General features: G+C 41.1%; 1 protein-coding gene across 5 annotated transcripts; it reads left to right on the top strand.

The window, feature by feature from the left end:
- Positions 1-35,627: 35,627 nt before the first annotated feature.
- LOC122560512 (uncharacterized) lies at positions 35,628-69,968 on the top strand. Of its 5 annotated transcripts, XR_015760600.1 has the most exons (4): positions 35,634-35,710; positions 36,110-36,985; positions 63,259-63,584; positions 66,994-69,968. XR_015760600.1 is itself a non-coding variant. In XM_087997987.1 (3 exons), exons 1-3 carry the CDS (start codon positions 61,755-61,757, stop codon positions 67,277-67,279), a joined length of 693 nt encoding a protein of 230 aa, XP_087854113.1. In that variant the 5' UTR covers positions 57,927-61,754; the 3' UTR covers positions 67,280-69,968. The 5 variants fall into 5 exon arrangements, 1 of the variants encoding a protein (XP_087854113.1); XR_015760598.1 differs by lacking the exon at positions 36,110-36,985 and having other exon boundaries at positions 35,628-35,710; XR_015760599.1 differs by lacking the exon at positions 36,110-36,985 and having other exon boundaries at positions 35,628-35,710; positions 63,259-64,217.
- Positions 69,969-70,196: the final 228 nt, after the last annotated feature.

Here is a 70,196-nt window from a genome sequence, read left to right as displayed (position 1 = left end):
TCTTTTTCTCTCTCTTTTTCTCTTTTTTCTCTCTCTTTTTCTCTCTTTTTCTCTTTTTCTCTCTCTTTTTCTCTTTTCTCTCTCTTTTTCTCTCTCTCTTTTTCTCTTTTTCTCTCTCTTTCGATTATTCTCACTTTTTCTCTCTCTTTTTCTCTCTTTTTCTCTCTATTTCTCTCTCTTCTCCCTCTCTTTTTCTCTGTCTTTTTCACTGTCTTTTTTATCTTTTTCTCTCTTTCTGTCACTTTTTCTCTTTCTCTCTTTTTCTCTCACTTTTTCTCTCTTTTTCTGTCTCTTTTCTCACTTTTTCTCTTTTTCTCCCTCTTTTTTCTACTCTCTCTTTTTCTCTCTTTTTCTCTCTATTTTTATCCTGTTCTCTCTCTTTTTCTATTTTTCTCTTTCTCTCATTTTCTCACTCTTTTTCTCTCTTTTACTCTCTCTTCTCCCTCTCTTTATCTCTGTCTTTTTGCTCTCTTTTTATCTTTCTCTCTCTCTCTCTTTCTCTTTTTATCTTTCTCTCTTTTTCTGTCTCTAATTCTCTCTTTTTCTCTTTCCATTTCTCTCTATTTTTCTCTCTCTTTTTCTCCCTCTTGTTCTCTTTCTCTCTCTCTTTCTCTCTTTTTCTCTCTTCTTTTCTCTCACATTTATCTCTTTTGCTCTCACTTTTTCTCTCTATTTTTCTCTCTTTTTCTCTCTCTTTTTCTATTTTTTCTTTCTCTCTTTTTCTCTGTTTTTCTCCCTCTTTTTCACTCTCTTTTTCTCTATCTTTTTCATTCTCTTTTTCTCTCTCTTTTTCTCTCTTTCTCTCTCTCTCTTTTTCTCCTTTTCTTTCTCTTTTCTCTCTTTTTCTCTCTTTGTCTCTCTATTTTTCTCGCTCATTTTCTCTCTTTATTCACTCCTTTTTCTCTCCCGTTTTTCTCTCCCTTTATCTTTTTTCTCTATCTTTTCTCTCTCTTTTTCTCTCTTTTTCACTCTCTTTTTCTCTCTCTTTCGATTATTCTCACTTTCTCTCTCTCTTTTTCTATCTCTTTTTCTCTCTTCTTCTCTCTCTTTCTCTCTCTTCTCCCTCTCTTTTTCTCTGTCTTTTTCGCTGTCTTTTTTATCTTTTTTCTCTCTTTCTGTCACTTTTTCTCTTTCTCTCTTTTTCTCTCACATTTTCTCTCTTTTTCTGTCTCTTTTCTCACTTTCTCTCTTTTTCTCCCTCTTTTTTCTACTCTCTTTTTCTCTCTCTTTTTCTCTTTTCTCTCTCTTTTTCTCCCTCTTTTTCTCATTTTCGCTCTATTTTGTATTTTGCTTTCTCTTTTTCTCTCTCTTTTTCTCTATTTTTCTCTCTCTTTTTCTCTTTTTTCTCTCTCTTTTGTCTTTTTCTCTTTCTCTCTCTCTCGTTCTCTCTTTTTTCTCACCTTTTTCTCTCTCTTCTTCTCCCTCTTATCCCCTCTCTTTTTTCTCTTTTTCTCTGTCTTTTTTGCTGTCTTTTTTATCTTTTTCTCTCTTTCTGTCACTTTTTCTCTTTCTCTCTTTTTCTCTCACTTTTTCTCTCTTTTTCTGTCTCTTTTTTCACTTTTTCTCTTTTTCTCCCTCTTTTTTCTACTCTCTCTTTTTCTCTCTTTTTCTCTCTCTTTCTATCATTCTCACTTTTTCTCTCTCTTTTTCTCTCTCTTTTTCTCTCTTTTTCTCTCTCTTTTTCCTCTCTTTTTCTCTCACTTTTTATTTTGTTCTCTCTCTTTTAAACATTTACTCTCCTTTTTTCTCATTTCCTGTCTCTTTTCTCTCTTTTTCTCTCTCTTTCTATCATTCTCACTTTTTCTCTCTCTTTTTCTCTCTTTTTCTCTCTCTTTTTCCTCTCTTTTTCTCTCACTTTTTATTTTGTTCTCTCTCTTTTAAATATTTACTCTCCTTTTTTCTCATTTCCTGTCTCTTTTCTGTCTTTTTCTCTCTCCTTGTCTCCCATTTCCTCTCTCTTTTTCTCATTTTCTCTCTTTTTTCTTATACTCACTTTTTCTCTCTCTTTTTCTCTCTTTTTTCTCTTTTTCTCTCTCTTTTTCTCTTTTCTCTCTCTTTTTCTCTCTCTCTTTTTCTCTTTTTCTCTCTCTTTCGATTATTCTCACTTTTTCTCTCTCTTTTTCTCTCTTTTTCTCTCTCTTTCTCTCTCTTCTCCCTCTCTTTTTCTCTGTCTTTTTCACTGTCTTTTTTATCTTTTTCTCTCTTTCTGTCACTTTTTCTCTTTCTCTCTTTTTCTCTCACTTTTTCTCTCTTTTTCTGTCTCTTTTCTCACTTTTTCTCTTTTTCTCCCTCTTTTTTCTACTCTCTCTTTTTCTCTCTTTTTCTCTCTATTTTTATCCTGTTCTCTCTCTTTTTCTATTTTTCTCTTTCTCTCATTTTCTCACTCTTTTTCTCTCTTTTACTCTCTCTTCTCCCTCTCTTTATCTCTGTCTTTTTGCTCTCTTTTTATCTTTCTCTCTCTCTCTTTCTCTTTTTATCTTTCTCTCTTTTTCTCTCTCTAATTCTCTCTTTTTCTCTTTCCATTTCTCTCTATTTTTCTCTCTCTTTTTCTCCCTCTTGTTCTCTTTCTCTCTCTCTTTCTCTCTCTCTTTTTCTCTCTTCTTTTCTCTCACATTTATCTCTTTTGCTCTCACTTTTTCTCTCTATTTTTCTCTCTTTTTCTCTCTCTTTTTCTATTTTTTCTTTCTCTCTTTTTCTCTGTTTTTCTCCCTCTTTTTCACTCTCTTTTTCTCTATCTTTTTCATTCTCTTTTTCTCTCTCTTTTTCTCTCTTTCTCTCTCTCTCTTTTTCTCCTTTTCTTTCTCTTTTCTCTCTTTTTCTCTCTTTGTCTCTCTATTTTTCTCGCTCATTTTCTCTCTTTATTCACTCCTTTTTCTCTCCCGTTTTTCTCTCCCTTTATCTTTTTTCTCTATCTTTTCTCTCTCTTTTTCTCTCTTTTTCTCTCTCTTTTTCTCTTTTCTCTCTCTTTTTCTCTCTCTCTTTTTCTCTTTTTCTCTCTCTTTCGATTATTCTCACTTTTTCTCTCTCTTTTTCTCTCTTTTTCTCTCTATTTCTCTCTCTTCTCCCTCTCTTTTTCTCTGTCTTTTTCACTGTCTTTTTTATCTTTTTCTCTCTTTCTGTCACTTTTTCTCTTTCTCTCTTTTTCTCTCACTTTTTCTCTCTTTTTCTGTCTCTTTTCTCACTTTTTCTCTTTTTCTCCCTCTTTTTTCTACTCTCTCTTTTTCTCTCTTTTTCTCTCTATTTTTATCCTGTTCTCTCTCTTTTTCTATTTTTCTCTTTCTCTCATTTTCTCACTCTTTTTCTCTCTTTTACTCTCTCTTCTCCCTCTCTTTATCTCTGTCTTTTTGCTCTCTTTTTATCTTTCTCTCTCTCTCTCTTTCTCTTTTTATCTTTCTCTCTTTTTCTGTCTCTAATTCTCTCTTTTTCTCTTTCCATTTCTCTCTATTTTTCTCTCTCTTTTTCTCCCTCTTGTTCTCTTTCTCTCTCTCTTTCTCTCTTTTTCTCTCTTCTTTTCTCTCACATTTATCTCTTTTGCTCTCACTTTTTCTCTCTATTTTTCTCTCTTTTTCTCTCTCTTTTTCTATTTTTTCTTTCTCTCTTTTTCTCTGTTTTTCTCCCTCTTTTTCACTCTCTTTTTCTCTATCTTTTTCATTCTCTTTTTCTCTCTCTTTTTCTCTCTTTCTCTCTCTCTCTTTTTCTCCTTTTCTTTCTCTTTTCTCTCTTTTTCTCTCTTTGTCTCTCTATTTTTCTCGCTCATTTTCTCTCTTTATTCACTCCTTTTTCTCTCCCGTTTTTCTCTCCCTTTATCTTTTTTCTCTATCTTTTCTCTCTCTTTTTCTCTCTTTTTCACTCTCTTTTTCTCTCTCTTTCGATTATTCTCACTTTCTCTCTCTCTTTTTCTATCTCTTTTTCTCTCTTCTTCTCTCTCTTTCTCTCTCTTCTCCCTCTCTTTTTCTCTGTCTTTTTCGCTGTCTTTTTTATCTTTTTTCTCTCTTTCTGTCACTTTTTCTCTTTCTCTCTTTTTCTCTCACATTTTCTCTCTTTTTCTGTCTCTTTTCTCACTTTCTCTCTTTTTCTCCCTCTTTTTTCTACTCTCTTTTTCTCTCTCTTTTTCTCTTTTCTCTCTCTTTTTCTCCCTCTTTTTCTCATTTTCGCTCTATTTTGTATTTTGCTTTCTCTTTTTCTCTCTCTTTTTCTCTATTTTTCTCTCTCTTTTTCTCTTTTTTCTCTCTCTTTTGTCTTTTTCTCTTTCTCTCTCTCTCGTTCTCTCTTTTTTCTCACCTTTTTCTCTCTCTTCTTCTCCCTCTTATCCCCTCTCTTTTTTCTCTTTTTCTCTGTCTTTTTTGCTGTCTTTTTTATCTTTTTCTCTCTTTCTGTCACTTTTTCTCTTTCTCTCTTTTTCTCTCACTTTTTCTCTCTTTTTCTGTCTCTTTTTTCACTTTTTCTCTTTTTCTCCCTCTTTTTTCTACTCTCTCTTTTTCTCTCTTTTTCTCTCTCTTTCTATCATTCTCACTTTTTCTCTCTCTTTTTCTCTCTCTTTTTCTCTCTTTTTCTCTCTCTTTTTCCTCTCTTTTTCTCTCACTTTTTATTTTGTTCTCTCTCTTTTAAACATTTACTCTCCTTTTTTCTCATTTCCTGTCTCTTTTCTCTCTTTTTCTCTCTCTTTCTATCATTCTCACTTTTTCTCTCTCTTTTTCTCTCTTTTTCTCTCTCTTTTTCCTCTCTTTTTCTCTCACTTTTTATTTTGTTCTCTCTCTTTTAAATATTTACTCTCCTTTTTTCTCATTTCCTGTCTCTTTTCTGTCTTTTTCTCTCTCCTTGTCTCCCATTTCCTCTCTCTTTTTCTCATTTTCTCTCTTTTTTCTTATACTCACTTTTTCTCTCTCTTTTTCTCTCTTTTTTCTCTTTTTCTCTCTCTTTTTCTCTCTCTCTTTTTCTCTTTTTCTCTCTCTTTCGATTATTCTCACTTTTTCTCTCTCTTTTTCTCTCTTTTTCTCTCTCTTTCTCTCTCTTCTCCCTCTCTTTTTCTCTGTCTTTTTCACTGTCTTTTTTATCTTTTTCTCTCTTTCTGTCACTTTTTCTCTTTCTCTCTTTTTCTCTCACTTTTTCTCTCTTTTTCTGTCTCTTTTCTCACTTTTTCTCTTTTTCTCCCTCTTTTTTCTACTCTCTCTTTTTCTCTCTTTTTCTCTCTATTTTTATCCTGTTCTCTCTCTTTTTCTATTTTTCTCTTTCTCTCATTTTCTCACTCTTTTTCTCTCTTTTACTCTCTCTTCTCCCTCTCTTTATCTCTGTCTTTTTGCTCTCTTTTTATCTTTCTCTCTCTCTCTTTCTCTTTTTATCTTTCTCTCTTTTTCTCTCTCTAATTCTCTCTTTTTCTCTTTCCATTTCTCTCTATTTTTCTCTCTCTTTTTCTCCCTCTTGTTCTCTTTCTCTCTCTCTTTCTCTCTCTCTTTTTCTCTCTTCTTTTCTCTCACATTTATCTCTTTTGCTCTCACTTTTTCTCTCTATTTTTCTCTCTTTTTCTCTCTCTTTTTCTATTTTTTCTTTCTCTCTTTTTCTCTGTTTTTCTCCCTCTTTTTCACTCTCTTTTTCTCTATCTTTTTCATTCTCTTTTTCTCTCTCTTTTTCTCTCTTTCTCTCTCTCTCTTTTTCTCCTTTTCTTTCTCTTTTCTCTCTTTTTCTCTCTTTGTCTCTCTATTTTTCTCGCTCATTTTCTCTCTTTATTCACTCCTTTTTCTCTCCCGTTTTTCTCTCCCTTTATCTTTTTTCTCTATCTTTTCTCTCTCTTTTTCTCTCTTTTTCACTCTCTTTTTCTCTCTCTTTCGATTATTCTCACTTTCTCTCTCTCTTTTTCTATCTCTTTTTCTCTCTTCTTCTCTCTCTTTCTCTCTCTTCTCCCTCTCTTTTTCTCTGTCTTTTTCGCTGTCTTTTTTATCTTTTTCTCTCTTTCTGTCACTTTTTCTCTTTCTCTCTTTTTCTCTCACATTTTCTCTCTTTTTCTGTCTCTTTTCTCACTTTCTCTCTTTTTCTCCCTCTTTTTTCTACTCTCTTTTTCTCTCTCTTTTTCTCTTTTCTCTCTCTTTTTCTCCCTCTTTTTCTCATTTTCGCTCTATTTTGTATTTTGCTTTCTCTTTTTCTCTCTCTTTTTCTCTATTTTTCTCTCTCTTTTTCTCTTTTTTCTCTCTCTTTTGTCTTTTTCTCTTTCTCTCTCTCTCGTTCTCTCTTTTTTCTCACCTTTTTCTCTCTCTTCTTCTCCCTCTTATCCCCTCTCTTTTTTCTCTTTTTCTCTGTCTTTTTTGCTGTCTTTTTTATCTTTTTCTCTCTTTCTGTCACTTTTTCTCTTTCTCTCTTTTTCTCTCACTTTTTCTCTCTTTTTCTGTCTCTTTTTTCACTTTTTCTCTTTTTCTCCCTCTTTTTTCTACTCTCTCTTTTTCTCTCTTTTTCTCTCTCTTTCTATCATTCTCACTTTTTCTCTCTCTTTTTCTCTCTCTTTTTCTCTCTCTTTTTCTCTCTTTTTCTCTCTCTTTTTCCTCTCTTTTTCTCTCACTTTTTATTTTGTTCTCTCTCTTTTAAACATTTACTCTCCTTTTTTTCTCATTTCCTGTCTCTTTTCTCTCTTTTTCTCTCTCTTTCTATCATTCTCACTTTTTCTCTCTCTTTTTCTCTCTTTTTCTCTCTCTTTTTCCTCTCTTTTTCTCTCACTTTTTATTTTGTTCTCTCTCTTTTAAATATTTACTCTCCTTTTTTCTCATTTCCTGTCTCTTTTCTGTCTTTTTCTCTCTCCTTTTCTCCCATTTCCTCTCTCTTTTTCTCATTTTCTCTCTTTTTTCTTTTACTCACTTTTTCTCTCTCTTTTTCTCTCTTTTTTCTCGTTTTCTCTCTCTTTTTCTCTTTTCTCTCTCTTTTTCTCTTTTCTCTCTCTTTTTCTCTCTCTCTTTTTCTCTTTTTCTCTCTCTTTCGATTATTCTCACTTTTTCTCTCTCTTTTTCTCTCTTTTTCTCTCTCTTTCTCTCTCTTCTCCCTCTCTTTTTCTCTGTCTTTTTCACTGTCTTTTTTATCTTTTTCTCTCTTTCTGTCACTTTTTCTCTTTCTCTCTTTTTCTCTCACTTTTTCTCTCTTTTTCTGTCTCTTTTCTCACTTTTTCTCTTTTTCTCCCTCTTTTTTCTACTCTCTCTTTTTCTCTCTTTTTCTCTCTCTTTTTCTCTTTTTTCTCTCTCTTTTTCTCTCTTTTTCTCTTTTTCTCTCTCTTTTTCTCTTTTCTCTCTCTTTTTCTCTCTCTCTTTTTCTCTTTTTCTCTCTCTTTCGATTATTCTCACTTTTTCTCTCTCTTTTTCTCTCTTTTTCTCTCTATTTCTCTCTCTTCTCCCTCTCTTTTTCTCTGTCTTTTTCACTGTCTTTTTTATCTTTTTCTCTCTTTCTGTCACTTTTTCTCTTTCTCTCTTTTTCTCTCACTTTTTCTCTCTTTTTCTGTCTCTTTTCTCACTTTTTCTCTTTTTCTCCCTCTTTTTTCTACTCTCTCTTTTTCTCTCTTTTTCTCTCTATTTTTATCCTGTTCTCTCTCTTTTTCTATTTTTCTCTTTCTCTCATTTTCTCACTCTTTTTCTCTCTTTTACTCTCTCTTCTCCCTCTCTTTATCTCTGTCTTTTTGCTCTCTTTTTATCTTTCTCTCTCTCTCTCTTTCTCTTTTTATCTTTCTCTCTTTTTCTGTCTCTAATTCTCTCTTTTTCTCTTTCCATTTCTCTCTATTTTTCTCTCTCTTTTTCTCCCTCTTGTTCTCTTTCTCTCTCTCTTTCTCTCTTTTTCTCTCTTCTTTTCTCTCACATTTATCTCTTTTGCTCTCACTTTTTCTCTCTATTTTTCTCTCTTTTTCTCTCTCTTTTTCTATTTTTTCTTTCTCTCTTTTTCTCTGTTTTTCTCCCTCTTTTTCACTCTCTTTTTCTCTATCTTTTTCATTCTCTTTTTCTCTCTCTTTTTCTCTCTTTCTCTCTCTCTCTTTTTCTCCTTTTCTTTCTCTTTTCTCTCTTTTTCTCTCTTTGTCTCTCTATTTTTCTCGCTCATTTTCTCTCTTTATTCACTCCTTTTTCTCTCCCGTTTTTCTCTCCCTTTATCTTTTTTCTCTATCTTTTCTCTCTCTTTTTCTCTCTTTTTCACTCTCTTTTTCTCTCTCTTTCGATTATTCTCACTTTCTCTCTCTCTTTTTCTATCTCTTTTTCTCTCTTCTTCTCTCTCTTTCTCTCTCTTCTCCCTCTCTTTTTCTCTGTCTTTTTCGCTGTCTTTTTTATCTTTTTTCTCTCTTTCTGTCACTTTTTCTCTTTCTCTCTTTTTCTCTCACATTTTCTCTCTTTTTCTGTCTCTTTTCTCACTTTCTCTCTTTTTCTCCCTCTTTTTTCTACTCTCTTTTTCTCTCTCTTTTTCTCTTTTCTCTCTCTTTTTCTCCCTCTTTTTCTCATTTTCGCTCTATTTTGTATTTTGCTTTCTCTTTTTCTCTCTCTTTTTCTCTATTTTTCTCTCTCTTTTTCTCTTTTTTCTCTCTCTTTTGTCTTTTTCTCTTTCTCTCTCTCTCGTTCTCTCTTTTTTCTCACCTTTTTCTCTCTCTTCTTCTCCCTCTTATCCCCTCTCTTTTTTCTCTTTTTCTCTGTCTTTTTTGCTGTCTTTTTTATCTTTTTCTCTCTTTCTGTCACTTTTTCTCTTTCTCTCTTTTTCTCTCACTTTTTCTCTCTTTTTCTGTCTCTTTTTTCACTTTTTCTCTTTTTCTCCCTCTTTTTTCTACTCTCTCTTTTTCTCTCTTTTTCTCTCTCTTTCTATCATTCTCACTTTTTCTCTCTCTTTTTCTCTCTCTTTTTCTCTCTTCTTCTCTCTCTTTCTCTCTCTTCTCCCTCTCTTTTTCTCTGTCTTTTTCGCTGTCTTTTTTATCTTTTTTCTCTCTTTCTGTCACTTTTTCTCTTTCTCTCTTTTTCTCTCACATTTTCTCTCTTTTTCTGTCTCTTTTCTCACTTTCTCTCTTTTTCTCCCTCTTTTTTCTACTCTCTTTTTCTCTCTCTTTTTCTCTTTTCTCTCTCTTTTTCTCCCTCTTTTTCTCATTTTCGCTCTATTTTGTATTTTGCTTTCTCTTTTTCTCTCTCTTTTTCTCTATTTTTCTCTCTCTTTTTCTCTTTTTTCTCTCTCTTTTGTCTTTTTCTCTTTCTCTCTCTCTCGTTCTCTCTTTTTTTCTCACCTTTTTCTCTCTCTTCTTCTCCCTCTTATCCCCTCTCTTTTTTCTCTTTTTCTCTGTCTTTTTTGCTGTCTTTTTTATCTTTTTCTCTCTATCTGTCACTTTTTCTCTTTCTCTCTTTTTCTCTCACTTTTTCTCTCTTTTTCTGTCTCTTTTTTCACTTTTTCTCTTTTTCTCCCTCTTTTTTCTACTCTCTTTTTCTCTCTTTTTCTCTCTCTTTCTATCATTCTCACTTTTTCTCTCTCTTTTTCTCTCTCTTTTTCTCTCTCTTTTTCTCTCTTTTTCTCTCTCTTTTTCCTCTCTTTTTCTCTCACTTTTTATTTTGTTATCTCTCTTTTAAACATTTACTCTCCTTTTTTTCCTCATTTCCTGTCTCTTTTCTCTCTTTTTCTCTCTCTTTCTATCATTCTCACTTTTTCTCTCTCTTTTTCTCTCTTTTTCTCTCTCTTTTTCCTCTCTTTTTCTCTCACTTTTTATTTTGTTCTCTCTCTTTTAAATATTTACTCTCCTTTTTCTCATTTCCTGTCTCTTTTCTGTCTTTTTCTCTCTCCTTTTCTCTCATTTCCTCTCTCTTTTTCTCATTTTCTCTCTTTTTTCTTTTACTCACTTTTTCTCTCTCTTTTTCTCTCTTTTTTCTCTTTTTCTCTCTCTTTTTCTCTTTTCTCTCTCTTTTTCTCTTTTCTCTCTCTTTTTCTCTCTCTCTTTTTCTCTTTTTCTCTCTCTTTCGATTATTCTCACTTTTTCTCTCTCTTTTTTCTCTCTCTTTTTTCTCTCTCTTTTTCTCTCTTTTTCTCTCTCTTTTTCTCTCTTTTTCACTCTCTTTTTCTCTCTCTTTCGATTATTCTCACTTTCTCTCTCTCTTTTTCTATCTCTTTTTCTCTCTTCTTCTCTCTCTTTCTCTCTCTTCTCCCTCTCTTTTTCTCTGTCTTTTTCGCTGTCTTTTTTATCTTTTTCTCTCTTTCTGTCACTTTTTCTCTTTCTCTCTTTTTCTCTCACATTTTCTCTCTTTTTCTGTCTCTTTTCTCACTTTCTCTCTTTTTCTCCCTCTTTTTTCTACTCTCTTTTTCTCTCTCTTTTTCTCTTTTCTCTCTCTTTTTCTCCCTCTTTTTCTCATTTTCGCTCTATTTTGTATTTTGCTTTCTCTTTTTCTCTCTCTTTTTCTCTATTTTTCTCTCTCTTTTTCTCTTTTTTCTCTCTCTTTTGTCTTTTTCTCTTTCTCTCTCTCTCGTTCTCTCTTTTTTCTCACCTTTTTCTCTCTCTTCTTCTCCCTCTTATCCCCTCTCTTTTTTCTCTTTTTCTCTGTCTTTTTTGCTGTCTTTTTTATCTTTTTCTCTCTTTCTGTCACTTTTTCTCTTTCTCTCTTTTTCTCTCACTTTTTCTCTCTTTTTCTGTCTCTTTTTTCACTTTTTCTCTTTTTCTCCCTCTTTTTTCTACTCTCTCTTTTTCTCTCTTTTTCTCTCTCTTTCTATCATTCTCACTTTTTCTCTCTCTTTTTCTCTCTCTTTTTCTCTCTCTTTTTCTCTCTTTTTCTCTCTCTTTTTCCTCTCTTTTTCTCTCACTTTTTATTTTGTTCTCTCTCTTTTAAACATTTACTCTCCTTTTTTTCTCATTTCCTGTCTCTTTTCTCTCTTTTTCTCTCTCTTTCTATCATTCTCACTTTTTCTCTCTCTTTTTCTCTCTTTTTCTCTCTCTTTTTCCTCTCTTTTTCTCTCACTTTTTATTTTGTTCTCTCTCTTTTAAATATTTACTCTCCTTTTTTCTCATTTCCTGTCTCTTTTCTGTCTTTTTCTCTCTCCTTTTCTCCCATTTCCTCTCTCTTTTTCTCATTTTCTCTCTTTTTTCTTTTACTCACTTTTTCTCTCTCTTTTTCTCTCTTTTTTCTCTTTTTCTCTCTTTTTCTCTTTTCTCTCTCTTTTTTCTCTCTCTTTTTCTCTCTTTTTCTCTCTCTTTTTCTCTTTTCTCTCTCTTTTTCTCTCTCTCTTTTTCTCTTTTTCTCTCTCTTTCGATTATTCTCACTTTTTCTCTCTCTTTTTCTCTCTTTTTCTCTCTCTTTCTCTCTCTTCTCCCTCTCTTTTTCTCTGTCTTTTTCACTGTCTTTTTTATCTTTTTCTCTCTTTCTGTCACTTTTTCTCTTTCTCTCTTTTTCTCTCACTTTTTCTCTCTTTTTCTGTCTCTTTTCTCACTTTTTCTCTCAGTTTTTCATTCTCATTTGCTCTCTCTCTTTTCTCTCTATTTTTTCTCTCTTTTTATTTCTTTTTTTCTCTTTTTCTTTCTCTTTTTCTCTCTCTTTTTCACTTTTTCACTCTTATTCTCTCTTTTACTCTCTCTTTTTCTCTTTTTTCTCTCTCTTTTTCTCTCTCTTTTTCTCACTCCTTTTCTCACTCTTTATGTCTCTCTTTTTCTCTCTCTTTTTCTCTTTCTCTGTCTCTTTCTCTCTCTCTTTATCTCTCTTCTTTTCTCTCACTTTTTATCTCTTTTGCTCTCACTTTTTCTCTCTATTTTTCTCTCTTTTTCTCTTTTCTCTCTCTTTTCAGTCTCTTTCTTTCTCTCTTTTTCTCTGTTTTCTCCGTCTTTTTCACTCACTTTTTCTCTATCTTTTTCATTCTCTTTTTCTCTCTCTTTTTCTCTCTCTTTTCTCTCTTTTTCTCTCTCTTTTCCCTCTCTTTTTCTCTCTTTTTATCTTGTTCTCTCTCTTTTTCTCGTTTTCTCTTTCTCTCTTCTTCTCACTCTTTTCTCTCTTTTTCTCTCACTTTTTCTCTCTTTTTCTCGATCTTTTCCCTCCCTTTTTCTCTCTCTTTTTATCTTGTTCTCTCTCTTTTTCTCATTTTCTCTTTCTCTCTTCTTCTCACTCTTTTCTCTCTTTTTCTCTCTCTTTTTCTCTCTCTTTTCCCTCTCTTTTTCTCTGTCTTTTTCACTCTCTTTTTCTCTTTCTCTCTCTCTCTTTCTCTTTTTATCTTTCTCTCTTTTTCTCTCTCTAATTCTCTCTTTTTCTATCTCTTTTTCTCTTTTTTCTCTCTCTTTTTCTCTCTCTTTTTATCCTGTTCTCTCTCTTTTCTCTTTTTCTCATTCTCTCCTTTTCTCACTCTTTTTCTCTCTTTTTCTCTCTCTTTTTCTCTCTCTTCTCCCTCTCTTTTCCTTTCTCTTTTTATCTCTCTCTCTCTCTTTCTCTTTTTATCTTTCTCTCTTTTTCTCTCTCTAATTCTCTCTTTTTCTCTCTTTTTCTCTTTTTTCTCTCTCTTTTTCTCTTTTTCTCTGTCTTTTTCTCTCTCCATTTCCCTCTATTTTTATCTCTCTTTTTCTCCCTCTTTTTCTCTGTTCTTCTCTCTTGTTCTCTCTTTTCTCTCCCTTTTCTGTCCCTTTTCTCTCTCATTTTCTCACTTTTTCTCTCAGTTTTTCATTCTCATTTGCTCTCTCTCTTTTTCTCTCTATTTTTTCTCTCTTTTTCTTTCATTTTTTCTCTCTTTTTCTTTCTCTTTTTCTCTCTCTTTTTCACTTTTTCACTCTCTTATTCTCTCTTTTACTCTCTCTTTTTCTCTTTTTTCTCTCTCTTTTTCTCTCTCTTTTTCTCACTCCTTTTCTCACTCTTTTTGTCTCTCTTTTTCTCTCTCTTTTTCTCTTTCTCTGTCTCTTTCTCTCTCTCTTTATCTCTCTTCTTTTCTCTCACTTTTTATCTCTTTTGCTCTCACTTTTTCTCTCTATTTTTCTCTCTTTTTCTCTTTTCTCTCTCTTTTCTGTCTCTTTCTTTCTCTCTTTTTCTCTGTTTTCTCCCTCTTTTTCACTCTCTTTTTCTCTATCTTTTTCATTCTCTTTTTCTCTCTCTCTTTTTCTCTCCATTTCCCTCTCTTTTTCTCTCTCTTTTTATCTTGTTCTCTCTCTTTTTCTCTTTTTCTCTTTCTCTCTTCTTCTCACTCTTTTCTCTCTTTTTCTCTCTCTTTTTCTCTCTCTTCTCCCTCTCTTTTTCTCACTCTTTTTCACTCTCTTTTTTTCCTTCTCTCTCTCTTTCTCTTTTTATCTTTCTCTCTTTTTTTCTCTCTAATTCTCTCTTTTTCTATCTCTTTTTCTCTTTTTCTCTCTCTTTTTCTCTTTTTTTCTCTCTTTTTCTCTCTTTTTCTCTCTCTTTACCCTCTCTTTTTCTCTCTCTTTTTATCCTGTTCTCTCTCTTTTTCTCATTTTCTCATTCTCTCCTTTTCTCACTCTTTTTCTCTCTTTTTCTCTCTCTTCTCCCTCTCTTTTTCTCTCGCTTTCTCTCTCTCTTTTTATCTTTCTCTCTCTTTCTCTTTTTATCTTTCTCTCTTTTTCTCTCTCTAATTCTCTGTTTTTCTCTCTTTTTCTCTTTTTTCTCACTCTTTTTCTCTTTATCTCTGTCTTTTTCTCTCTCCATTTCTCTCTATTTTTATCTCTCTTTTTCTCCCTATTTTTCTCTTTCTCTCTCTCTTTCTCTCTCTATTTTTCTCTGTTCTTCTCTCTTGTTTGCTCTTTTCTCTCCCTTTTTCTGTCCCTTTTCTCTCTCATTTTCTCACTTTTTCTCTCAGTTTTTCATTCTCATATGCTCTCTCTCTCTTCTCTCTATTTTTTCTCTTTTTCTTTCTTTTTTCTCTCTCTTTTTCTTTCTCTTTTTCGCTCTCTTTTTCACTCTCTTATTCTCTCTTTTACTATCTTTTTCTCTCTTTTGATCTCTCTTTTTCTCTCTCTTTTTCTCACTCCTTTTCTCACTCTTTTTGTCTCTCTTTTTCTATCTTTTTCTTTTTCTCTGTCTCTTTCTCTCTCTCTTTATCTCTCTTCTTTTCTCTCACTTTTTATCTCTTTTGCTCTCACTTTTTCTCTCTATTTTTCTCTCTTTTTCTCTTTTTCTCTCTTTTCTGTCTCTTTCTTTCTCTCTTTTTCTCTGTTTTCTCCCTCTTTTTCACTCTCTTTTTCTCTATCTTTTTCATTCTCTTTTTCTCTCTCTTGTTCTCTCTGTTTTTCTCTTTCTCTCTCTTTTTCTCTCTTTCTGTCTCTCTTTTTTCTTTCTTTTTTCTCTTTTTCTCTCTATTTTTCTCTCTCTTTTTCTCTTTTTTCTCCCTTTTTTCTCTCCTTTTTTTCTCTCTTTTCTCTACCTTTATCTCTTTTTCTCTATCTTTTTCTCTCTTTTCTGCTCTCATTTTCTCTCTCTTTTTCTGGTTTTCTCTCTCTTTTTCTCTCTCTTTTTGTCTCTTTTTCTCTCTTTTTCTCTGTTTTCTCTCTCTTTTTCACTCTCTTTTTCTCTCTCTTTTTCTATCTATTTTTCTCTTTTTCTCTCTCTTTTTCTTATATTTTCCTCTCCTTTTTCTCTCTCATTTTCTCTCTCTTTTTCTCTCCCTTTCTCTCTCTCTTTTCTCTCTCGTTTTCCCTCTTTTTCTCTCTCTTTTTCACTCTCATTTTCTCTCCCTCTTCTTCTCTCTCTTTTTCTCTCTTTTTTCTCTCTTTTTCTCTTAATCTGTCTCTTTTTCTCTCTTTTTCTATCTATTTTTCTCTCTCTTTTTCACTTTTTCACTGTCTTTTTCTCTCTTTTGATCTCTCTTTTTCTCTCTCTTCTCTCTCTTTTCTCTGTCCTTTTCTCTCTCCTTTTCTCATTATTTTTCTCTCTCTTTTTCTCTCTCTCTCTTTCTCTTTCTCTCTCTCTTTTTCTCTCTCTTTTTCTCTCTCATTTTCTCTCTCTCGTTTTCTCTTTCTCTCTTTTTCTCTCTCTTTTTCTCTTTTTCTCTCTCTTCTTCTCTTTTTCTCTTTTTCTCTATCTTTTTCTGTTTTTCAAGCACTTTTTCTCTCTCCTTTTCTCTCCGTTTTTCTCTTTTTCTCTCTTTTTCTCTTTTCTCTCCCTTTTTCTCCCTCTTTTTCTCTTTTTCTCTCTCTTTCTATTGTTCTCACTTTTTCTCTCTCTTTTCTCTCTCTTTTTCTCTCTCTTTTCCTCTCTTTTTCTCTCTCTTTTTATCTTATTCTCTCTCTTTTTCTCTTATTCTTTTTCTCTCTTCTTCTCTCTCTTTTTCTCTCTTTTTCTCCCTCTTCTCCCTCTCTTTTTCTCTCTCTTTTTCACTCTCTTTTTTCTTTCTCTCTCTCTCTTTCTCTTTTTATCTTTCTCTCTTTCTCTCTCTAAATCTCTCTTTTTCTCTCTCTTTTTCTCTTTTTTCTCTCTCTTTTTCTCTTTTTCTCTCTCTTTTTCTCTTTCTCTGTCTCTTTCTCTCTCTCTTTATCTCTCTTCTTTTCTCTCACTTTTTATCTCTTTTGCTCTCACTTTTTCTCTCTATTTTTCTCTCTTTTTCTCTTTTCTCTCTCTTTTCTGTCTCTTTCTTTCTCTCTTTTTCTCTGTTTTCTCCCTCTTTTTCACTCTCTTTTTCTCTATCTTTTTCATTCTCTTTTTCTCTCTCTCTTTTTCTCTCCATTTCCCTCTCTTTTTCTCTCTCTTTTTATCTTGTTCTCTCTCTTTTTCTCTTTTTCTCTTTCTCTCTTCTTCTCACTCTTTTCTCTCTTTTTCTCTCTCTTTTTCTCTCTCTTCTCCCTCTCTTTTTCTCACTCTTTTTCACTCTCTTTTTTTCCTTCTCTCTCTCTTTCTCTTTTTATCTTTCTCTCTTTTTTTCTCTCTAATTCTCTCTTTTTCTATCTCTTTTTCTCTTTTTCTCTCTCTTTTTCTCTTTTTTTCTCTCTTTTTCTCTCTTTTTCTCTCTCTTTACCCTCTCTTTTTCTCTCTCTTTTTATCCTGTTCTCTCTCTTTTTCTCATTTTCTCATTCTCTCCTTTTCTCACTCTTTTTCTCTCTTTTTCTCTCTCTTCTCCCTCTCTTTTTCTCTCGCTTTCTCTCTCTCTTTTTATCTTTCTCTCTCTTTCTCTTTTTATCTTTCTCTCTTTTTCTCTCTCTAATTCTCTGTTTTTCTCTCTTTTTCTCTTTTTTCTCACTCTTTTTCTCTTTATCTCTGTCTTTTTCTCTCTCCATTTCTCTCTATTTTTATCTCTCTTTTTCTCCCTATTTTTCTCTTTCTCTCTCTCTTTCTCTCTCTATTTTTCTCTGTTCTTCTCTCTTGTTTGCTCTTTTCTCTCCCTTTTTCTGTCCCTTTTCTCTCTCATTTTCTCACTTTTTCTCTCAGTTTTTCATTCTCATATGCTCTCTCTCTCTTCTCTCTATTTTTTCTCTTTTTCTTTCTTTTTTCTCTCTCTTTTTCTTTCTCTTTTTCGCTCTCTTTTTCACTCTCTTATTCTCTCTTTTACTATCTTTTTCTCTCTTTTGATCTCTCTTTTTCTCTCTCTTTTTCTCACTCCTTTTCTCACTCTTTTTGTCTCTCTTTTTCTATCTTTTTCTCTTTCTCTGTCTCTTTCTCTCTCTCTTTATCTCTCTTCTTTTCTCTCACTTTTTATCTCTTTTGCTCTCACTTTTTCTCTCTATTTTTCTCTCTTTTTCTCTTTTTCTCTCTTTTCTGTCTCTTTCTTTCTCTCTTTTTCTCTGTTTTCTCCCTCTTTTTCACTCTCTTTTTCTCTATCTTTTTCATTCTCTTTTTCTCTCTCTTGTTCTCTCTGTTTTTCTCTTTCTCTCTCTTTTTCTCTCTTTCTGTCTCTCTTTTTTCTTTCTTTTTTCTCTTTTTCTCTCTATTTTTCTCTCTCTTTTTCTCTTTTTTCTCCCTTTTTTCTCTCCTTTTTTTCTCTCTTTTCTCTACCTTTATCTCTTTTTCTCTATCTTTTTCTCTCTTTTCTGCTCTCATTTTCTCTCTCTTTTTCTGGTTTTCTCTCTCTTTTTCTCTCTCTTTTTGTCTCTTTTTCTCTCTTTTTCTCTGTTTTCTCTCTCTTTTTCACTCTCTTTTTCTCTCTCTTTTTCTATCTATTTTTCTCTTTTTCTCTCTCTTTTTCTTATATTTTCCTCTCCTTTTTCTCTCTCATTTTCTCTCTCTTTTTCTCTCCCTTTCTCTCTCTCTTTTCTCTCTCGTTTTCCCTCTTTTTCTCTCTCTTTTTCACTCTCATTTTCTCTCCCTCTTCTTCTCTCTCTTTTTCTCTCTTTTTTCTCTCTTTTTCTCTTAATCTGTCTCTTTTTCTCTCTTTTTCTATCTATTTTTCTCTCTCTTTTTCACTTTTTCACTGTCTTTTTCTCTCTTTTGATCTCTCTTTTTCTCTCTCTTCTCTCTCTTTTCTCTGTCCTTTTCTCTCTCCTTTTCTCATTATTTTTCTCTCTCTTTTTCTCTCTCTCTCTTTCTCTTTCTCTCTCTCTTTTTCTCTCTCTTTTTCTCTCTCATTTTCTCTCTCTCTTTTTCTCTTTCTCTCTTTTTCTCTCTCTTTTTCTCTTTTTCTCTCTCTTCTTCTCTTTTTCTCTTTTTCTCTATCTTTTTCTGTTTTTCAAGCACTTTTTCTCTCTCCTTTTCTCTCCGTTTTTCTCTTTTTCTCTCTTTTTCTCTTTTCTCTCCCTTTTTCTCCCTCTTTTTCTCTTTTTCTCTCTCTTTCTATTGTTCTCACTTTTTCTCTCTTTTCTCTCTCTTTTTCTCTCTCTTTTCCTCTCTTTTTCTCTCTCTTTTTATCTTATTCTCTCTCTTTTTCTCTTATTCTTTTTCTCTCTTCTTCTCTCTCTTTTTCTCTCTTTTTCTCCCTCTTCTCCCTCTCTTTTTCTCTCTCTTTTTCACTCTCTTTTTTCTTTCTCTCTCTCTCTTTCTCTTTTTATCTTTCTCTCTTTCTCTCTCTAAATCTCTCTTTTTCTCTCTCTTTTTCTCTTTTTTCTCTCTCTTTTTCTCTTTTTCTCTCTCTTTTTCTCTCTTTTTCTCTCTCTTTTCCCTTGCTTTTTCTCTCTCTTTTTATCCTGTTCTCTCTCTTTTTCTCTTTTTCTCATTCTCTCCTTTTCTCACTCTTTATCTCTCTTTTTCTCTCTCTTTTTCTCTCTCTTCTCCCTCTCTTTTTCTTTCTCTTTATCTTTCTCTCTTTTTCTCTCTCTAATTCTCTCTTTTTCTCTCTTTTTCTCTTTTTTCTCTCTTTTTCTCTTTTTCTCTGTCTTTTTCTCTCTCCATTTCTCTCTATTTTTATCTCTCTTTTTCTCCCTCTTTTTCTCTTTCTCTCTCTCTTTTTCTCTCTATTTTTCTCTGTTCTTCTCTCTTGTTCTCTCTTTTCTCTCCCTTTTTCTGTCCCTTTTCTCTCTCATTTTCTCACTTTTTCTCTCAGTTTTTCATTCTCATTTGCTCTCTCTCTTTTCTCTCTATTTTTTCTCTCTTTTTATTTCTTTTTTTCTCTTTTTCTTTCTCTTTTTCTCTCTCTTTTTCACTTTTTCACTCTTATTCTCTCTTTTACTCTCTCTTTTTCTCTTTTTTCTCTCTCTTTTTCTCTCTCTTTTTCTCACTCCTTTTCTCACTCTTTATGTCTCTCTTTTTCTCTCTCTTTTTCTCTTTCTCTGTCTCTTTCTCTCTCTCTTTATCTCTCTTCTTTTCTCTCACTTTTTATCTCTTTTGCTCTCACTTTTTCTCTCTATTTTTCTCTCTTTTTCTCTTTTTCTCTCTCTTTTCAGTCTCTTTCTTTCTCTCTTTTTCTCTGTTTTCTCCGTCTTTTTCACTCACTTTTTCTCTATCTTTTTCATTCTCTTTTTCTCTCTCTTTTTCTCTCTCTTTTCCCTCTCTTTTTCTCTCTCTTTTTATCTTGTTCTCTCTCTTTTTCTCGTTTTCTCTTTCTCTCTTCTTCTCACTCTTTTCTCTCTTTTTCTCTCACTTTTTCTCTCTTTTTCTCGACCTTTTCCCTCCCTTTTTCTCTCTCTTTTTCTCTCTCTTTTTATCTTGTTCTCTCTCTTTTTCTCATTTTCTCTTTCTCTCTTCTTCTCACTCTTTTCTCTCTTTTTCTCTCTCTTTTTCTCTCTCTTCTCCCTCTCTTTTTCTCTGTCTTTTTCACTCTCTTTTTCTCTTTCTCTCTTCTTCTCACTCTTTTCTCTCTTTTTCTCTCACTTTTTCTCTCTTTTTCTCGACCTTTTCCCTCCCTTTTTCTCTCTCTTTTTCTCTCTCTTTTTATCTTGTTCTCTCTCTTTTTCTCATTTTCTCTTTCTCTCTTCTTCTCACTCTTTTCTCTCTTTTTCTCTCTCTTTTTCTCTCTCTTCTCCCTCTCTTTTTCTCTGTCTTTTTCACTCTCTTTTTCTCTTTCTCTCTCTCTCTTTCTCTTTTTATCTTTCTCTCTTTTTCTCTCTCTAATTCTCTCTTTTTCTATCTCTTTTTCTCTTTTTTCTCTCTCTTTTTCTCTCTCTTTTTATCCTGTTCTCTCTTTTTTCTCTTTTTCTCATTCTCTCCTTTTCTCACTCTTTTTCTCTCTTTTTCTCTCTCTTTTTCTCTCTCTTCTCCCTCTCTTTTCCTTTCTCTTTTTATCTCTCTCTCTCTCTTTCTCTTTTTATCTTTCTCTCTTTTTCTCTCTCTAATTCTCTCTTTTTCTCTCTTTTTCTCTTTTTTCTCTCTCTTTTTCTCTTTTTCTCTGTCTTTTTCTCTCTCCATTTCTCTCTATTTTTATCTCTCTTTTTCTCCCTCTTTTTCTCTGTTCTTCTCTCTTGTTCTCTCTTTTCTCTCCCTTTTCTGTCCCTTTTCTCTCTCATTTTCTCACTTTTTCTCTCAGTTTTTCATTCTCATTTGCTCTCTCTCTTTTTCTCTCTATTTTTTCTCTCTTTTTCTTTCATTTTTTCTCTCTTTTTCTTTCTCTTTTTCTCTCTCTTTTTCACTTTTTCACTCTCTTATTCTCTCTTTTACTCTCTCTTTTTCTCTTTTTTCTCTCTCTTTTTCTCTCTCTTTTTCTCACTCCTTTTCTCACTCTTTTTGTCTCTCTTTTTCTCTCTCTTTTTCTCTTTCTCTGTCTCTTTCTCTCTCTCTTTATCTCTCTTCTTTTCTCTCACTTTTTATCTCTTTTGCTCTCACTTTTTCTCTCTATTTTTCTCTCTTTTTCTCTTTTCTCTCTCTTTTCTGTCTCTTTCTTTCTCTCTTTTTCTCTGTTTTCTCCCTCTTTTTCACTCTCTTTTTCTCTATCTTTTTCATTCTCTTTTTCTCTCTCTCTTTTTCTCTCCATTTCCCTCTCTTTTTCTCTCTCTTTTTCTCTCTCTTTTTATCTTGTTCTCTCTCTTTTTCTCTTTTTCTCTTTCTCTCTTCTTCTCACTCTTTTCTCTCTTTTTCTCTCTCTTTTTCTCTCTCTTCTCCCTCTCTTTTTCTCACTCTTTTTCACTCTCTTTTTTTTCCTTCTCTCTCTCTTTCTCTTTTTATCTAACTCTCTTTTTATCTCTCTAATTCTCTCTTTTTCTATCTCTTTTTCTCTTTTTCTCTCACTTTTTCTCTTTTTCTCTCTCTTTTTCTCTCTTTTTCTCTCTTTTTCTCTCTCTTTACCCTCTCTTTTTCTCTCTCTTTTTATCCTGTTCTCTCTCTTTTTCTCATTTTCTCATTCTCTCCTTTTCTCACTCTTTTTCTCTCTTTTTCTCTCTCTTCTCCCTCTCTTTTTCTCTCGCTTTCTCTCTCTCTTTTTATCTTTCTCTCTCTTTCTCTTTTTATCTTTCTCTCTTTTTCTCTCTCTAATTCTCTGTTTTTCTCTCTTTTTCTCTTTTTTCTCACTCTTTTTCTCTTTATCTCTGTCTTTTTCTCTCTCCATTTCTCTCTATTTTTATCTCTCTTTTTCTCCCTATTTTTCTCTTTCTCTCTCTCTTTCTCTCTCTTTTTCTCTCTATTTTTCTCTGTTCTTCTCTCTTGTTTGCTCTTTTCTCTCCCTTTTTCTGTCCCTTTTCTCTCTCATTTTCTCACTTTTTCTCTCAGTTTTTCATTCTCATATGCTCTCTCTCTCTTCTCTCTATTTTTTCTCTCTTTTTCTTTCTTTTTTCTCTCTCTTTTTCTTTCTCTTTTTCGCTCTCTTTTTCACTCTCTTATTCTCTCTTTTACTATCTTTTTCTCTCTTTTGATCTCTCTTTTTCTCTCTCTTTTTCTCACTCCTTTTCTCACTCTTTTTGTCTCTCTTTTTCTATCTTTTTCTCTTTCTCTGTCTCTTTCTCTCTCTCTTTATCTCTCTTCTTTTCTCTCACTTTTTATCTCTTTTGCTCTCACTTTTTCTCTCTATTTTTCTCTCTTTTTCTCTTTTTCTCTCTTTTCTGTCTCTTTCTTTCTCTCTTTTTCTCTGTTTTCTCCCTCTTTTTCACTCTCTTTTTCTCTATCTTTTTCATTCTCTTTTTCTCTCTCTTGTTCTCTCTGTTTTTCTCTTTCTCTCTCTTTTTCTCTCTTTCTGTCTCTCTTTTTTCTTTCTTTTTTCTCTTTTTCTCTCTTTTTCTCTCTATTTTTCTCTCTCTTTTTCTCTTTTTTCTCCCTTTTTTCTCTCCTTTTTTCTCTCTTTTCTCTACCTTTATCTCTTTTTCTCTATCTTTTTCTCTCTTTTCTGCTCTCATTTTCTCTCTCTTTTTCTGGTTTTCTCTCTCTTTTTCTCTCTCTTTTTGTCTCTTTTTTCTCTCTTTTTCTCTGTTTTCTCTCTCTTTTTCACTCTCTTTTTCTCTCTCTTTTTCTATCTATTTTTCTCTTTTTCTCTCTCTTTTTCTTATATTTTCCTCTCCTTTTTCTCTCTCTTTTTCTCTCCCTTTCTCTCTCTCTTTTCTCTCTCGTTTTCCCTCTTTTTCTCTCTCTTTTTCACTCTCATTTTCTCTCCCTCTTCTTCTCTCTCTTTTTCTCTCTTTTTTCTCTCTTTTTCTCTTAATCTGTCTCTTTTTCTCTCTTTTTCTATCTATTTTTCTCTCTCTTTTTCACTTTTTCACTGTCTTTTTCTCTCTTTTGATCTCTCTTTTTCTCTCTCTTCTCTCTCTTTTCTCTGTCCTTTTCTCTCTCCTTTTCTCATTATTTTTCTCTCTCTTTTTCTCTCTCTCTCTTTCTCTTTCTCTCTCTCTTTTTCTCTCTCTTTTTCTCTCTTTGTCTCTCTTTTTCGCTGTCTTTTCTCTTCTTCTCGCTCTTTTTTCTCTCTTTTTTCTCTCTTTTTCTCTTTTTCTCTCTCTTTTCTTTATCTTTGTCTCTTTCTTTTTCACTTTTTCACTCTCTTTTTCTCTCTTTTGCTCTCTCTTTTTCTCTCTGTTTTCTCTCTCTTTTCTTTCTCTATTTCTCTCTCCTTTTCTCACTCTTTTTCTCTCTTTTTCTCTCTCCTTTTCTCTTTCTCACTCTCTTTCTCTCTCTCTTTTTTGTCTCTTTTCTCCCTTTTTTCTCTCACTTTTTATCTCTTTTTCTCTCTCTCTTTCTCTCTCGTTTTCTCTCTTTTTCTCTCAGTTTTTTATTCTCATTTGCTCTCTCTCTCTTTTTCGCTTTCTTTTTCTCTCTTTTTCTATTTTTCTCTCTTTTTTCTCTTCTTCTCTCTCTTTTTCTCTCTCTTTTTTCTCTCTTTTTCTCTCTCTTTTTCTCTCTCTTTTTCTTTCTTTCAGGTGGTGGGTGATTTCCATGTACCTGCTGCCCATATCCTTTTCAATGGAACTGACAGTGGGTTTGGAAGGTGCTCTGTGAGGACCTTTGGTGAATTTCTGCAGTGCAGCTGATAGACCATGCGCACTGCTGCTACTGAGTGTCTTGACTGTTGTTGCAGCTGCACACATCCTGACTAGTGGGGAGTATTCCAACACACTTCTAACTTGTGCGTTATGGATGGTGGACAGGCTTTGGGGAGTCAGGAGGTGAGTTACTTCTGGCAATATTCCTGGCCTCTGACCTGCTCTTGTCACCTCTGTACTTAAGTGGCAAGTCCAGCTGAATTTCTGCTCAATGGTAATCCCTGTGATGTTGATGATATCACCATTCCCTTACTGGAGATGGTCATTGCCTGGTATTTGTGTGGAACAAATATTACTTGCCACTTGTCTGCCCAAGCCTGGATATTATTCAGATCTTGTTGCATTGGAAATGGACTGCTTCAGTATCTGAGGAGTCACGAATGTTGCTGAACATGCTGTAATCAACATAGAACATAGATTCCCTACAGTGTGGACACAGACCACTTGGCCCATCAAGTCCAAGGGAGTCATGAGAAGGGGTCAATGTAGCCAGAGCCGGCAGGGGGTTACCTGATGGTGGTTGGGGGGGGGGGGGGGGGGGGGACTGTTTGAAATCAGAGGGATAGCCATCGGAGTCCAAATCCGAAGCAGCAGAGTTTGCCCCGGGAGTAGGGATATTCTGCCAGCGGACCCATACCCGTTGAGTGGTAAGGGGGGTAGTTAGTTGCAACAGTGAACACAGGCACAAACAGCACATTCTAATGGCCATTCTGTGGGTGGACAGTGTAGCGGTACAATGACAGCAATGAAGGCTATTAGTCCCTGCAGCAGGGTTGTGCCCCATGAGCCCAGCCAGGAAGTTGCCCACTTCCACAGGTCCCAGTGTGATCCCTGTCCATATCGGTGGCTGCAGCCTGTCAGATATGCTGTGCCAGGTCGGTGATGTTGTCACTGGGGTATGTACAGCAGTTAGCGTCGATGAGGACGTAAATGCCCCCTTTCTCGGCCAGCAGGTAGTCAAGGGCCATTCTGTTTTACAGGGCCTCAGTGCAGATGGCAACAGTCTCTGCATTTAGCTGGGTGAGAGCCTTGGCTGTGGCATTGGCTTCCTCATCTAAAGTGGTGGCAAGCTGCTGGGCCTCTGTGTCTAGCCACAGGGCTTCATAGAGGGGTACAAAGATGGAGAAGATTGTGTCGAGGACGGTGATGGCTTGTTTGCTGTGAGTTATGGGCTTTAGGAAGGGTGAGGACTGGCAGTGGTAGACGAATAGCATCACGTACCCAACATAGCAGCTTCCAGTCCAGGACAACGGCAGCCAAGGGTAAGCCTTGTGGCCACAGATGAAATACGTGCCATTATAGGTCCCCAGATGGTGGGTCCGCGTTCCTGCCCAGAAGGTAGAAAACGTGGTATTAGAGGTGGTCGGAGGTTTAGCATGCTGCCCTCTGCTGCAGATCAGCATGCCACAGAGGTGAGGAGGAAGGAGTTGGTGCACCAGCTTCAGCGACCCTCTCATCCAGATGGCTGGCTGCTTCTGAGGCTGATAGACCCCGTGGATGGCCCCTGTCCGGTAGTGTCTGTAAGGATCAGGGCTGGTGGTTTGTGGGTTGTAAGCCGGGTAGAACCATCCTTTAAATCTATCTATCTGTATGGTACCCCGCAGATCTCCAGTGGGCTGGGCCATTACCGCCCATAGCTGGCCATTTGCGGTGGTATGCTGGGTGTGATGACTTCAGGGGACCTGTCCCATTCCAGCCACCATTCAGCCATGTCTGAGGCATTAAAGGGAATGGATCTCAGGGGAATACCTCCGTGGGAGTGGATGGAGACACAAGGATAGACTCAGCAGCAGGTCTGGTTACCATGTGTAGGAACATGTTGAGCCACAACTCATGACCAGGTAGACGCCTCGTTGCATGTGCCCTGTCCCCAGTTATCTGTGGTGTGATGGTCAGTGTGAGGGAGATGATGATGATGGCTGCAGCGAGCAACAGGACCCTTCCTTCGGCTTTCGAAGCTGTCATCTGTCGTCCTTCTAGGTAGTCATCCTGTGGGGGCGGAGCTCTCCAGCAGCAGGTTGCATGTGTCCACTCTGGCTTCCTTCCAGTTTGACAGCTGTCTGGGTTGTCAAGAGGAACCAGAAATGGCCTTTCCACCTAGGAGAGAGAGAGAGAGAGTCTTTTTCCAGTGATTTTGTCATAAAGTAGTGCCCAGGTTGAAACAGATAAAGTGGCTCATGCTGGTGTATGGGCAGTGCTGCTTTTACCGAATCCTGATTTAAATTAATGATTTGCAGAGAGCCAGGAAGTAATTGAGCAGAGCCTCCTGTGTCAGGAGCAGTGCTGTGTCCGTCGATACTTTCAGGGGTATGGTGGCTGTAGGCATAGATCGCCCTGTAAGCACCTCAAAAGTGGTGAGCCTGTGGTGTGGTTCACCTGGCCACGTTTGATGTAAAGAGCTAGTGACAAGGCATCTGGCCAGGTCAGGCCCGTGTCTTGGGTGATTTTGATAAGGGTAGTTTTGGGCATGCCATTCATCTGTTCCACCTTGCCGAATGACTGGGCCTGGTGGGGGATGTGGTACCTCCATGGCATTCCCTGTGCCTCGCCAATGCCAGTAGTGGGTTTTGCCGTAAAGTGGGTTCCCCTGTCCGTCTTATGTTCCCGGAACCCCGATTCTGGGAATGACATCATCCCACTTAATGGTGTTAGAAACGAAAATCGCTTCTCAATAATCGCTCTAGACAAATTCAGGAAAACAAAGTTTTATTAACAAGTCAAGTCTGCAGAGTCGGGCACCCTTAAAGAAAAGGCGCGCTGAGGCTTACAAAGTCTCCCATTATATACAGCACAAGTCCCTCCTCTCCTTGGCTCCAACAAGCCATGAGGTTCACATTCTTAAAAACATCATTATTTTTATCACAAAGTCTGCAACAAAAGGCTCCAGAGTCTCCAAAGTTTGTTGTTTTTCTCACCCTGTAGTCTTATCAGTCAAAGGCTTTAATTTGAAACAGATGTCTCAAGTCGTTCCCCCATCCTGGAGTCTTATCAGTCAAGGACTCATCCTTCCCTCCTGTGTCAATGGTTTATCAATCAAGGGCTTGTTTGTTTTACTCTGCTCACAAATTGTCAGCATTCTGCACAATTTAAACTATTCCAGTTTTGAGTATATAAAATGTTCTAGAAAAGAAACAAAAGTTTTGTCTTTTATTATAGACCAGTCCGTGGTCCAGGCACATCTTAAAGTTTAAACCGAAATTACCTCTCACAATTCCACCCTTTTCTTTCTTTAAGATGTGCCTGACCAAGATAAGCTCCCCCTTCCCTCAAGGGCCCGGGAAATCCTTGGTCTTTCGCAGCAACATCACTTTAAGTTCCCGCGTCCCATGCTGTGGAACCACCACTGCCTGGAGTCGGGAAATATTTTTCTGAATTAAAAACTGAATACAAGGAATTAGGCAGGGTGTTACGAGAAGAAGAATCATGCCTCCCCCAACCACCAGCAACTGCTAACATTTAAAACAGTGGCTATTCTAGAGGTGAGATCAATAAACAGGTTTTGTGTAATATCAGGGAGTTCAATCTGTCCTTCTACCTCTTCGTATACAGATGGCACTTTAGGGAGCACGACCGTTCCCTGACGGTCTTGCTCTTTCCCCAACCCCCGATCAGGGATCTGTATCTTGGTCTCCTTGACTCTGTCAACCTGCTCCCTGAGCAACACAGAGGATAGGTCCCACCTCCCAGTTTTGCTAATACACACCCAGCGGTCATTTATAGGGCATCCATGGATTTTGCCACCGTATCCCTTATTATATACCTGATAATAGGGTCTCCCATCCTCCCAACATTCATGGCGTGCACTCACATCGTAACACCTATCGTCCACATAGGAATGGGACACAAATGATCCCGAATAGATTCGAATCCCAAGTCTTACTGTAGTTCGACATTTGTCACATCTCCCCTCACCCTCCCCCACATACAGGAGTAAACTGATCAATATCCCCACCAATACAGTCCAAGTAGAGTTCATTATTGCTGTCTTTTCAGTTTTACCGACAACGGCTTGTCCCCTTGCTCACATGTCCAGGTGCTTTCTTCTTCAGGCGGAACAGGCCCCTTTATCCTTGATGCGTGGACCCACCCTTTTTCTTTCGTCCGAACAGCTGCTTCAGTTGTTAACAGAACCAGGAACGGTCCTTCCCACCGCGGCTGGAGCTTTTCGGCCTTCCAGGTCTTAACAAGTATCCAATCTCCGGGCTCCACCTTATGCAGGAGGAAGTCGAGCGGCGGAGTCTGAGCCAGGAGACCTTTCCTCCGGAGTTCTGCAAAAGAACGGGATAAGGCCAGTAAATAGGTTCGGCTAAATACATCCCCCCCCCCTTGTAGAGTGGGACATCCATCAACCTTACTCCAATACGGTAATCCGAAGAGCATTTCATAGGGGGAAACCCCGACATCTCGGCGAGGTGCCGTACGTATCCTCATTAGGGCAATGGGCAGGCACTTTGGCCAGGGTAACTTAGTTTCTAACATCAGCTTAGTCAATTGGGTCTTAAGCGTGCCATTCATTCTCTCAACTCGACCCGAACTCTGAGGATGCCAGGGTGCGTGGAATTTCCATTGGATACCCTGGGTAGTACAGATCAAATGGTGTAGCTTAGAAATAAAATGCGTCCCGCAGTCGGAGTCGATAGATTCCATTATGCCATATCTCGGGATTATGTTCTCTAACAACAGTCGGGCCACGGTTGGTGCATCGTCTTTGGCAGTTGGGAAAGCCTTCTTCCAGTGAGTGAAATGGTCTACTATTACTAGCAGATATTTCCATCTCTGTACTGGGGGTAATTCTGTAAAGTCGACTTGGATCCTCTGAAATGGCCTAATCGCTAGGGGCTGACCACCAGCTGGCATAGAATGCATGGCTTTCTGATTAATAAGCCGGCAAGTGGGGCATCCGACTACCTCTTGTTGGGCTAATGTGTATATCCCCCTGCATACATAGTCTCTCAGGATTGTGTCACACATGGCTTGCACCCCCCAGTGGGTCTGATGGTGTAATCGGTGCAGAATACCCCGGGTGATCTGTTTGTTCAGTACTTGTCTCCCATCAGGAACCGTCCACTTCCCGTTAGTATCTAGCCGGGCACCCAATTGATCCATTTTATCAATCTCCCCCTGGGTGAAGACGGGTTATTTAGCGAGCCCTTCCCTCAACGGTATTAACGTTAACAATTGGACGGATTTTTCGACCGCTGCCCGCTTGGCTTCCTCGTCTGCCAGCCGGTTTCCCACCGCTTCCGGTGTCGTCCCCTTCTGGTGACCGGGTACATGGACTACTGCAAGTTCCGTAGGTAACGCCAGGGCTTCCAACGTTAGGCTGATCATTTGTTCGTGAGCTAATTCTTTTCCCCGGGAAGTTATCAATCCTCGCTCTTTCCAGATTTTCCCGAAAGTATGAACGACTCCGTATGCATACTTTGAGTCAGTATATATGGTCCCCACTTTCCCTTCCAACAACTTCAGGGCCCTCTGGAGGGCGTACAACTCACAGGATTGGGCTGACCACTTCCCGGGCAGTCGTCCGGACTCAATCGTCCGTTTCGTTGCACCATCTATAACAGCATAGCCACTGTATCGTACTCCACTGATGCACCGGGAGGACCCGTCGATATACAGTTCCTGTCCCTCACCCAGCGGGGCTTCCTGCAGGTCCTCTCGGCTTTTGGTCTGCAAGTCCACAAATTCCACACAATCATGCTCCTGTTCCCCGTCTGCAGGACGTCCGTATAGAAACTGGGCAGGGTTGCAACTGAGATCTTTTGCAAAATTGAGATCGTCTCCGGTCATCAAAATCGCCTCATACTTCAGGATGCGAGAGTCTGTTAACCAGCGGTGAGCCTTTTGAGCCAGTATGATACTAACCGAATGTGGGGAGTATACTGTGATCCTTCCTCCAAAGGTAAGTTTCCGGGCCTCTTCTACTAACATTGCCGTAGCTGCCACTGCCTGGATACAGGTCGGCCATCCACATGACACAGGGTCTAACATTTTTGACAAAAATGCAACCGGCTGACGTTTCCCTGCCCGCAGCTGAGTAAGCACACCCTGGGCAATTCCGCCGGCGCTATTGACATATAACTGGAACGGTTCCTTCAGAGTGGGTAAAGCCAATACCGGAGCTCGAATCAGTTTATTTTTAATAATATTAAATCGCTGCTCCTCCTCATCTGACCAATCCACCTTTTGTCCTTCTTGTCCCAGTTTGTCGTACAAAAATTTTACTAAAGTGGTGTAACTTTCAATCCATATCCGGCAATACCCTACTAGTCCCAGGAATTGTCTGACTTCCTTCTTCGTCCTGGGTATTGGCATACCCGTAATCCCTGATATTCGTTCTGGCGTGATACGGCGGTGCCCCTTACTGACTTGATGGCCCAGATATCTTACTTCTCGCTCCACAAACTGGAGTTTTGTCCTGGAGACGCGTAGACCCTGTTTCCCCAGGAAGTTCAACAGGGCAACGGTGTCTGCTCGTACCTCCTCTTCTCTTGGTCCTGAGAGTAAGAGATCATCGACATATTGGAGCAATTGATTCTCCGCGTTACACTGAAATCCTCCTAAGATCTGCTCCAGTATTTGTCCAAACAAATTGGGTGACTCCATGAATCCCTGCGGCAAGACCGTCCATCTTAACTGTCGCTTTCGTCCTGAGAAGGGATTCTCCCATTCAAAGGCAAAAAGGTTCCGACTTTCTTCGTCAAGGGGGCAACTCCAGAAAGCATCCTTCAGATCTATTACGCTGAACCATTCATGTTCGGGGGGAATTTTACTCATTAACGTGTAGGGATTAGGTACCACCGGGTATCTAGCCTGGACTACTTCATTCAACCCCCGCAAGTCTTGCACCAGCTTATATGTCCCGTCTGGCTTCCTCACAGGGAGTATTGGAAGGGGACATGCATTCCTCCAGTAGTCCATCTGTGATTAATCTTTCTATCACAGGTTGTAACCCCTCCCGTCCTTCCATAGCAATCGGGTATTGTTTCCTTCTTACCGGGCCTCTTCCTGGTAACATGGTGATTTGGAGAGGTTTGATGTTTAGACCCCCTCTGTTCCCCTCTCGGTACCATACTTCCGGGTCTATTTGTTGATCATCTTCTTCGGTGAGGGCGAACAACCTTACCACCATTTCCCCGTTATTTGGTACCGTTCCGATCCCTAGTTTGACCTGCAAGTCTCTTCCTAACAAATTAAACCCCGCCGATGGCAGTAGAAGGAGGTCTCGTTTAGTAGTTCTGTTTTCATACCCAATTTCCACGTCCTCCACCACTGGGACTTGTAATTTCTGTCCTCCAATTCCAGATACCCCCATAACTTTTCCTCCTGCTCGGGTGCCGGGGGGTATTTGGATTATACTTGATCTTTCGGCTCCCGAGTCCACCATAAATGTGATCTCCGATCCTTGGGGCCCTACTTTCAAGTTTACCAGGGGTTCCTGTCGATAGTCCTTTTGCCCCAAGGGTAGGAACCCCCGACCTCCCTAATCTTCCTCCATCAGGGCGTACGACCTCACCTCCTGCTTGTAGCGGGAGCACTCCCGTTTAAAATGTCCCTCTTCATTACAATAGTAACATCTGAGTGTCCTCTTCGTTTCCCTGTCGCGGTCTCGCGTTCCTCCACTCTTCCTTTGTTCCGGCCATGGTTCTCTTTTCCTCTGCTCTTGCCACGACTCTCCCCTTTCCTGTTTCTGCCACGGCTCTCCCTTTTTCTTTCTTCCAGCTGTCATTTGTTGCACCGTTTGCATCATTATCTTTGTCGCCTTCCTTTGCTTCTCATCGTCCCTTCTCACAAACACCTTTTGCGCCTCCCGTAGTAGTTCACTTAAAGATTTACTATCCCAATCATCCATTTTCTCTAACTTCTTTCGTATGTCCGGCCAGGCTTTTGATACAAACTCTACCCGTATGAGTTGTTGCCCCACGTCCGTCTCAGGGTCCACCCCAGCAAACTGCTGCAAATTCTTCCTAATCCTGTCTAGGAAGTCCGTAGGGGTTTCCTCCGGGTTTTGATGATTACCAAAGGCCTTGGTAAAATTGTGCCCCTTCGGGGCTGCGTGTCTTATTCCTTTTATCCAATATTCCCGCATGTCTCTCATGTTGCGCCGTCCTCCCTCCGTGTTCTTATCCCACTCAGGGTCGGTGAGGGGAAACTTCTGCTCCCCTCCTTCTCCCCCCTCTCTCTCCCAGACCAAGAGCGCAGCTTGTCGTATCATCTGACGCTCCTGGCTAGAGAACAATGTTTTCATGATGGAACACATCTCTTCCCACGTGTAAGTATTCGGACCCAGGAACTGATCCAATTGTTCAGCAAGTCCCATGGGGTCCTCTAGTAGACCCTTCATCTCCCTCCTGAAATTCCGTACTTCAGTACTCGTCAAGGGAACGTTCACATATCCCGTCCTTCCCTCCTCGCCCCCCATGGGCACTTCCCGGAGTGGATTCATTCTTGCAATCGAGACAGGGTTTTGTCTGTGACCCTTTTCAGCTTGAGATCTGGTCTGTACCCCTGAGGTAGTTTGTGATTCCTCCCCATTTTCTTCCCCTTCCCCTAAATCGTCGTCACCCGAAGGAACATTCTGTGGGGCTGACGGGGTCACGTAGGGCGGCGGTAGGTGATCTAAAGGGTCCCATTCTTTCTGCCCTTTCGAGTCTTTATTAGTTACCTGCATTTGGCAAGATATCGTAACCGGCAGCCAACAAAGGGCATAATCACTTTCTTCCAGATTAACATCAGGTTTTGAATTGACATATAAAATGAGGGCTTGCCGGACCCAGTCTTCGTCAGTACCGAATCTAGGCCACCACACTGAGTCGCCCTGAATAGGTTTCTGGGACCATTTTTGACAGTATTTTACCATCTTCCTTTTAGATTTTCCCTTTCTTCCACCTTGATCCCAATTATTTAGCATTTTCCCTAACGGACTATCGTCAGGTACCCCGGGGTATGTGTCATTGTCCCTGTTTAAGCCTACCTTTCCCTTAATCACCTTAGATCCCTTATTTCCCATTTCCAAGGACTTCGTATTTTTCCCGTGATAATCTATCACAATGTAGCCAATTCCCGGACCTTCAGTCCCGTGATCGCCCAGGTTCCTTTGCAGGCACCCCCGGTCTTTGGATTCCTGTGTCCTACGTCTCTGTGACACAAATCACAGGCACCCCGTAGGTACACGTTCCTCCTCAAACACGGTCTCTGCAAAATCCCTCACAGGCGAGCCCCGGTCTCTAGATTCCTGAGTCCCACGTCTCTGTACAAAAAATCCACAGGCACCCCGTAGGTACCCAGTCCTCCGGAAACACAGTCCCCGCAAGTTTTTTCTTACCTGGGTTCGGTGCACCGAAATTACTCGATCATTAACCGTCCCCACTGCCTCGGGTACACCCCTCCTTTGTTTTCCTGAGCCTCCCGGATATCACTCGCTCAAGCCGCGCGGGGCGACAAGCAAGGAATCAGGGACTGCTGAACTCAGCAGGGTGCACCTTCTCCGATATCCTTCCTCAACTCCCCTTGCGGCCGGAGTGTTGATCCCGGATGACGAGCCCCCAAGTTGTTAGAAACGAAAATCGCTTCTCAATAATCGCTCTAGACAAATTCAGGAAAACAAAGTTTTATTAACAAGTCAAGTCTGCAGAGTCGGGCACCTTTAAAGAAAAGGCGCGCTGAGGCTTACAAAGTCTCCCATTATATACAGCACAAGTCCCTCCTCTCCTTGGCTCCAACAAGCCATGAGGTTCACATTCTTAAAAACATCATTATTTTTATCACAAAGTCTGCAACAAAAGGCTCCAGAGTCTCCAAAGTTTGTTGTTTTTCTCACCCTGTAGTCTTATCAGTCAAAGGCTTTAATTTGAAACAGATGTCTCAAGTCGTTCCCCCATCCTGGAGTCTTATCAGTCAAGGACTCATCCTTCCCTCCTGTGTCAATGGTTTATCAATCAAGGGCTTGTTTGTTTTACCTGCTCACAAATTGTCAGCATTCTGCACAATTTAAACTATTCTACTTTTGAGTATATAAAATGTTCTAGAAAAGAAACAAAAGTTTTGTCTTTTATTATAGACCAGTCCGTGGTCCAGGCACATCTTAAAGTTTAAACCGAAATTACCTCTCACAATGGGAAATGCTTCCATCCATATTGAAAACCTGTCAATAATGACCAGGATGTAGTTGAACCCTTCTGTTGGGGGCATGTGAGCAAAGTCGATCTGCAAGTGGGTGAAGGGCCCCTCAGGAGCAGGTAAGTGGTCAAACCTAGCCACAGGCTTCCCTGCATGGTTTTTAAGGCAAATGAGGCACCGTGACAGCAGGGCTTGGGCAGCAGCAGTGAACCTCGGTGAGTACCAAGATTGTTTGACCACATGTATCATGCCAGTCTTGGCTGTGTGGCCGATGCCGAGGGCTGCTATGGCCAGTGCACACAGGTGGGATCGCGGACAGATAATGTGGCCATCGGGCTGGACAAGCAGCTGTAAGCAAGGTGACTGTTTAGCTCCAAGATAGGCCCAGCCTTCCTCCTCCTCCTCTTGTGGAGCAGCGTCTTGAGCAGCCTGCACTGCTGCCATGGGGTCAGGGGATTCTAGTGGTGTCTCAGAGAGGTCAGGGCACAGGGTGACAACCTTCTGTACTAGGGCTAAACAATCACGGTCGTCTACAAGGGCGTTCTGTGTGAGGGAAGGGAAGATGATTACAGAGAAGCAGGTAGCGAACGCAGGGATACTAGTGAGGATGGCGTTAATGTCAGGGACTACTGGGGAGCAGGGAACAACAATGGCGTTGACAGCCCTTAGATCTTGGACAAATTGCCACTTTCCTGGCCTCCCGGGTTTTGGGATGGGTAGGATGGGAGTATTGCATGGGCTGCTTGTGGGAGCCAGAATGCCCTGTTGTAGGAGGGAGTCAATAACTGGCTTAATCCTGTTTGTTGCTGCTGGCAGAGTGGGTACTGCCGTATTGATGGCAGGAGTGCTCCCTGCCTGACTGTCACACTGTGAGCTGGGGCGGACAGCACTTGGCCTGCATGGTTAGAGTACTGGGCCCACAGTGAGGCTGAAAGGTCGGCTAGTAACAGGGGGTTTTCGTAAGGGGGGGCAGTGGCTGGGCTCTGTCTCGTGAAAGTGGCCTGAGCATTTCTATTCCTGATGAAGGGCTTTTGCCCGAAACATCGATTTTCCTGCTCCTTGGATGCTGCCTGACCTGCTGTGCTTTTCCAGCACCACTCTGATCTGAACAGATAATGCGGCCATCGAGGTGGACAACAGTTGTAAGGAAGGTTTACCTCCAAAACAGGCCCAGCTGGGAGCGCAGAGCACGCAGAACTCAACCTGGCTGAGTTGGGCAATCTGAAGTAAGGGGACAGTGGCCTGACCAAGGGGTGCAACATGGAGGGGTTGCTGTCGCAGCCACACTATCATGGGTCCTAAGTCCTTGGGGAGTCAAGTGTTCTTAATGACGAGGGGAACATTATTGGGTCATTTCAGAACAGCACAGCCTGCTCTCCACTGGGTTGAACTTCTGCTGCAATCCCCTGAGGTCCTATAAAGTACCGCCCAGTGAGTGCTAGCGGGGAGGTGAGGGTGAGATGAGAGTCCGCATGCACAGTATAGAGTGATGCCGGTCCCTGTGGGCAGGATGCTGCCCAGTGAAATTGACAAGACAAAGCGGTCTGTCAATATCACCCAACAAAGGAAAGATAAAGTGGGGGATGAAGGGGCTGTTGGCAAGAGGGAAAGGAAGGGGTCAAAAAGGGTTCAGGTAGGCCTGCCCAAGCAAGACTGGGTGGAGCTGGAGCTGGCAGGGTCGGAGAGTTCAGGGCTGTGGGTAATTGCTGCCCGCAGCATGGCGTAATGTGTCTGGGATTTCCAGTGTGAGACCCTGAACAGAGCAGTGGATGCTGCCTTCCAATGTCTGCCGACCCAGGAGGGCTACTGGGCATGAAGCAAACGTTATTGCGGTATCAGGGACTGTGATAGGTCGTACGCTGAAGGTGACAGGGTTAGATAGTAAAAACAATGACTGCAGATGCTGGAAACCAGATTCTGGATCAGTGGTGCTGGAAGAGCACAGCAATTCAGGCAGCATCCGAGGACAGGCAAGATCGACGTTTCGGGCAAAAGCCCTTCCTGATGAAGGGCTTTTGCCCGAAACGTCGATCTTGCCTGTCCTAGGGTTAGATAGTAGCTCTACCATGGGTACTCCGTACTTCCTGATGAGACACAGCAGTCTTAAAATTATGTGGATCCCAAAACAACATTTAGCTATGCCAATATAATTTTCTGAAAGCAATATTGGTGGTTTGGGAGGTTTAGAACCATCTTTAAACTCTCAGTTTTACAGTTTTCTTTTGTATTTTAATTAAACCATATATAATTCACATTTATTCTCATACAGAACCATTCTGCACCTCAGTCCAGGATGCCAAAATGTTCCTTACTCTGTATTACACCATATCATTGAATTTTATTGTATTTTTTTAAGTAAACATGCTTCTGAAATCTTTGATAAGAGAAGCAATGTACAGTCTGATGCCAATCTAGTTAAAGTGACTGCTTTGATCTCCTTTAGTTCATTCTTTGACTAGTTAGAGAGTGACAACAGGGCAGTCATAGTGTGCAAGAAGAACGGAAGAGTTAATATCTTATTAATAAAACCCATGCAGAATTTGCATTTCATAAGCACTGATGGTTCCTTAAAAGAAAAATCATCATAGATTACCAAACGCAAATTAAATCAAGTCATCTCTAGATCTTGAGCTGCAGGGATTGAAACAGACATTCAATCCCCAGCAAGCAAATGTGTATGCAAGGCCGAACACAAAGGGTCGAATTTTCTCCAAGGTTCAATAAGTAATGCATCCAGGCACTAGGACCCTGTAGAGTACGAGCATGAATTGTGACAGGCTGCCGGACCATCGCTGCTCCCTCTCTCTGTGTCTCTGCTGCCCTGGGCAGCCCAGAAGCCAGTAACACAGCCACCTCACCCCATCCCCCAGTATCAAGTTCCACGGCGCCCAGGTAAGTGTGGGTTACTGAAGGAAGGGGAGAGGGCGGCGGCGGCGGTGGTGGGAGGGGGGTGGGGGGATGTGGTTGCTGGCAGAGGTTCCTTTTTTCCCCAAAGAGTTTTTGAGACTCAGTGATTTTAATTTTAGTCCGAGGTGGGGGAAAGTTGGACCTGCCCGATCCAGCCCGGGGAAAGGTGGATCGGCAGGGGGTGCCTGGCGAGACAGAAGGAAAGACGCCAATTAAATTTCTCTCATTAAAGATCCTGTGACCGTGGGAAATTGACAGGGCGGCCCTGCTTATTTTGTTTGTTTGTCTAGTGTTTTGTGTCGGCTGTCTGTCCTACATGTAAATCTTTGTCCGACCTGTTCGTTTCTGTGTTTGTCAGCGCTGCAGTCTGTTCTCTATTCCCAGCTCGAACCAGAGATAGCGGGACCCCAAACCCCCAGGAGAAGGACCAGCCCAGTGACTTGTCCCACTGAGGCGGCGGTTCGCGGACACCAACTCTCTCAGGGAAGTAACAAGCACCAGGGTAACCATTCCTGCTCGGACAGTAAGGTCGGGAATATCCTGTTTATACTGGTCACCAGCCAATATTGTTTGAGGACAGAATAGGGAAGCTAGGTACGGCGACCTACCTTCGTATGGCATGAGTTTAGATAAGTTTAGGGAAGTGCTCCGTTTGGGGAATACAGTTCCAGACAGAACCTTTTCCCCGGGCTGGATCAGACACTCAGTTTGTGTTCTGACTCAAGTTGGATCACGCATCTGCCTGAATGGGGTATAATTTGGGATGGCCAGGTTTTCAGAGCTTACCACTGCCTTTACCAAGCAGTGCTCAGTGCCGAAACGTGGGAGACTTTAAATTAATCAGAGTTGTGGCTGCCCTCCCCAGTCGCCCAACCTTTCTAGAGGTCTGACCCGCTAAGCAAGGGTCAGCTCACCAGGCCTGAATCGATTTAAAATTTTGTTCAGGTCCGGGACCCTGTCTAATTTAAGACTCTGCCGGACTACGCCAAACTGTCAGAGAAATTAGGTAAAAACAATGACTGCAGATGCTGGAAACCAGATTCTGGATCAATGGTGCTGGAAGAGCACAGCAGTTCAGGCAGCATCGAGGAGCTTCAGCAAAATCGACGTTTCGGGCAAAAGCCCTTCATCAGGAATCAACTCCATTGAATAAAGACCACACATGCGCGGATCGGATGAAATTGACAAACTGTTTAAAACAAGCGATATCGCTGGAAGAGAAATTGACGAGGCTGACACAGAACTGACAACCTTGCACAGGTAGATCAAGGGTTCTCTTCCTCAAACAGTGGGCACAGGCAGTTTTTATAGGGATACAGTAATGTGGTGTGAATTACAGAACAATCAAGAGTGAAACACGATCAACGGGAGGACAATCAGCCCTCCGTTAGCAGCAATCAGTCTGTGATTGAGTCAGGAGATTCCCATACTCTGTGAGAATAGGTGCTAATGTCTCTCATCCTGCCTTCGACGGTTTCACTGTAGTTATTCCACAAGAAAGGTACCTTGGTGCCTTTCAGTCTGAACATCCTCTGTGGTGTTCCAGTATGTGTGAGGAACAAGCTGCCATAAGGGCTTTGGGAGCGGTTGTGCTCATTGTGGGCTAGGAAGTTTATTAGGAGAAAGTGAGGACTGCAGATGCTGGAGACCAGAGCTGAAAAATGTGTTGCCGGAAAAGCGCAACAGGTCAGGCAGCATCCAAGGAGCAGGAAAATCGACGCTTCAGGCATAAGCCCTACCCGAAACGTCTCCTGCTCCTTGGATGCTGCCTGACCTGCTGCGCTTTTCCAGCTACACATTTTTCAGCTAGGAAGTTTATTGTCAGGCTCTGTCTGGAAGTGTATTCCCCAGTCTGTAAATGGCTGGAGTCATCTCCTGTTTGTCTTAGTCTGTTTGGTCAAGGCTGAGACACTCTGGGTAGTTTCTGTTATAGACATGGTTCCTTCTGTTCTTTGTGGCCATGCTGTGGGTAGACAGGGTAGTAGATTTTCTCCCACAAGAAGGGTAAGACATGGTTTTTAGTTTAATTTTGTATTTTTACTCTGAGTAGCACAGGAGTGTCTTGACATTTGTAGTCTTTACATTTATGTTAATGTAGCCTTTAAACAACTGGGGTGAACAGTTCAGTGCATTAGAAAATAAGGCAGAAGAGAGAATAGAACTGCTGCTGCCTGGCAACAGGAGTACAGTAACACAAAGTCAGAACAATTCAGCAGATGTCAGGCAGTTTGCAGATTCATTCAGATAGAAAAAGTCCATAACAGCAGATGTGCTGTGAGTCAGTCTCCAAACCACTCAGGGCAGGGCCAGGGAGATCTCCTGAGTTGCTGAGAATAAAACCCCAGAAACAGAACGCTGTGGAGGTGTCAGAGAGGAGCTGAAAATGTGTTGCTGGAACTGCGCAGCAGGTCAGGCAGCATCCAGGGAACAGGAGAATCGACGTTTCGGGCATAAGCCCTTCTTCAGGAATGAGAAAAGTGTGTCCAGCAGGCTAAGATAAAAGGTAGGGAGGAGGGACTTGGGGGAGGGGCGTTGGAAATGCGATAGGTGGTAAGAGGTCAAGGTGAGGGTGATAGGTCAGAGTGGGGTGGGGGGCAGAGAGGTCAGGAAGAAGATTGCAGGTTAGGAAGGCGGTGCTGAGTTTGAGGGATTTGACTGAGACAAGGTGGGGGGAGGGGAAATGAGGAAACTGGTGAAATCCGAGTTCATCCCTTGTGGTTGGGTTTGAGAATGTGGCTGAAGAGCTGCTGTGCAGAGGAGAGTTTGAGAATGTGGCTGAAGAGCTTCTGTGCAGAGGAGAGTTTGAGAATGTGGCTGAAGAGCTTCTGGTTTGAGAATGTGGCTGAAGAGCTTCTGGTTTGAGAATGTCCAAGAGGAAGCCATCCTACAAACCTATTGGAGATATTGGTGTCAGGGACCATGACAGGTTGTAAGTGAGCTGAGTTGGAAGCTTGTTGAAGGGTCTCAGGAAGAGACACTGATGAAAGAAAATCACATCCTTTGAATGTAGAATGTGGTCAGAAAGAAAGTGGTTAAAGTCATACCAGCTGAACATTGGGACAGGAATGACCCTACAATGAGGTTTGTGTGTTTGTAAGATTGATATCAGGGAAGATATTTGAAACTTTTTGCCCCATATTTGAAATAGGACTTTTAAAAATAGTTCTTGGATTGTGTTACATTTTTCTCTTGTCTGTCTTTAAACTTCAATGTTTTTTGTTAAAAGTACAATGACAGCCTCTTGTGAATACATTCAGAGTCTGACCAGCATAGTAAACAAAAAGAAAATATATCATTCAAGCGAAGCTCACTCTGGGATCTGACTGACCTAGTAATACCATCACATTACATCATTACAAAATTAATGGTTTGAACTTCAAAAAAATCATGATTGAGATATGCTCTACACTCAGTAATATAGCTGTACATGACTTTAATTTATTTACAGCACAGAAGGAGACTATTTCATTTATCGCATCTGCTGCTGGAGGTTCCATCACACAATACTTGCATTTTTTTCTTTGAAGAGAAAATCTTGCCAAATCTAATTAAAGTGTTTGCTTTGGTTGTAATCTGATTCACTCAACATTTTGTTAAAATTGCACACTTCAGAAAGAGTCATAGAGTTGTAGAGTCCTGCAGCACGGAGACAGGCCTTTTGGTCCAAATTGGTAGATACCGACCAAAATGTCCACCCACGTGAACCCTATTTCCCTGCACTTGGCCCATATCCTTCTAATCCTTTCCTAGCCATGTATTTGTCCGATTACCTTTCCAATGTTCTTAATGTACCCGCCTCAACCTCTGCCACTGGCAGCTTATTCCATACGCGTACCAGCCTCTGTGTAAAAAAGGTTTCCCCTCAGGTTCCCTTTTATTCTTTCCTCTCTAACCTTAAACTGATGCCCTCTACACCTCGATTCCCCAGCCCTGGGAAAATGACTGAGTTTGTTCATCTTATCCATGCTTCTCATGACCTTGAACACCTCTGAAAGGTCCACCCTAGTCTCTTATGCTCCAGGCAGAATTCTTGTAAATTTCTTCTGCACTGTTTCTAGTTTATTAACATCCTTCCAATAACAAGGTGAGCAAAATTGAACACATTACTTCCAAGTGCATCCTCACCAACGTCCTGTATAACTAAGTAATCTAATCTAATCTAATCTAATCTAAACTACAACATAATGTCCCAACTTAGACTCATAGAGTCATAGAAATGTACAGCATGGAAATAGACCCTTCGGTCCAACCTGTCCATGCCGACCAGATATCCCAACACAGTCTAGTCTCACCTGCCAGCACCCAGCCCATATCAGTCTAAACCCTTCCTATTCATATACCCATCCAAATGCTTCTTAAATGTTGCAATTGTACCAGCCTCCACTACATCCTCTGGCAGCTCATTCCATACACGTACCACCCTCTGCATGAAAAAGTTGTCCCTTGGGTCTCTTTTATATCTTTCCCCTCTCACCCTAAACTTATGCCCTCTAGTTCTGGACTCCCTGACCCCAGGGAAAAGACTTTGTCTATTTATCCTATCCACGCCCCTCATAATTTTGTAAATCTCTATAAGGTCACCGCTCAGCCTCCGACACTCCAGGGAACACAGCTCCAACCTGTTCAGCCTCTCCCTGTAGCTCAGATCCTCCAATTCTGGCAACATCCTTGTAAATCTTTTCTGAACCCTTTCAAGTTTCACAACATCTTTCCAATAGGAAGGAGACCAGAATTGCATGCAATATTCCAACAGTGGCCTAACCAATGTCCTGTACAGCCGCAACATGACCTCCCAACTCCCGTACTCAATACTCTGACCAATAAAGGAAAGCATACCAAACGCCTTCTTCACTATCCTATCTACCTGTGACTTCACTTTCAAGGAGCTATGAACCTGCACTCCAAGGTCTCCTTGTTCAGCAACAGTCCCTAGGACCTTACCATTAAGTGTATAAGTCCTGCTAAGATATGCTTTCCCAAAGTGCTGCACCTCGCATTTATCTGAATTAAACTCCATCTGCCACTTCTCAGTCCATTGGCCCATCCGGTTCAGATCCTGTTGTAATCTGAGGTAACCCTCTTCGCTGTCCACTACACCTCCAATTTTGGTGTCATCTGCAGACTTACTAACTGTACCTCTTATGCTCACATTCAAATCATTGATGTAAATGACAAAAAGTAGAGGGCCCAGCACCGAACCTTGTGGCACACCACTGGTCACAGGCCTCCAGTATGAAAAACAACCCTCCACCACCACCCTCTGTCTTCTACTTTTGAGCCAGTTCTGTGTCCAAATGGCTAGTTCTCCCTGTATTCCATGAGATCTAATCTTGCTAATCAGTCTCCCATGGGAAACTTTGTCGAACGCCTTAGTGAAGTCCATATAGATCACATCTACTGCTCTGCCCTCATCAATCTTCTTTGTTACTTCTTCAAAAAACTCAGTCAAGTTTGTGAGACATGATTTCTCACGCACAAAGCCATGTTGACTATCCCAAATCAGTCCTTGCCTTTCCAAATACATGTACATCCTGTCCTTCAGGATTCCCTCTAACATCCTGCCCACCACTGAGGTCAGGCTCATCAATCTATAGTTCCCTGGCTTGTCTTTACTGCCCTTCTTAAACAGTGGCACCACGTTTGCCAACCTCCAGTCTTCTGGCACCTCACCTGTGACTATCAATGATACAAATATCTCAGCAAGAGGCCCAGCAATCACTTCTCTAGCTTCCCACAGAGTTCTCAGGTACACCTGATCAAATACTGGGGATTTATCCACCTTTAACTGTTTCAAGACATCCAGCACTTCCTCCTCTGTAATCTGGACATTTTGCAAGATGTCACCATCTATTTCCCTACAGTCTATATCTTCCAAATCCTTTTCCACAGTAAATACTGATGCAAAATATTCATTTAGTATCTCCCCCATTTTCTGTGGCTCCACACAAAGGCCACCTTGCTGATCTTTGAGGGGCCCTATTCTCTCCCTAGTTACCCTTTTTTCCTTAGTATATTTGTAAAAACCCTTTGGATTCTCCTTAATTCTATTTGCCAAAGCTATCTCATATCCCCGTTTTGCCCTCCGGATTTCCCTCTTAAGTATACTCCTACTTTCTTTATACTCTTCTAAGAATTCACTCGATCTATCCTGTCTATACCTGATATATGCTTCCTTCTTTTTCTTAACCAAACCCTCAATTTCTTTAATCATCCAGCATTCCCTATACCTACCAGCCTTCCCTTTCACCCTGACAGGAATATACTTTCTCTGGATTCTTGTTATCTCATTTCTGAATGCTTCCCATTTTCCAACTGTCCCTTTACCTGTGAACATCTGCGTCCAATCAGCTTTCAAAAGTTCTTGCCTAATACCGTCAAAATTGGCCTTTCTCCAATTTAGAACTTCAACTTTTAGATCTGGTCTATCCTTTTCCATCACTATTTTACAACGAATAGAATTATGGTCACTGGCCCCAAAGTGCTCCCCCACTGACACCTCAGTCACCTGCCCTACCTTATTTCCCAAGAGTATGTCAAGTTTTGCACCTTCTCTAGTAGGTACATTCACATACTGAATCAGAAAATTGTCTTGTACACACTTAAGAAATTCTTCTCCATCTAAACCTTTAACACTATGGCAGTCCCAGTCGATGTTTGGAAAGTTAAAATCCCCTACCATAACCACCCTATTATTCTTACAGATAGCTGAGATCTCCTTACAAGTTTGTTTCTCAATTTCCCTCTGACTATTGGCAGGGTCTATAATACAATCCCAATAAGGTGATCATCCCTTTCTTATTTCTCAGTTCCACCTAAATAACTTCCCTGGATGTACTTACGGGAATATCCTCCCTCAGTACAGCTGTAATGCTATCCCTTATCAAAAATGCTACTCCCCCTCCACTCTTGTCTCCCTTTCTATCCTTCCTGTAGCATTTATATCCTGGAACATTAAGTTGCCAGACCTGTCCATCCCTGAGCCATGTTTCCGTAATTGCTATGATATCCCAGTCCCATGTTCCTAACCATGCCCTGAGTTCATCTGCCTTCCCTGTTAGGCTCCTTGCATTGAAATAAATGCAGTTTAATTTATTAGTCCTACCTTGTCCCTGCCTGCCGTGACTCACTTCTGTTCTCAGCTGTACCCATCTCAGTTCGATCTCTTTCCTCACTATCTCCCTGGGTCCCACTCCTCCACCTTACTAGTCTAAATCTTCCCAAGCAGTTCTAGCAAATTTCCCTGCCAGTATATTAGTCCCCTTCTAATTTAGATGCAATCCGTCTTTCTTATACAGGTTACTTATACCCCAAAAGGGATTCCAATGATCCAAAAATGTGAATCCTTCTCCCATACACCAGCTCCTCAGCCATGCATTCATCTGCTCTATCCTCCTATTCCTGTCCTCACTTGCTAGTAGCACTGGGAGTAATCCAGATATTACTACCCTTGAGGACCTCCTTTTTAAATTCCTGCCTAACTCTCTGTAATCTCCCTTCAGAATCTCAACCTTTTCCCTTCCAATACTGTTGGTTCCAATGTGGACAATGACCTCTTGCTAGCCCCTCTCCCCCGTGAGAACATTCTGCACCTTCTCTATATCCTTGATCCTGGCACCAGGGAAACAACACACCATTCTGCTTTTTCTCTACTGGCCACAGAAACGTCTATCTGTACCTCTGACTACAGAATCCCCTAATACAATTGATCTCTTGGAAGCTGACATACCCTTCGTTGCATTAGAGCCAGTCTCAATACCAGGAACTTGGCTCTTTGTGCTATGTTCCCCTGAGAATCCATCACTCCCTACATTTTCCAAAACAGCATACCTGTTTGAAATGGGTATATCCACAAAAGACTCCTGCCCTAGGTGCTGACCTCTCTCACCTTTCCTGGAGTTAACCCATCTATATGACTGTATCTGAGACTTACCCCCTTCCTATAACTGGCATCCATCACATACTGTTGCTGTTGCTGTTGCAAATTCCTCATCGCTTCTATCTGTCTCTCCAACCAATCCACTCGATCTGATAAGATTCGCATCCAACAGCATTTATGGCAGATGTAATCCGCAGTAACCCTTAAACTCTCTTTAAACTTCCACATCTGATAAGAAGTACATATCACTGCAAAGGCCATTTTCGCTCCTTCACAATCTACAGACCCAGAAAATAACACAGTCTTATTCCTCTGCAAAACACTCTACAAAAACAGGTTAAATTAATAGCTATGGCTTATATTTTAAGTTTAATCAAGAGACTTATCTCCAAAAACATATAATCAAGAAAGAATCCACTATACTCACGACTGCAGCCTTTCTCTTGGACAGACTTAAAACAATTAACTTATCTGATTCTGTGCTGTGAACTTCGCCCAACAGTTCCTCCTTATGCTCAATGCCCTGACCAATGAAGGCCAGTGTGCCAAAAGCCTTCTTCACTGCCCTGTCTACGTAAGAATGTACCAACAATGTTAAGCAAGAACTTAATGTGCACCATATCCCCGGACTGAAAGGCTGTGCTGGACAATCCCTGAGAGTTCTCTGAATTTTCTCTGAGATCCCAGCTTGGATGAAAGTATTTCTCCTGGTTTGTTAAGCATTTTTTAAAAATTCACTCTTGGAATCTGGGTATTACTGGATGGACAGAGTTTTACTGTCTGTCCCTTGCCCTTTCGAAGAGGGTGGTGAGTAGCCTTCTTGAACTGGTCCAGGCCACATGCTATATGTTGACCCACAATGCTGTTCGGAAGGGAATTTCGGGATTTTGTTCCAGCTCCAGTAAAGGAACGGTGATATATTTCCGAGTCAGAATGGTGAGTGAATTTGAGGGGAACTTGCAGGTGCTGGTGTTTCCATGTACTGGCATCAAATGTACAGGAAGAAATGGAATGAATCAAAGTTCCCTGCAAGGCAATGGAACTCTCACCAAACACAATAAGTAATAGAAGATAGACAATTTTTAAATCAGTTATGAGTTGAAAGCCATAGTAAGCAGGCAGAAAAATGGAGTTGAAGCAGAGATGAGATCAGCTGATGGAATAGAATGGGTGAGCAGGTCCACTTTCACTTTGTTTGATCTGCTAAGTTTTTCTGCAGCATTTCATCGAGACGGTGTTTTTGTTGTTTTTTCTTTCTTTTTTCCATTTATAAAGCCCCGCACTACCACCAGAGAGCAGCAGTGCTTATTCCTCCCCAGTGCCCATGTCATGTGTGTGTAAGTGTAGGACACAGTGAAGAAACAACAAGGGCAGAAACCTTATTTGTATAGGAAAAAACGAAACACCAGAATGGCCAGTAACAAGCAATGCCCTTCTCATCAAAGGGTGATGCTGCATGATCAAAAATGTGAAGGGGAAGGTAGGGGGAAATAAAACACTCCACATCCCAACAGTGCCCTACTCTCCCTGAAAACCTCAAGGGTACTCGTTTTCATTTGAGCTCCAGTAGAGGGAGCAGTTCCTGCACATACACTGATAGTGCCAGCTGCAGTGAGTCAGTTTGTGTGATTTTATGATTTGCAACTAGATGGTGATTTTAGGTCACATTTTGAGATGCAAACTGATATGCAGTAAGAGGGAATATCAGGAAATTGAAACTGTCTCTTGACTGCTCGCAAAAATGTTCAATTAATTTACGGTCATCGTGACGAAAATTAAGTCAGCTTCATATGGTCAGGAAGGAGAGGTCACATCCAGAGTGGGAAACAGGCTGAGTGAATGTACAGGTCTGGGAAATTGGAGGTGGTGTAGGAATTCAGTGCAGAGCAGAACCAGATGCTTTTTCCTTGCACTGTTTTGACTCATAGATTTTAACTTTTCTTGAAACAAGATACACTGAAGCCTAAGTTGGGGACACAGCCCAAAAAAATGACATCAAAGGAGTTCATTGATTGGTGACAGCTATCAATTTGACTATCGTCTATGGTTTGCAGAGGAATGTTGAGTTGCATGGAAAATTATGGAAAGGGTTAAGTGGGGAGGGGAGAGCTCAGCAGAGTCATAGAGTCATAGAGATGTACAGCATGGAAATAGACCCTTCGGTCCAACCTGCCCACGCCGACCAGATATCCCAACCCAATCTAGTCTCACCTGCCAGCACCCAGCCCATATCCCTCCAAACCCTTCCTATTCATATACCCATTCAAATGCCTCTTAAATGTTGCAATTGTACCAGCCTCCACCACTTCTTTTGGCAGCTCATTCCATACACATAACACCCTCTGCGTGAAAAAGTTGCCCCTTCAGTCTCTTTTATATCTTTCCCCTCTCACCCTAAACCTATGCCCTCTAGTTCTGGACTCCCTGACCCCAGGAAAAAGACTTTGCCTATTTACCCTATCCATGCCCCTCATAAATTGTAAACCTCTATAAGGTCACCCCTCAGCCTCTGACGCTCCAGGGAAAACAGCCCCAGCCTGTTCAGTCTCTCCCTCTAGCTCAAATCCTCCAACTCTGGCAACATTCTTGTAAATCTTTTCTGAATCCTTTCAAGTTTCACAACATCTTTCTGTTAGGAAGGAGACCAGAATTGAATGCAATATTCCAACAGTGGCCTAACCAATGTCCTGTACAGTCAAACATGACCTCCCAACGCCTGTACTCAATACTCTGACCAAACTTCAGCCTTCTTCACTATCCTATCTACCTGTGACTCCATTTTCAAGGAGCTATGAACCTGCACTCCAAGGTCTCTTTGTTCAGCAACACTCCCTAGGACCTTACCATTAAGTGTATAAGTCCTGCTAAGATTTGCTTTCCCAAAATGCAGCACTTCACATTTATCTGAATTAAACTCCATCTGCCACTTCTCAGCCCATTGGTCCATCTGGTCAAGATCCTGTTGTAATCTGAGGTAACCCTGTTTAGTGGGGCAGAGAGTGTGGAAAGGTTCAGGAATATAGTTCAGGCACATGGATAACTATGTTAAATGGATAACTATGAGGAGGGGTAATCAAAGCAGGACCGAGGGTGTTGTACTTAATGGCACACAGTCTATTAAACAAGGTGAATGAGCTTGTAGTGCAGATTTAAATTAGCAGGTATGATGTTGTGGCTGCAAAGGGATCTGGGCTGGAAACTAAATATCCACAGACAGGCGGACAGACAGGGTTGACTTGTTAGTAAGGAATGAAACTAGCAAAATAGACCCTGATGCGAGTTATGTACACGCTTCCTGGAAGAGTTAGGATTTGGGGCATGTAAGAAAGGCACTACCACAATAGTAATGGGGGATTTCAATGTGTGAATGGACAGGGAACATTAGGTTGTTGGCAGATCCTTAAGACAGAGAATTTGTGGAATGTCTACAAGATGGTGTTTTTTGGAGCAGCTTGTAGTAGACCCCACTAGAGAACAGGAGAATCGACGTTTCGGGCAACCGCAGGAGGTGCAAGACTTGCGCCCACACCTCCCCCCTCACCTCCCTCCAAGGCCCCAAAGGAAACTTCCATATCCGCCACAGATTCACCTGCACCTCCACACATATCATCTATTGCATCCTCTGCACCCGATGTGGCCTCCTCTATATTGGGGAGACAGGCCACCTACTTGCGGAGCATTTCAGAGAACACCTCTGGGACACCCGGACCAACCAACCCAACCACCCTGTAGCTCAACATTTCAATTCCGCCTCCCACTCCACCAAGGATATGCAGGTCTTTGGATTCCTCCATCGTCAGACCACAGCGAAACGACGGTTGGAGGAAGAACGCCTCATCTTCCGGCTAGGAACCCTCCAACCACAAGGGATGAACTCGGATTTCACCAGTTTCCTCATTTCCCCTCCCCCCAGCCTGTCTCAGTCAAATCCATCAAATTCAGCACCGCCTTCCTAACCTGAGATCTTCTTCCCGACCTCTCCGCACCCACCCCAGTCTGACCTGTCACCCTCACCTTGACCCTTTTCAACCTATCACATTTCCGACGCCCCTCCCCCAAGTCCCTCCTCCCTACCTTTTATCTTAGCCTGCTGGACAAACTTTCCTCATTCCTGAAGAAGGGCTTATGCCCGAAACGTCGATTCTCCTGTTCCCTGGATGCTGCCTGACCTGCTGCGCTTTTGCAGCAACACATTTCCAGCTCTGATCTCCAGCACCTGCAGACCTCACTTTCTCCCACTAGAGAACAGTCAGTGATATGTAATGAGGCAAAATTGATTAGGGAGCTTAAGGTGAAGGAACCTTCGGGGCCAATCACGATAATGGCTACACTTCATTGTGCAGTTTGATGGGGGATTTCAATGTATGAATGGACAGGGAACATCAGGTTGTGGGCAGATCCTTAAAACAGAGAATTTGTGGAATGTCTACAAGATAGCGTTTTTTGGGGTAACTTGTAGCTAGAGAACAGTCAGTTTTGGATTTGGGGTGATATGTAATGAGGCAAAATTGATTAGGGAGCTTAAGTTGAAGGAACCTTTGGGGGCAATGGCCATAATGTGCTACACTTCATTGTGCAGTTTGATGGGGAGAAGATGGAATCACATGTTACTGTACTACAGGGACAACGGTGTAGCATCAGTGGGAGCAGGGTAATTCCTCAGGTCAATTTCGGAGGCACAGCAAAAATTCAACCCAAGGAAGAAGCATACTAAGGGAAGGATGAGGTAACCATGGCTGACAGGGAAATCAGGAACAGCATAAAGGCAAAATGAAAAGCATTAAACATGGTGAAGATGAGTGGGAAGGTAGAGGACTGAGAAGCCTTTAAAACCCAGCAGAGGAATCTTTAAAAAAAACTAAATAATAGGGGAGAAGATGAAATCTGAGGAGAAAGTTACCTGGTAATACGAATGAAGATTGCAAAAGTAGAGTTAGATATATAAAAGGTGAGAGAGATGCAAGAGTGAGCATTGCACTGCTGGAAAATGAGGCTGGAGAAGTCATGTTGGGAAAAGAAATGGCAAACAATCTGAAGAGGTACTTTATATCAGTTTTCACAGAGGGAGACCCAGCAGCATAAAAGTATTTCAAAACAGTCAGGTGCAGAGTTAAGTGTGGTGGCCAACAATAGGGAGAAGATATTGGGAAGCTGAAAGGTCTGAAGTTGGATAAATGACCCAGAGCAAAGAAGTGGCAGATGGAATACCGTTTGGGGAAGTGTGAGGATATGTACTTGGGTAGGAAGAATTGAGGTGTAGACTATTTTCTAAATGGGGAAAGACTTTAGAAAATGGAAGCACAAAGTGATTAGGGAATGCCGGTTCAGGATTCTCTTAAGGTTAATGTGTAGTGGGCAGTTAGGAAGGCAAATACAATGGTAGCATTTGTGGGAACGTTTTTCTCTGATAGGGAATGAAAATTTGGGAGGCAGGCAAGATGCAGACGAGTGGAAGCTTATTCCTGCAGAAACCAGTTAAAAGCAGGGAGAGGGTCAAAGGATCTTCCCTGAATCTGGCCTCAATGTACGAAATCAATGATTTGCTTAATCTTTGGTTCAAATCAGAGGATAGATCAATGACACACCCTAATTTGTTCAGTAAAAAACAGCATTTTTATACATTGGTGTATAATATTGATCACACACAACATGGTTACAGCCCTTCTCTCATAATCCATACCCCTAATTCAGTAAAACACCTAATTAATGATGGGCATTTCTTTGTCCAGACTTAGGTCCTCATGATCTCATGGCTTTTGACAGGCACTATTATCTCAAGACATTGGGATCTTTCTATGCATCCTGTTCATTTGCATTACAAAGTTTATTGCTGTACTCCTTCAGCCCTCTCAGGCTGGCTTGCTCTGAGGAGATGGTTTGAATTCAATTATTTATTGCATCTTGTGTGCTGTTTTTATCAAATTCAGTTATTACTCTGATATTCCCCACCATCCTAATTGTGCATGCAAAAATACAAAAGACAGTTAGTTTTGACTAGTTGCTGTCAGACTTGTAATATTGATTTCTGTTAGGAAGTTAGTTAGAAAGTGTAAGGTTAAATACAGCTTTTCCTACACTTAGTACTTTGGGCTTTAAGCAATCTATTTTGTTCAGGAGGCAGGATGGTATTTCCTGAAGCTAATTACGTCTAAATGCTTTTTAAAATTCTTTTATTAAGTGTTGATTTTTTTTAAAGCTAAAACTATCCTTATGATTCCCAAGGGAATTTCTAACTAGAATCAATTGCAGAATAATTCATTTCAAAGAAACAACTACAAAATAACTAACTATTGTCCTGGTGATGATTTAAGGAGGTGACTGGGCTTATCTCATGCTTGGAGTTCATTCATTCACTGGGCAATTACTTTTGGATTAATGAAGGCTCGAATCAGTTGCTTGACTATTTTAAAGACATGCCCTTGATCAGTACTGTCTGGAATGGAGTACAGAGGGAAGGCACAAGCTTGACATGCCTACCTCGCTGCTATTTAGGGGATTTGAATGGTGAATGAACAACCCTTCAAGAACTTCTAAACATCGGAGCAATGATTAACTGTGTTCCTGGCAAATGGGTGCAGGCTGTGTCCAACCACTATTTCCATCATGTATATCTGCGATACATTACAAATTCGGCATGCTTATCTTAAGAAGTGATGCATCATTCTGCAGAAACTTTACTGATGCTCTATCCACTATCCAGAAAGATATCAGGAAAGGTTTTATTCGTGCCAGCAGCGACAGTGCAGTCTGAGCTGCATGTACACATCTGTTCTAGTGTTTTTCCGTTCTGCAGCAGGAGTTCACCTAATCCATCAACATGGGATTCCTTTCACAGAGTCCATGCTGTAAGAGACTTTGAGCCGCAGTATGGCTGGCCACAATGTTCATGTTTGCAAACATTTCTATAAAACGATCGTTGGCAATTCTTGCTCCTGCATCAGTTAGAAACATATCACTTGACCCAAGATTTGTGTTCATGTTTCGTTAGTTGGCTTCTCTAACTATTAGCAGCAGTAAATATTTGCAGTTATCTTTTGAGCTGTTTCCAACAATTCCTTCCTGCCTAACACCCATCTCTTCTGTCTAAAAACAATCTCCTTGAAATAGGGAGTTGGTTTGTATATTCCATCTGCTGAATATATGCTTTGCATATTTGCTAAGGGTGGCACGGTGGCGCAGTGGTTAGCACTGCTGCCTCACAGCGCCAGAGACCCAGGTTCAATTCCCCCCTCAGGCAACTGTCTGTGTGGAGTTTGCACATTCTCCACGTGTCTGCGTGGGTTTCTTCCGGGTGCTCCGGTTTCCTCCCACAGTCCAAAAATGTGCAGGTCAGGTAAATTGGCCAGGCTAAATTGCCCATAGTGTTAGGTGAAGGTAAAATGTAGGGGAATGGCTCTGGGTGGGTTGCTCTTCGGAGGGTCGGTGTGGACTTGTTGGGCTAAAGGGAGTGTTTCCACACTGTAAGTAATCTAACCTAAAAAAAAACTGTCCATAGTCTTTCATCTCTAACATCTGAAGACTGGCTTGAATCCAGTCCATTCATTAAACTATTAATTTCAGCTCAGACTGTCTTTTGTTTAATCCACGTCAGTTTAATGAAACGTTGCCAACTCACCTTTGTTAGGAAATTCCAGTGGCATTTCTCAATCAGTGCATTTGGTGCCTTTTTAAAAGGATTCCAGTCCATGGAAGTCCCAGGAAATAGGAAATTAACAGGAAGGTCACATTAAATTAGCATATGGAATTGAGAGATCTATAGTCCATATTGTTATGATCCCAGTTGATGGTATGTCATGCCACACATGATTTTATAAACCTCTATATAGTCATCCCTCAATTTTCTATGCTCCAGGAAACAAAATTCTAGCTGACCCAGCCTCTCCTTGTAACTCAAACTTTTCAGTCTTGGTAACACCCTGGTGAATCCTTTCTGTAACCCCTCCAATGTAATAACATTCTTCCTATAGCAGAGTTACCAGAATTGAACACAGTGCTCCAAATGTGGCCTCACCAACATCCTATTCAACCTCAGCATGATGTTCTGAAGCTGTCAGGAAGAAGATGCAATCAATTATCAGCTGGCAATATTTCCGCCAAAACCATTTATCAACACATTGTGTGACATCAATCCTGGGATTGCAATCCTTCATCCTGGGCAAGCTGAAGAGACCTCTCCAATTCAGAATCATGGGTGCAGGCGACATCAGCTTTTTCAGGCTCATCCCCATGAATTGTTTTCAGTTGATTACTGTTTACTGTTTATGTGTGAGAAATATACCACAGACAGGTCTGGCTCCGGATCGCCACTTCTCCAACAAACAGAACAGTCCATCATGATCCCCACCCCCTGCGAGGGGTTGGGATCATGACCCAATTCCATCTGACTGACCGATCGCCCGCCTGCCTGCCCCTGAAGATCTGGATCCCCGGGAAGGGCCTCGCCGTTCCCCGATCGGTCAAATCAACACTAGCAGCTCGGTCTGGTTCAGCAAGATTTCACAATTTATTACGACACTAGGCATAGGTTATCCAGCAACACAGGGGTTAAGCACCCCTCTGTGTACTCTGAAAAAGCTGCACACTTTAGCTTAAAACACAGACAACTTTTATAGGTCTCTTAACAAATGGAACAGCCTTAATTGCAAAATTAACCCAATAAAATGAAATAAAATGACAAATAGACATAAAATTATGCCAATGATATTTCCTAGGAACTGACTTCTTTTGTGCGTCTTTATTTCTGGGACACCTGGTTTCCAAGGTCAATTTAGGACACTTTAATAATATCATATCTTACTTTGTTAATTCATACAATGAACAGGACATCGTTTGCTAATCTCTTTCAATAGTTCAGGAATGCAGTTTTCAGCAGAGTTAGATGCCATTATAAACGGAATTGTTAATTTACTTCGAGAAGCCATTTTGTTATGTTACTTTATGTTACTTGCATTAAGAAGCCATTTTGTAGTTCGTAAAAGCATACATTAATTAGTTGCTCCTGACAACAGCCTAAATCCAGATTTTAGATCCTCATCTCTCCCTTTGATCATTCCATGACCACACCATAGGCTGTGAGGGTATTAAGTAGATCAATCCAATCGAATGGACGCCAGAGACTGCCATACTTACTCCTCCTCTGGGGAGGAAGTAGGGGTAGGCAATGGCGCCTCCTCATCTTCATTTGAGTGGAGAAGAAGCATTTTCTGAGTGAAACCGAAACTGTCAATAGAAGTTAGTATTTTAGCAATAATACACTTAACAATAGCAATGCCAACAAAATACCAACTAAAACAATAGCAGCATACATAGCCATATTTATCAGCCAGTTGTACCATGAGCCAAAACCCCAATCTCCCCATCCCGCGCCCTCAGTTGGCTGATGTTATCTACATGCCTGGTAATATTCTTGATGAGGCCAGTGACCCCCCCCCACCCCCGATGCATTTGCCTTTGACTATGGCACAAACTCCACCTTCTTTGGCGAGTATGTAGTCGCGAAGTACCGGTTTGTTGAAAAAATAGGCGTAATTCTGAAAGCATGTCCCTAACTCCTGTTAAGGCAGCAGTCATCTCATTACCCAAGAGGGTGAGAGTGTAAATGAGAGAATTTCAGTTTCGATGGCTAATACTTCCTGCAGAAAAAAATACTGAGAAATGCATACCCCAGAGAGTGAGCCTTAGTGGTGCTCGAAGCCTTTGGATTCTTCCAATTTGCGCAGAATTCAGATGAGACTGAATGTTTGACAGGGAAATCGGTAATTGGACAGGAACCATGGTCGGAAAGAGTGTTCTTACAGCTACAGCACGGGAAGTGCCTATTTCATTAAGGATAAGGAAATTGGTTGCTTTGCCTTGGCTGAAAAAAGGTTTAGAATAAATGATGGAGGGAGCTTCCCAATAAGAAGCGGGCCTGTGTTTGTGACTTCCCGGAACATATGGATAGTCCATGGCTACAAAGTACGACTGTCCTGAGCATTTGGGGTGAAAGCTGTTCAATAGAAAGAGATGGGTTATTGTCCCAGAATGATTCCTTCCATCCCACAATTAGGAAGATGTGGGTGCCATTAGGGGTCTCATAATGAAGGTGGGTGCTATCACCCATTCCACAAAGGGCCTGAATACCAGCAATAACAGAGACACACTCTTCCCCAAGCCATCCGCATGAGATGCGAGGTCCTGCAGAGGAGCAATGGCAATTGGTACATTTGTTCATTGCACAGGGAATAGTCTTGGGCACATTAATGTAAATCCACCCCCATCCTTTACCATTGTAAAAATTCAGATAAGCTACCCTGGACTTATTGGAAGAAGTCCATAAGCAGCTAGCAGGTGGGGATAAGTAATAATCAAATGACATGTTATGTCCAGTAAATGCTTTAGAAGCGTTCCATACTCCTTCGTTGGGATTCGGGAGGGGAAAAGGGGTCAGACAGTCTTTTGCTGAAGTAAGGGCATAACAGACCACTTCATCCTGGCCAAATATTTGACTGTGACTTTGGAGAAACAAATTGTTAGTGAAAGGTAACATTTCCCCATCTTCTCTGTTGCGACGTGACCTATTTGAATGGGGACAATGCTTACCAGGGTTGCCCATTGCACAACTGAAATCAAACTGGCACACAACACCTTTGCAGGGTAAAGACCACTTAGACTTGTTCTGTAAATGGACTGTCTAATCTTGTTGATGCAATTGACCACTGCAACAGTCATTCTTGGTAATGTTCCACGCATCGAAATAGATTGTATAGAGTCTCTGGTTGCCCTGGATCATACAGGTAAACTGTCCCTTCTTGTGCACCAATGCTGGCAATGGCAAGAACATACAGCAGGGCAAGATCTTTCATCATCATCTATCCCCCCCTTGCAAGGGGCTCGTCTGATGAACTTGCAATGGTGGAGGTGCACAGTGACCTATTAGCAGTGGGGGTGATGGGGAGAACCTGGAAGGGCCCCTCCCATCGTGGTTGGAGACCGCAGAGTGTCCATTGTAATAGAGTATAAACCATTTCCTCCTTGTCGAACTGTATACAAAATATACATAATCAACTAAAATAGGTCGCAGCAAAGAAGGAACACAAACTCATCCATTAGGGGTCACCCACATTTTGGTTTGTGTATCGAGGGAGTATCCTACTTGAGGCCATAATTTGTGATCTTCAGCAGGGGCTTACCCTATGATTTCTGCACCTTACCCAGGTCTGGCATACTTGTCCTTATACTGTGTCTAACTGGGTTTTGCTGGGGATCCAATGGGACCAGAAGTTTGGGGTGTAAGGCTGCCTGCATGGCGGCTACATCCATCTGCCCTCTACTTTGGAAACAGTATCAGTTTCCTTGACATGAGCCGAACATCTTGATAACTGCCAGATTGATTGGACAAAACAACATTACCAAAATGCTGCCCCTTGGGGGCTAAAAACCTTCAATGTTCCCACAAGACTCCAAAATCATGGATCATATAAAAGCACAATAAAGACATAGTGTACATTAGTAGATTTTCCTTTTCCTAGGTCACAAGCATGTCGATTCGTCATGTTAGCTCCGAGGTAACATTAAAGACATATCACTCCCCAGTGGCCACTTTTCAACTGTTAAAGCAAGGGCCAGCCATTTGTCCTTGGGAGATTTTGCTGTCTTGTTCCCAGTCTCAAAGGTGGAATGCTGGGGCCTGCATGTTCCCCTTCTCAGGGTCCCCTCGGGAAAAGGTTGCTCAGTGATGGTCATTGGGTGAGCACCTGAGGAAGGTTCTGCCCCCAGTGGGTATCCTGGTTTCATCAACCCGATCAGGGCTGGCATACGGTATTTGGGATTTTCCTTGCTGTTAAGTTCAGCAGCAACACCACATTTTACGGTATCTAGGAGAAATGGCTATGAGGTCCTACTCTTGCGAACTAATTTAATGCTCCAGTATGCCCCTGCTCTGAATCCAACCATCCTGTTCCCTGTCCATGACTATCCCGCTGGTGATCACGACTGCACACACAGTCCGTGAGGTTGTTACTCCACATCTGACCTCTCCGAAACCCCGCTTAAGAACCCTGACATGATCCTCTTCACTGATGGCTCCTCCTTTCACACCTCAGGTCACCACATGTCAGCCAGCTGTGTGGTTTGCACCCCTTCTGAAACTCTCAAAGCAGCTGCACTACCAGACAGGACTTCTGCTCAGTTGGTGAGCTATATGCCCTTACCAGAGCCTGTGATCTCGTTGACAAATGATCTGTTAATGTTTACACTGATTCCCGATATGTGTTTGGGGTAGTCCATGATTTTGGGACCTTGTGGAAACATAGAGGCTTTATCACTTCCTCTGGGTGACCCTTGCTCATTAACAACCATTTCCAGGCCATCATGCTCCTGTCCGGGGTAGCCACTGATGGCCCCTTTAATCACCTACAGGTGGATTTTGTGCACATGCCAGCCAGACAAGGTTTTAAATCCATGCCACTCATTGTTGACATGTTTTCCAAATGGATAGAAGGTTTCCCCACTAGGTAAGATGATGCTAGGACGTTGGTTAAATGTCTCATGAAAGACATGATTCCTAGATTTGGAATTCTGGGAGGCATTAACAGTGACAGAGGCAATCATTTCACTTCCGCAATTACTGAGCATGTGAGCAAAGCACTAGGCGGCGCATGGAATTATCACCTCCCATACCAATCTCAGTCCTCGGGTATGGTGGAATGGATGAATGGCACCCTCAAGACCACCTTAACAAAGATCTCACAAGACTCTGGGCTGCCATGGCTGGAGGCTGTACCATTGGCTCTCTATACCATAAGGAACCAGGTCAATAGAATCACTGGACTGATCCCATTTGGAGGTATTAATGGGTTGCCCAATGCCCAGTGGGACATGACACCCTAAACATTCTGTGGATACGGCAGCACGTTTGACACAACAGGCTTGAAGGGCAGAATGGCCTACTCCTGCACCTATTGTCTATTGTCTATTGTCTAATAGATTCTAGTTAGAAATTCTCTTGGGAATCATAAGGATAGTTTTTAGCATTGAAAAAATCAACACTTAATAAAAGCATTTTAAAAAACATTTAGACGTAAATGTGAAAGTTAATTAGCTTCAGGAAATACCATCCTGCCCCCTGAACAAAATAGATTGCTTAAAGCCCAAAGTACTAAGCGTGGGAAAAGCTGCATTTAACCTTACACTTTCTAACTAACTTCCTAACAGAAATCAATATTACAAGTCTGACAGCAACTAGTCGAAACTAACTGTATTTTGCATTGCATAATTAGGATGGTGGGGAATATCAGAGTAATAACTGATTTTGATAAAGACAGCACATGGGATACAATAAATAATCGAATTCAAACCATCTCCTCAGAGCAAGCCAGCCTGAGAGGCCTGAAGGAGTACAGCAATAAATTTTGTAATGCAAATGAACGGGATGCACAGAAAGATCCCAATGTCTCGAGATAATGATACCTGTCAAAAGCCATGAGATCATGAGTACCTAAGGCTGGGGACAGAAATGCCAATCATTAATCAGGTGGATTATGAGGGAAGGGCTGTAACCATGTTGTGTGTGATCAATATTATACAGAATGTATAAAAATACTGTTTTTTACTGAACAAGTTAGGGTGTGTCATTGATCGATCCTCTGATTTGAGCCAAAGATTAAGTGAATCATTGATTTCGTACATTGAGGCCAGATTCAGGGAAGATCATTTGACCCTCTCCTTGCTTTAACTGGTTTCTGCAGGAATAAGCTTCCACTCGTCTGCATCTTGCCTGCCTCCCGAATTTTCATTCCCTATCAGGGAAAAACGTTCCCACAAATGCTACCATTGTATTTGCCTTCCTAACTGCCCACTACACATTAACCTTAAGAGAATCCTGAACCGGCATTCCCTAATCACTTTGTGCTTCCGTTTTCTAAAGTCTTTCCCCATTTAGAAAATAGTCTACACCTCGATTCTTCCTACCCAAGTACATATCCTCACACTTCCCCAAACGGTATTCCATTTGCCACTTCTTTGCTCTGGGTCATTTATCCAACTTCAGACCCTTCAGCTTCCCAATATCTTCTCCCTATTGTTGGCCACCACACTTAACTTTGCGCCTGACTGTTTTGAAATGCTTTTATGCTGCTGGGTCTCCCTCTGTGAAAACTGATATAAAGTACCTCTTCAGTTTGTTTGCCATTTCAGTTTGTAGCTTGTCATCCGCATGTGTGGCTACAAAAGGAAAGCTGGTCGTGTTGTTTCATGGCTAGTTGGTGTTCATGGATACGGATCGTTAGCTGTCTTCCTGTTTGTCCTATGTAGTGTTTTGACCCACCGTATCGCTACCAGGGACACCATCACATAAACTGGCTAAAACACTACAACAGAAACTGAAACACCTGATCAGCGGATCTAGACACTGTAAACAGTCAACACAGGAATTCTTGGATATCATCAGAAATATACACATAGACGAGGAAGAAATTATGGTCTCATTCGTTGTAACGGCACTGTTCATCTCTATCGACAAAACCCTAGCCAGAGAAACAGTAGCCAACCTGCTGGACATACAGAACAGACAACAAGACGGGGAACCTATCAACAAAGACTGCATACTCAAACTACTGGACCTGTGCCTCACAACACACTTCACATTCAACAACCAAATATATGAACAAATCAACGGCACACCCATGGGCTCACCCATCTCTGGACTCATAGCAGAAGCTGTAATGCAAAGATTAGAACAAACAGTCTTATCGCAAGTTCAACCCAAACTCTGGGTCAGATATGTAGATGATACCTTTGTAATCATTAAAAACACAGAAATAGAGAACACACACCGGATCATCAACGCCACACTCACAGGAATCCGATTCACTAGAGAGGAAGAAAAGGACAACCAACTCCCATTCCTAGACGTGATGGTACAGAGAACACCGAACGGAGAATTCACCACAAAGGTATAAAGGAAAGCCACACACACAGACCAAGTCGTGAACTATGAAAGCAACCACCCTAACACACACAAAAGAAGTTGCATCAAGACACTGTTCAAAAGGGCCACAACACACTGCAATACACCAGAACTGCAAAAAGAGGAAGAACACCTCTACAATGTATTCGCCAAAAACGGATACCCCTGAAATTTCATCAACAGATGCCTAAGGGAAAGACAACGGAATGAGGACATGCCACAACCCAAAGGACTAGCCACACTACCATACATCAAGAACATTTCTGAACTGACAGCCAGACTACTAAGACCACTAGGACTCATAACAGCACACAAACCAACGGCCACTCTCAGACAACACCTTACCAGGACAAATGACCCAGTACCCAGCATGAGCAAAACCAATGTAGTGTACAAAATCCCAAGGAACCAACCCCAATCACTACATAGGACAAACAGGAAAACAGCTAACGGTCCGTATCCATGAACACCAACTAGCCACGAAACGACATGACCAGCTATCCTTAGTAGCCACACACGCCGATGACAAGCAACATGAGTTCGACTGGGACAACACTACTATTATAGGACAAGCCAAACAGAGAACAGCCAGGGAATTCCTAGAGGCATGGAAGCCATCCGCAGATTCTATCAACAAACACATCGACCTGGACCCAATATATCGGCCACTGCAGCGGACAGCTGGAACTGACAACCGGAAGCGGCAGACACAAACCACTATAAATGCCGGACGAGACATCACAGAAACGCTTCACAGGAGGCTCCCAAGCACTGAGAATGTCACCTAGACAGGGGACGAAACGTCTGCAACACAAATTCCCAGCTCGGCGAACAGAATCTGCACCTGACTGTTTTGAAATGTTGTTATGCTGCTGGGGTCTCCCTCTGTGAAAACTGATATAAAGTATCTCTTCAGATTGTTTGCCATTTCTTTTCCCAACGTGACTTCTCCAGCCTCATTTTCCAGCAGTGCAATGCTCACTCTTGCATCTCTCTCACCTATTATATATCTAAACTCTACTTTTGCAATCTTCTTCCGTATTACCAGGAAACTTTCCCCTCAGATTTCATCTTCTCCCCTATTATTTAGTTTTTTTAAAGATTCCTCTGCTGGGATTTAAAGGCTTCTCAGTCCTCTACCTTCCCACTCATCTTCACCATGTTTAATGCTTTTCATTTTGCCTTTATGCTGCCCCTGATTTCCCTGTCAGCCATGGTTACCTCATCCTCCCATTAGTATGCTTCTTCCTTGGGATGAATTTCTGCTGTGCCTCCCAAATTGACCTGAGGAATTACCCTGCTCCCACTGATGCTACACCGTTGTCCCTGTAGTACAGTAACATGCGATTCCTTCTTCTCCCCTTCAAGCTGCATGGTGAAGTGTAACATTATGGCCATTGCCCCCAAAGGTTCCTTCAACTTAAGCTCCCTAATCAATTTTGCCTCATTACATATCACCTCAAATCCAAAACTGACTGTTCTCTAGCTACAAGTTACCCCAAAAAACGCTATCTTGTAGACATTCCACAAATTCTCTGTTTTAAGGATCTGCCCACAACCTGATGTTCCCTGTCCATTCATACATTGAAATCCCCCATCAAACTGCACAATGAAGTGTAGCCATTATTGTGATTGGCCCCGAAGGTTCCTTCACCTTAAGCTCCCTAATCAATTTTGCCTCATTACATATCACTGACTGTTCTCTAGTGGGGTCTACTACAAGCTGCTCCAAAAAACGCCATCTTGTAGACATTCCACAAATTCTCTGTTTTAAGGATCTGCCAACAACCTGATGTTCCCTGTCCACTCACACATTGAAATCCCCCATTACTATTGTGGTAGTGCCTTTCTTACATGCCCCAAATCCTAACTCTTCCAGGAAGCGTGTACATAACTCGCTTCAGGGTCTATTTTCCTCTGTGGTTTCTCAATTTTACCACACAGATTCTACACTTTCCAGAGTATTTCATTTCTTGCTATCAATTTAATTTCTTTCCTTACCAACAAGTCAATCCTGCTCGTCTGCCTGTCTGTGGATATTTAGTTCCCAGCCCGGATCCCTTTGCAGGCATATCTGCACCCACAACCATACCTGCTTTTTGCAAGGTTAGTGAAGGTTTGTAGCTCAGGTTGAGGTTTAGGGTGTAGGTTTGCTCGCTGAGCTGTAGGTTTGATATCCAGACGTTTCATTACCTGGCTAGGTAACATCATCAGTGGCGACCTCCAAGTGAAGCCACTGCTAATTTAAATCTGCACTACAAGCTCATTCACCTTGTTTTGTAGACTGTGTGCCATTGAGTACAACACCCTCAGTCCTGCCTTGATTACCCCTCCTCATAGTCATCTCTTTAGCTGCTGTGCCTGCACTATATTCCTGAACTTTTCCACACTTTCTGCCTCATTAATAATCTCTGCTGAGCTCTCCCCTCTCCACTTAACCCTTTCCATAATTTTCCATGCAACTCAACATCCCTCTGCAAACCATAGAGGATAGTCAAATTGATAGCTGTCACCAATCAATGAACTCCTTTGATGTCAATTTTTTTTGCGCCGGGTCCCCAACTTAGGCTTCAGTGTATCTTGTCTAAAGAAAAGTTAAAATCTGAGTCAAAAGACTGCAAAGAAAAAGCACCTAATTCCACTCTGCACCCGAATCCCTACACCATCTCCAAATCCCAGACCTGTACATTCACTCAGCCTGTGTCCCACTCTGGATGTGATCTCTTCTTCCTGACCATATGAAGCTGACTGAATTTTAATCACAATGACCGAAAATTAACTGAACATTTTTGGGAGCAGTCATGTGACAGTTTTAACTTAACGGTATTCCCTCTTACTGCATAGCAGTTTGCATCTCAAAATGTGACCTAAAATCGCCATCTAGCGGCAAATCATAAAATCACAGACTGACTCACTGCAGCTGACATTATTCGTCATGATTCGGAGATGCCGGTGTTGGACTGGGGTGTACAAAGTTAAAAATCACACAACACCAGGTTATAGTTCAACAGGTTTAATTGGAAGCACACTAGCTTTCGGAGCGACGCTCCTTCATCAGGTGATTCATCAGGAACGTGACAGGCGCTTGGAAGTACTCAAGGACGCCTTCATAAGAACGGGGTACGATGCTCAACTCATTGACCAACTCTGTGCCAAAAGTGAAATCAGGAGGGCTAAAAGCGGACACAGGATGGCATTGACAGTACATGAAGGGCAAAAGGGTAACTAGGGAGACAATAGTGCGTCTTAAAGATCAACAAGATCATTTATCTGTGGAGCCACAGGAGGTAGGTGAGGTTCTAATTGAATATTTCTCATATTATTTACTACTGAGAAAGGTATGGATGCTGAGGAACCTGGGGAAGTAAATAGTGACGTCTTGAAGAGTACTGTTATGACTCAGTGTAAACCCCTCTGCTAATTTAAACCAGCAACACAGAAAAGGTTCACCCCGTTCTGTAATCTGTTAAAATTCGAGAGGCAAAAAACTATCCCGGAGGTCACTATTTAAAGTAAAAATTAACAACTTTATTCTTTAAGTCCAATAGAGAATATTTGTGGGAGAATTGTCAGATTTCTTTTCAGCCATTTTGTCATATATTAAAAGCCTGAAAACCATTTTGAATCTCACCTTAGTGCCTGCTTACTAAAAGCCTGTGTTTCCCATGCCCAACTAAGATGGTTGGCCTTACGGCTGTACTGATATCTGACAAACGAATTCTTTCCTTGCATGGGACCATTCCTCTCTTTGCAAGGACCTATTGTATACTCACACCTGCTTATCAGCTACTAACTGACACTGTCCAGACATTATGTGACTGAAGCTAATGACTGGGCAAGGTCCCTAACTTGCTCATTATCCTGCAATTAATAGTTTGCTAATTGTTAAATGATTATATAATCATGCAACTCTCTGTATCTCGTCAGAGTGACTTGTGACCATTCGGTCAACTTGACTCTCCTTGTGAGCTCACGATTAAACTTGTGTGAGATATGTCACGTCTAAATTGGACTGCTATGAGCGAGTCACCCACTGCATAATTTATTTCTATCCCCAACAGTTGGTGTAGCTAGCAGGACTTCTACTTCATGAGGTATCCTGGAACCTGTTATGTTTTGTCCTCTAGCCTGTTGAGTACCTCCCTGAGTCGGCCGAAATTGCGGCAGAAGGGGAGAGGAAAAGTGACCACAATGGGCAGGTAAACCTTGAACCACAAGCGAGAGTGAGTGGGATTTGATTGTGGCGACAGAGGCTAGATTTAGTTTAGTGATCCTTGAGCCATGAACCAGACTGTGGTGCTAGAGGTGACTAGTTTTAGGTTAGTGATCCTTAATCATCTGATAAAGATTGAGCTTTATTTTGGTAAACCTTGAACCCAGGCTAGTTGGGCTGTGGCAACAGACATTAAGTTTTGGAGTTGCTCCAAAGTGTTTCCCTGGCAGTTTGTGGCCGTTTGTCCTCTAAGCCAACAAGCTTGAGAAGGGAACTGGGTTCCTTTGTAGCTACAGCTGTGAGACTCTGGCGAGATTGGGTGGAAGGACACCACGCCAGACCTTGTAACTAATTCAGTGGCGTCCACCTTGAGAGATTGACCAGGATCCTGATATTTGTTGTCTGTCTCAGCTTCTCTGCTGTCTCTGTCTTGTGGCTTGGCTTGCTTCGCTTTGTTACTTTGTTTTGCTCATTTGCTCTATTTGACCGATATACAGATCAATGGGATTGCAACTTTCGCCAGTGATGAGCTGATCCCGGGGATGAGATTACCTCGTTCTGATGAGCAGGGTGGCCCACAATCTTTCGCTCCCTTGAAAAGGACACAGCAGCTCCATAGTAAATACGCGAAGTGCAAGAATGAGGTGGGAGAACCGCTGGTACCTCCGAGTTCACCAGCTGACATTGTTTGGTGGGAGACTGACGACAGTCATGGAGTCATAGAGATGTACAACATGGAAACAGATCCTTCGGTCCAACTTGTCCATGCTGTGGGATATAGCACAAGCAGTGTTACTTCTGCAATCATAATTACTTATGCAAGGTAAATGAACTCACACCAGTGTATAATTGTTTCAGCCAAGAGCTGAGTCAACAAGAATGAAAACTATGTGAAGGAAATATATAATTGTTTTTGTATTAGCTAAAATGTGCATACAAGAATGAAATGTGCCTGCAAACAATGGTAGATGTCACAGACAAATAGATAAGGTGCTGTGAGGGGAGGGGGTTAAGCTAGATACGCCTGTACAAATAGTAGGTATAAGCTTCTATTTCGTGCTTCTGCAAAAACAAGAACAAACCACAATCAAGAAGTCATGAGGTCATAAGGTCATAACAAGTAAGGGAAACAGATGGTGGTGAAGGAGGATATACCTAACAATGGACCACAGCAGGATGTGGTCAAACGGCCTTGTGAGGCCAGAGATAAACATTTTGTCACAGACAAGGCTGGATGAGTTCAGAGATGAACAGCCGGGTTTAGATTAGAAACAGATGTAAACAGGGGAGGAGCAATGGGAGGAGAGAAGAGAAACTAGTTACATAAATATTGTGTACTTGTTGAATTCAGTGTGTGTGTCCCTGCCTTGTGGACAGTGGACACTGCACCCCTCTTGCAAGAGCGTAATAAATGACACTACTGATTCAGAAAATGTCTCGGACTGAAATTATTGAAGTGAGTGAGTTTTGTTTCTCACAATTGGGGGTTTCGTCCGGGATATTCTTCCATCACTGGGGGGAGTGGCTGGCTCTGTACACTGGGAAGACACTTGCGTTCCTGATTGACGAGCGGTCTCGTGTCCCGGTTTGGTCCGTTCCCTTGGGCGACTGGTACAAATCCCACAAGAGAGACATCTGAATCAGACAGTGAAATAGGTTGATAGGAAATACGGCAAAAAGGGGCCAGGCAACTCTATGCACAGACCCAGGTAAGAAAATTGACTTTTAAGTACTGCCTTGGTGGCCGGGATTGAGTTTTAGTAGTTAATAAGGGACTAACGAAGGAACTCAATATTGGCAGTGCCATGGCTAAGGAAAAAGCCTCCGGGAAAACAAAAGGAAAAAAAAAGGAAATGGAAATGGAGGTGGGGTCCCTTACAACATCCCTCCAGAAAGTCCGTTGGGGAGGATGTTGTGGCATTGGAAAAATAATACTTGCACAAGGGAAAAAGATAGGAAAAAAAGGATTAAATATTGTTGCTTTGTATGGACTAAGGAATCAATTCTTCAACCCGCCGTCTACTGGCCAAAGTACGGGTCGGACGAAGACCGGGTTTGTAAATATTTGAATTTATATGTCAATGAGAAACAACCTTACTGTCAGGAGGAATCAGATTATGCTTCAAGTCGGAAGGGCTAGGAGCTGAAGGGCTAATGAGGGTACACTTTGTAACTAAATCATGGCCAGACATTCAGAAAAAAACATTCAAAAGATAGAAGGGTGGAGTGAGGAGCACCTAGAGGTGTTGTTGTGGGAAGCTCAAAGTGTCTGTGAGATCCGGTGTGTGTATGTGTGAGAGAGAGAGAGAGAGGAAAGAGCTGTACAGCTGGTAGAAAGTTTAACCCTTTGTGATTCGGTTTGAATGCACACTTGTTTGTCGGTGATTGAGTGTTTGTGCTTTGTTCCCTGGAGCTTGAGATCAAGGACTGTTTTGAATCTGATTTTTATTATGGAAATTTAACATGATTTCCTTTTAAGGTTAAGGATTTTACAGGGATTATGAAATAAAATGTTAACTCCTGTTCTTTTTACAGGTCATGACTGCCTTACCATCAGTTTCTAACTAATCTCTTTTGTCCTTACATAAAAGCGATTTATGGAGGACAGTTGAAGTTTCAGTTCAACATTAGATTGTAGTAAAAAAATCCTATGGTTAAAATCTATGATCTCGGATTTGGCCATTGTTCATGCATTAGAAGTTTTTTTTTAACTTGAATCGACAAATCCTTTTAAGGCAGCTCCAATTATTTTACAACCTATAGCATTGTGATTGAGCAATGATTGGTCAGGACTACTTAAGAAAACTAATTTTGGATTTAAATTAAGAGACTAAAACTGGGTAATTTTAGTAGATTTTAAAGTTGGGAACTGTATGCATTTTACATTTTAAATATTAAATACTGAATAAATGAATTTACAATATATAAATATATATCTACAAGTAAGGTTCCAAAATGTATAGTCAGGAACAGGCTTTAAAGTTAGACAATCATAAATTGATGAATTAGTATTTGAAGTTATGGGGAGCAAGAAACATTGCAATATTTCTTTTAAAAAAAATTCTCAAGTTCTAAATCAGACATTGGGTGATGAAGAATGGCCATTAGGTGGCCCTAAGGTTGTTCAGTTGGTTAAATCGGGTCAGCAATTGATCTGGCAACGTAACATGAGAAGTAGAAACAAAAGGTAAAAATAATGATAGCTTCGGTTGATAAGATAATAAAAAAAGGGACAAAACTAAAAGGAGAAAGAAACCGGAATGGTCGGGGAGGAGATGTTAAGGGGTCTGTGAACAGGAACAAGGATCGAAGTGGAAATCCCCACAGGTGGGATGTTATTACTGTGAAAGGACGGGTCACTTTAAGAGAGAGTGTCCAGATCTGAAAAAGGAAGTAAAGGCAGTACCGTTTATGAACCTTGATGAATAATAGGGGTGTCAGGAGTTCCTGCCCCCGGGGACCCACCAGGAACCCTTGATAAATTTAAAGGTGGGACTTTATAAAGAGGACATAGTTTTCCTAGTCGATACAGGGGCAGCAAGGTCATCCTTAAAATTTAAGCCCAAGGCAGCGGGAACGAAAGAGTTAATTGGATTATAGTGACAATTTTATGATGAGACGCACAAAGAATTAGTTTTGTGCTCGTGACAAAATACTGCCACCAAATTAGGATTGAATTAACTGCAAATGATGCTATGAAATCTGTGAGGTTCTTAAAAATGAATGTGCTCGTGCAAAACAATTACAGTAACAAAATGAGAAGTCACAAGTGACTGGTAAACAAACAGAACTGCACAATTACAGTTTTAAAAATGTTTTGGCCATTTGTTGCGTTTCCACCCTGAATTACAGACAATGATTTTTATATTTATTTGATATATAATTAATAATTAATATTTACAATAAATCGATTGTGGGCTAGCCTGAATCAATATTAATTGGCAGGATACCTTCACACGTTCTCAGTGACCTGTCATATTGATTCATGGTTAATTTAAAACATGAATGCATTAATTCATTGTTAATTAAAGAATGGAAAGCTACATTACTGGCTGATGAGGTAACTAAAGAAGCAGCCCTGAATCCACAGGAAGCGGTGGTTTATTCCTTAATACCTACTGTCCCAGGTCTTTGGGAAGCTCCTATCTCTGGCCACTGCCAATCCCAGAAACTAAAGATTTGTTCTTAAAGAAGTATAAACTGGGCTTGTCCTCCTCTTTGTCTTTCCTCAGGAAACAGAGTTTATTGGCACAGACTCCGCCCCTTGAATTCGCTGTTCATTCGATTCAACTGGGAGATTGGGTCTTAGTAAAATCATGGACAGAGACTAAATTGCAACCGGACTTGGAAAGGCCGTACCAGGCTCTTTTGACCACTGAAACAGCGATAAGAATGGCGGGGAAAGGCTGGACTCACTACACTCGGGTCAAAGGGCCAGTGGAATCTCCAGTTGAGGAAGAAGTCTGGACAGCCGAATCAACGGAAGCACCACTGAAACTCAAGCTGAAGAGACTTTGAGTAACAGATTATACAGTGGCGATGCGAACGTGGGATTATTTCTGTAGGATTGTATATTAAGTCTTTTTGTGCTTCAACACGATTTTTAGAATGCTGGGGATGCATAGGGTTATGATACAAGCTCTCTTAGTATTGGGATTTTGTCAAACATTATTTTCATATGTGTTATTAACGGTCCTTGAGTCTGATAATCCGCAAGTAATAGACCTGACGCATGTAGCTTAGTAAATTGTGGGGATGTAGATAATCAGAGACAGTACAGCAGCTCAGAGATACATCTTAAGTCCTTTGGGGATGGTCTCGGGGATGGTACTTGGTATAATCGTTTCGTCATAGTACACCGGGCCCCCTTCTGATCAGCTCTTGATTGTCCCGATTAAAAAGTGTAACCCAATATATCTAACGGTAAAGAAAACCACATGGCACGAAGCAACTCTGGGGGTGGGGGGCCACCTATGATATACAATTAAATGAAACATTTGGGATAGGAATGAAAACAAACGGTAAGGATTTCTCTGGCTGTTGTTTTTGAATTAGCGTAGGACAGGGAAAATGGGCAGAACTACTGGATAATAAGGTACAACCCTTCACCTCTCTCGATGACCTTAAAGTAGTAAACATTGTACAGGTGAAGGACTTTGAAACAGACCATTGAAATAGAAACTGGTTACGGGGATGCAAATGCCTGGGTTGAATGGGTAAAGTATACTGTAAAAAGTCTGAACAAGAGCAATTGCTATGCATGTGTCTCCAGTAGACCAAAGGCCCAGGTGGTTCCCTTTCCGCTCGGGTGGAAGCAAGATAGGAAGGGCATGAAATGTACGATAGCCCTGTACCAGGATGAGACTGCATGGAATGATAGGAACTGTACCTCTCTATCTCTGATGTTCCCTCCCTTGGAAAAGAAAGACTTAAAAGCTCCCCCCCTACGTTTTCAGCTGCAGTTGGAAATCACATGTTGTGTGTGTGTCATCAAGGTACAAATCAGTCTAGAGACTTGGGGGAGCTGAAATTATGTACAGAGATTAAGAATGTCACTGAAATGGACAAGGGAGGGAACTACTCAGCACTAAAGGTTCCCCGAACGGATCTATGGTGGTACTGTGGAGGCAAAATATTGAGACCTACCGTACCTCCGGATTGGAGAGGGATATGTGCAATTGTACAATTGGCAATTCCATTTACCCTGGCATTTGAGAAGGAAAAGATAGTAGAGATAAAGGGAAGGAGTGGGAGATCACTGTTAGACACCTCTTTCAATGGCGGATTTATCTGGACTCTATAGGAGTTCCAAGAGGGGTACCTGATGAGTTCAAGGCTCGCAACCAGATTGCAGCAGCTTTGAGTCAACTCTCTTCTGGTGGGTAACGATTAATAAAAATGTAGATTAGATAAATTACATTTTCTATAATCAACAGCGATTTATAAATTATACAAGAGATGCGGTTAAAGCAATATCAGAACAGCTTGATGTGACAAGTAGGAAGGCATGGGAAAACAGAATGGCCCTTGATATGATTTTAGTGGAAAAAGGGTGTGCGTGTGTGATGTTAGGAGGAAGCTGTTGTACCTTTACTCCTAATAACACTGCACCTGATGATTCAATTACTCGGGCCTTAAGGGGATAGGCTACCTTAGCAGAGGAACTGGCTGAGAATTCAGGAGTAGACACATCTCTCAGGGGATGGCTTGAATCATGGTTTGGAAAATGGAAGGGGGTGGTGGTCTCCACCCTTACTGCCCTGATAATAGTAGCCGGGGTATTGGTAGCCATTGGCTGTTGTATCATACCTTGTATACGAGGGCTCACCCAAAGACTGATTGAGACAGCCTTAATGAAACAAATGCCCCTAAAGAGCAATCAGAGAGAAGAGCTCTACAAGGATTAAACAATGAAGGAATAAGTGACCTCAGGGAGATTTCCAAAATAAATGAAATTTTGGGTAAGATGCTCGTCAATTTGGAAGCAACGTAAAAGGAAAAATGCAGAAGGTAACAAATGATAATTAAAGAAAAAGGGGGAAATTGTGGGATATAGGTAAAGCAGTGTTACTTCTGCAATCATAATTACTCATGCAAGGTAAATGAACTCACACCAGTGTATAATTGTTTCAGCCAAGAGCTGAGTCAACAAGAATGAAAACTATGTGAAGAAAATATATAATTGTTTTTGTATTAGCTAAAATGTGCATACAAGAATGAAATGTGCCTGCAAACAATGGTAGATGTCACAGACAAATAGATAAGGTGCTGTGAGGGGAGGGGGTTAAGCTAGATACGCCTGTACAAATAGTAGGTATAAGCTTCTATTTCGTGCTTCTGCAAAAACAAGAACAAACCACAATCAAGAAGTCATGAGGTCATAAGGTCATAACAAGTAAGGGAAACAGATGGTAGTGAAGGAGGATTTATACCTAACAATGGACCACAGCAGGATGTGGTCAAACGGCCTTGTGAGGCCAGAGATAAACATTTTGTCACAGACAAGGCCGGATGAGTTCAGAGATGAACAGCCGGGTTTAGATTAGAAACAGATGTAAACAGGGGTGGAGCAATGGGAGGAGAGAAGAGAAATCATTTACATAAATATTGTGTACTAGTTGAATTCAGTGTGTATGTCCCTGCCTTGTGGACAGTGGACACCACACCCCTCTTGCAAGAGCGTAATAAACAATACTACTGATTCAGATCTTGTCTCGGACTGAAATTATTGAAGTGAGTGAGCTTTATTTCTCACAATGCTGACCAGATATCCCAACTCAACCTAGTCCCACCTGCCAGCACTTGTACCATACCCTCTAAACCCTTCCTACTCATCTACCCATCCTTTTAAATGCTGTAATTGTATCAGCCTCCATCTCTTCCTCTGGCGGCTCATTCCATACACGTATCACTCTGCTTGAAAAAATTGCACCTC

Source organism: Chiloscyllium plagiosum, unplaced genomic scaffold (assembly GCF_037043375.1).
Source record: "Chiloscyllium plagiosum isolate Xiang-an unplaced genomic scaffold, Cpla_swu_hap1 HiC_scaffold_20, whole genome shotgun sequence".
Classification (NCBI taxonomy): Eukaryota; Metazoa; Chordata; class Chondrichthyes; order Orectolobiformes; family Hemiscylliidae; genus Chiloscyllium; species Chiloscyllium plagiosum.
Note: the sequence above shows the minus strand (reverse complement) of the source record. Positions and strands in the feature narration are given on the sequence as shown.

What these genes read in the sequence shown, in the direction of transcription:
- LOC122560512 (XM_087997987.1), top strand. Translation starts at nt 61,755, where the DNA reads ATGAAGGGCAAAAGGGTAACTAGGGAGACAATAGTGCGTCTTAAAGAT. An exon ending in TATCTGTGGAGCCACAGGAG is followed by an intron (nt 61,836 to 63,258) that starts GTAGGTGAGGTT and finishes ACCGATATACAG; the next exon opens with ATCAATGGGATTGCAACTTT. An exon ending in ATCATAATTACTTATGCAAG is followed by an intron (nt 63,585 to 66,993) that starts GTAAATGAACTC and finishes GTCTTTCCTCAG; the next exon opens with GAAACAGAGTTTATTGGCAC.